This window comes from Argiope bruennichi, chromosome X1 (assembly GCF_947563725.1).
Source record: "Argiope bruennichi chromosome X1, qqArgBrue1.1, whole genome shotgun sequence".
In the NCBI taxonomy this organism is placed as follows: domain Eukaryota; kingdom Metazoa; phylum Arthropoda; class Arachnida; order Araneae; family Araneidae; genus Argiope; species Argiope bruennichi.
The window spans coordinates 98,421,222-98,476,906 of record NC_079162.1 but is presented as its reverse complement, the minus strand read 5'-3'; the positions used below and the strand labels follow the sequence as shown (position 1 = coordinate 98,476,906).

At 28.1% G+C, this 55,685-nt stretch overlaps 1 protein-coding gene across 1 annotated transcript; it reads right to left on the bottom strand.

Moving 5' to 3' along the window:
* Positions 1–2,755: 2,755 nt before the first annotated feature.
* LOC129959483 (uncharacterized) lies at positions 2,756–54,974 on the bottom strand. Its single transcript, XM_056072335.1, has 5 exons — positions 54,860–54,974; positions 25,134–25,260; positions 24,505–24,647; positions 7,674–7,812; positions 2,756–3,213 (listed from the first exon to the last, which is right to left on the bottom strand). Exons 1-5 carry the CDS (start codon positions 54,900–54,902, stop codon positions 2,964–2,966), a joined length of 702 nt encoding a protein of 233 aa, XP_055928310.1. The 5' UTR covers positions 54,903–54,974; the 3' UTR covers positions 2,756–2,963.
* Between the last annotated feature and the right edge of the window lie 711 nt (positions 54,975–55,685).

Here is a 55,685-nt window from a genome sequence, read left to right as displayed (position 1 = left end):
CCTAGACAGTCAACATAAAACTGCCGAAATACAATGCAATAGACTTTTCAAAAATATGAATAAAAAGTTATTAAAATAGAGGGATTCCTTTATGTAATAAAAATTTTGGTAAACATTTCCAAAATATTTTACACACAAAGTAATATTATATTTACTCTATGTCTGGAGTAAATTAATTTTAAAAATTTGACAGTTCCTTAGAAATGTGGCGGGAAACTCCTAAAACGACATTATAAAATTATCTGAAACACAATGCAAAACACTTTTTAAAATTATTTAATTTTGTATCTGAAATAACTTTAAGAGCATTTTGAATTATATCTCCCTTTGTTTCAATATTTTACAAGGACTCCTATTGGATTAATTCGGGTGTTACAATTTGACGAGAAATAAAATGAAGCATAGAAGATAAATAAGTTATTTATTTTTGAATAACTTGTCAAAAAGACAAAAGAAACGTATTTTATTGAAATCGTGCATCATGTGATTTCAGGGAGTTCTTCATTTATTGAGAAAGACATATTTGTCTTTTCAATCAAATTAAAGGTTGCATGCAAGAAAGTAGAAGTTTTTTCATCTCTTATTTTTCAGCCGCCTGAGTTATTTTAATATCAAACGTACCATGGTCAGTAAAAATGACTAACTGTCGATTTTTATTCAAAATTTTCTCATAAATACTCGTTGGTTTTTCACTTTTGAATGCTTTATTTTTTAATAATAAATGTTTACTATTAAATATTCATTATTAATTACTTTCTTTGCTTGCTTGTTTGGTAAAGAACATGTGGTGTACTATTATATACTACTATAGGTCATTTTGATTAGAAGAAAATTTACTGTCTTTTAAAATTATCAAATCATAAAATATGACGATTATGCATATTCCATATAAATATCTATCTGCCTGTATTTATGTGAAGAGACAGTCATAAAGAATTATACTTTCCCTGGCTAGGCATCCGGGGGAGTTGCATAACCTGGCCTTCTCTAAAAGTACCATTGGGCTCTGTACACGTATAGCCATGACGAACACAGCGTGCGACAATCCCTCAGACAAAGGTACAACCCGTTTTCCGTGATAGGTTCGTTAAATAGGCAACACTACTATTTCAGTAACTTCTAAAGGAACGAGAACCTGCTTGCTTAAAGGCTAACTTCTCACACCAATATTTGTGATTTCCACCGGAGGTATTGCGAAGACAACAACTCACATTTTAACCACTAGTCCGAAATATCGTAGCAGGTTGATATTCTAGGCTAGATCCATCTCTTTTCTCTTCGTTATTATCGATAAAATATATGTGGTGATTTTTATCTCTCTGTGAAGATGATAATTTTATGTTAAGGTAAGGAATAAATAATTTATTGACCTATTACCATCAAGATATTAATTAAATGTTTCACTACTAAAACCAATATATTTAACTTTCATTCTGGAAAAATAAGTCTTTTTTTTTAAATCTAAAATTCCGGTTTGGTTAATTTGACTGGTTGCGTTACGAATAGATATTACTGAGGGTGGGTACGTTTAATGTTAAAATTTCATCGTGCTGATTTAGATTTAGAGATTATGGAGTTCACGTTTCCATAGGTTTACAGAAAAATGGCCCTTCGTAATTCGCCTCGAATCATATTCTATCTCTAAAACATTTTAGCCCCCTGTATTTAATAAGCAAATTGTAAAACGTTGTTGTTGTTTTTCAAACCAAATAATTTTGCATAATGAATTATTTGATTTGAATGAGTTGAGTTCTCTGATTCTAATTTCAACTAAGTAATTTTTCAAAACTATATTCTTGTAAATATCATTATGCATCTTTGAAATTAATTTTATTTATAACTTTTTATGCTTTAAGAAATATTAATAATTCACAATGGAAATGAGTGCTGTCTTATTTTTTAATGTCTGTTGATTAATTGATTCTTTAGCTCTCTTTAGTTAAAATTATTAAACATTAGAAAAAAATTAGATATTAAAAATATCCCAACAACTTAGAAAAGTTTCATATTTAAAATTATTCAGATTAATTAATTATTCAGATTAATTCATTATTCATTCATTCATTATTCATTCTTTTTACATTGACATCCGGTTCAAGTTATTTTATGAACCATATATTGTAGAATAATGAATATTTGCACCTATAATATTTCTGCATCTTTTTAATGAATTTTTAATTATTTGATAATTAATCAATAAATACGTCTACTTATTACCTTCTTGATATGAAGTAAAAAAGTTTCATAACTGAAATTTCACTCAGAAAATTAGTTTCTTAATAAATTAATTTTATGCGAAATTTTAGTTTAAAGTTGGCATTTAATTATATGTTTTTTTCCTTCTGACTTCAAAATTTTTAATGCATAAATTTTAACTAATCAATGACAGCATTAATTTATAAGCAAAAGTTTAAAGCAAAAGTGTTTTTAATTACCGATATTTCTTATATTAATTTTTTTTTCATTTACTCAACAGCAGCTGAAAATTTTTAAAAAGGGCACTATATGCTAAAAAATTTTAATTAGAATTATGAGCAATTAGGTTTATTATTTCATTTTTCAGCCTTCCCAGGGATGAACAAACTTTTTCAAAGCTGGGAAAAAACAAATAAATTGATTTGGTAGGTCAATATAATTAGTAATGATATTTAGCAAAGACGATAAAAAAATATATATATTATTTTAGGAATTCTTTTTTAATACTGAAGTGATAATTGAAGTCATGACATTTATAAAAGTTTGTTATGATCTTTTTCGAAATAATATATGCTGATTATAATATTAATTTAAATTTCTAATTAACCTAATTAAATTTCTAATTAACCTGAAGAAACCGCAGTTTACTCATCACTAGCTTATCCGATTCCTATTATGTAGAATTTGTATCCAAATGTGTTAGAGATGAATTGCGAGAGGCCATGTTTCCTGATCCCGTTTACAGATTCAAGAAATCGAAAGAAAATTTACGAAATGTACAGAACCCCGATAACAATAATCAATAGAAGAAGCCAATGAGTGCTGGATTTAGAAGGAACTCTGGAATTGCGTAAATGAGAAGAGCAAGAGCCCGCCCCATAAGTGTACAACACACAGTGTTCATTGATGAGAGAACCTGACATCCGCTCCATGTGTCGCTGAAGAAACTGGATGGCTCCTGGACCACAATCTCGAATGGCATACTCATGCTTGCACAGAGTAAAATCCCTTAATGCGCTGAAAAAAAATATTAAGTATGAATATCTTGGATCTGTAGTAAAGGAAAAAACAAAAACTTCTAGCATCCATATTTATCTAAAATAACTATTACTAAGCTTTGCTTGGGATTGATTCAAATTCATTTCTTATTCACTATAATTATTTTTTATTAATCTTAATATCAAAAATTATTTGAAAATTTGACTGTCGTTGCGATTCTGTAATATAGTTTCCCTGCACATTTAGCCTCAAAGTAAGGGAAAACGATTTACAAATATGGTTAATGAATGCTGAATGGATGCCAAGTCAGTGATCCTCGATCTTGGAGACAACTTGGTGATCTTTGCGTCGAAAATGAAAGTTCTGGAAAATACGAGAATTTTGATTATATTTCTATTATGATCTATTTGGAAGATCAGAAGGATTTTTCTAAAAAGTTTCATATTCCATCTGCTTTTTTGTGAGTTTCTACAAGCTCTGTTCTTTCTGAATGCTTTTGCCACCTGTGCGTTTTATTTTTCATGGAATAAAGCGCCGTTTTCCAATATACATTTCATTTTCACAAGCAGATTTTCCGTAATACTATATGTAGAGTATAGCAAAAGTAAATGCCTTCCTTTGTAGAATCTAATATTTTTTTAAAACTCCTTCATGTTTATTTACTTTAATCATGTTTAAAATAAACTAAAATCGTACTAAACTTTATTTTTGTGTGCACATATTGTTTGTAAGATTTTTTTAAAGTTCTTGAATTACCATCTATTTCGGAGAATTTCAAAAATAATTTAATAATCATTTTTGCAGCTGAATTATAATTTAAAAAAAAAATGTATTTATAAATGCATCGATGAACGAAAAAAAAAAAAAAAAAACAGAAGTATAAATCTGCGCCAAAACTCTATTGAAGAATTTTCATGTGCACCAATCTCGAAGGGCATGCTCATGCTTGCATAGATCAAAATATCTTAAAGCGCTGAAAAAGAGAAACAGATTTAATTGCAAATATCTTGGCTCTATTGTAAAGGGAAAACAAAAACTTTATTCTAGCATCCATATTTATCCAGAATAGTTTATTACTCAGCTTTGCTAGGGATTGATTCAAATTAATTTCTTATTCATTATGACTATTTTTTATTAATCTTAATATCAAAATTTTCTTTCAGATCTATTATTAGTACAATGAAAGACATTCTGAAGCATTTCAGAAATTATATTTTAAACAGCTAACTAAATGCTGTCTTTGAATTCAGCTAAAGAAGTGATCTTTTTTCGTTGTATCTGTAAATAGGACTCTATAAAATTTTCTTTTAATTTTTTCACTTTCTTCTATCATTTTTATTCCTCTATTAAGCGCTATCATAATAAACAAACTAATTATCTAATTATTCTGAAAAAGAATAAAAAACAAAATTAAACTTTTGATTTCAGAAGACCTCGTATGTGTAAAAACAATCGCAGCTCACTTTTAGTATATTTTAAACAAAGTAAACTTCAACGGACGAGCTTTTTTTTAAGTGATTGATATCACAAGTATAGATATTTACTTTTTAGACACCCTGCATGACAATTTTAGTTTGTAGGATATTAATTACATATCCATCCTCGCTACGTTGAAATATGAGCGGATTTTTTAAAACATCATATGAAATATGTGTGTTACTAATATTATTTAGAACAAATTTATTTCCATACTTGGCTATATACAGTATTTTTACTCTCTTCTCTTATATGAGTTGTCAGGTGTCGTCCTCGTCATCTGACCGCGGTTCAAAATTACGAGGTCCGTCCCTAAATAGCCCTAGTGTTGCTTTACAACGGGACGTTAATATAACTAAACTAAACTAAACTGATATGAGTTGCATATTCATCCCCGCTATTTGAAAATATAAGCGGATTATACATATTGCGATATACTAAATGTATGTCTTGCAAATATTCTTCAAATAATTTCTGAGTAAATATTTACATTATTATACTCCATCACAGCCGGTATTGCGCAGTCGGAAATGCGCTAGAAGACACCGGAAATACAAATAAATGCACCTTAGTTTGAGGGTATTTAAATAATGGTTTTAATTTAAGAGTTTGTCATATTTCCCTCAAATATTTACTCAAGTATCTTTAGAGATATATACTTCTGAAATTTCAAAAATGTACGTTTGGCTTAGTAATAAACCCTAGAATGAGTATTTCAAATCTCCGCTGCTCACCATTTCTGAGAAATTCTCCTAAAAGATAAACAGATACATGTATTTTCTGATTATAGATTTTAAACCTATATAATATCGAATTGGATATGTCTTTTATAGAATTTTCATACGACCTCATCTAAATATTTAAATTACCATATGCAATATTTGCAATGATAATATTAATTTTCGGTGATTTTAGCATTATTCACTTTCGATGAATTTAACATTATTCAAATAATGCGACTATAGATTTCTGGAAAATTATGGCTATAAATACCATTTTGCATTGAAGAGGGATCTTAATATATGATAAAACTTTGTCAAATTCCTTAGATATATTAACACTGAAATTATTGTCTATATTTATGATTAAGCACGATTACCGATTTTTTCATCTATTTTTATTTTTATTCTCCGAAATAAAATAAAGGAATTTAAAATTTTCTTTTATAATGTGTTGCGTCAATTATTATACAATTGTAAATAACTCAAGTAAATTACTTTTTTTTATCTGCATTTAACTTTATGTAATTCAGAATCATTTAAAAATGGATAACCAAATTAAAATTAGAAATAAATATTAAGTTAACAGCCAAAGAATCAAAAAGAAAGATTAAATGAATCCGGCCCGAAGACTTTCTCAAGGGTCACCCTCAGGCAAGGATTCAAACCAGGGATTTTTTCTGTGAGGGGTCTGACTTTCGTCCAACAAACTGACCCCTCGTGACCCGAAAATCCCAGAAAATTGAGGTTTTGGAGATAAATTAGTATCGCAAGATTAAAACAATTAAATTTAAACAAAATTCAGAAAATTTATATAGGTGTTTTTGCACATTGTTTATTTATGGATTGATAGTTTCTTAAAAATGGATAAGATTTTTAAATGAATTTAAAAAAATTTGAATAAACTCTTAAAATTTGAAATTGAACGATAGTAAATTTCTTATTTAAATTATTAATAAAATTTTATCTATTTATTATTTTTTACTTATATAATATTTAAAGAATGCTCTTTAATAATATGCGTTTTATAAGAAACTATGATTCTATGCAAATAAAAGTATGGAATTTTATTTGCATAGAATCATAGCTGAAAATTCTGAAACCATTCGTCGGAAAGTTAAGATATTTGTCAGGCATTTTTTAAAAAAAGATACGAGAAATACACTTAACTTTAAGAAAATTACTTACAAAAATTGCCATTAGAGGGCGCATCACTAATCATTACCATTATTTGACAAAATTACATTTTAGAATGAATGCAAGAATAAAGACTCTTAAAGATAATCAAACTGAAGTTTTAAGTAGATTCTCTTTAAACTGGTTATTATTTTTTACGGTAAAATGTTTTGGCTATCTCTCCCAGCAAATGATACCTAACATTTGATTGTTTAAGCAATGATTCCAAAAAACAATAGGTTTCATCCTTTTATTGTATGTTCTGTTTTTCGTTTAAATTTTATAGAAGAAAATCCAATGAACTCATTATCAAAGTCAAGCAGCACCGAGTGTTTCTAAATCTATCAGTGTTTTCTTATTAGTATTGATATAGCATTTTACAAAAATAAAATATTGTATATAAAAGAAAAAAATATAGAGTTTTCAAAAAGTCACAAAAACTATTATGTTAAAAATTGATGCTCTTGGTGCCACATAAGGCTTGCTCACATATTATTAAATTAGATATTAAAGAGCCTCTTGCGAAACAAATTCAAGGCTGGAAACTAAAATCTTTTCAATTCTGTATTGAATTAAAATTTAAAAAAGTGGATGACTCTACGAAAAACCCGGTGAACTTCTTAAAGAAATCTCTCTGTTATAAAAGAGTACTTTGTGATATTTTCTACTCCCTATATTAAATCCAGTTGCATTCTTGAGAAAATATTACAGAGAATATGTAATATTTTCGGAAATTCCAAAATGTCTTATTTCTTTATCAGGTGCATTCTAAGTTTATCCCAGTTCATTCATTGTATAAACTGATTGATTTGTAAGTGAAGATAATCGAGATGTTCCTTAGAAAGAGGCAGAAAAGTTCTCACTTTCTAAAGAGCAAATATTTATCCTCTCCATGACCGAAGCATTTGAGAGATGTATGATATATCCACTTTAAGCTGGAGGCAGTCATCTCATGTCCGTTTGTTTTGTGATCCTTCGATCTGAATGGGTCGGAAAGGTATCGATATTATTCGATTTTTATTCTCGAGTGGCGAAAATTTCTCAATTTTCACACTCGGCACGTTGCATAACGCATACTGGATCTTTCTTTATTACTAAAATTCTTACCAACAAACCGATTTCAAAGCAGAATCTTTGTCCTCTTCTTTCAATTCCTGCGATAAAATCACCATCTTCCGATATTTGGGCGCACACTTTTTGGAATCCGTTGATATATTTTTGAAGCATGGAGCATGCGCCAGGTAATCTGTAAAAGACAATTTTATTTATATTTCTTTAAAAGGTGAATATTCTAATTAGCTTTTAAAAATATAAATTTTATTAGCAATGGTATTTTAAAAGTTAAAAAATCTATAATTACATCACAGACATAATGCAAAAAAATAAGTTTATTAAATACAGTCCAATCGACATTTTGAAACTTTTAACATTATTCTAATGGAAAAGAAAAAAATTAACACATTTATACAATAGGGAACTAATCATTTTATCGGCTTCGGAATTTTTATTAATAAGCATAGCAAAGTCTGTGTATAATAATCAAATGCGATCTGTGTCGTAAAAGAGAGCGGAGTTTTGATTTCTGGTCTAGAGGATTGCAGTGTCGCGAGCCGGTTCCATGATAAACGTTTTGCATATATAAGAACTAGTGTACACTAATTTTGTAGTGTCAAACGTGTTCTGTTTATGGGATGTAGAAATTTAGAAAGGGGATGCCAGTTTAGATGTCGTCCACGTCATCTGACTAAGATTTAAAATCCCGAAGGCTATCATTACATGGCCCTAGCAAAGCTTAAAAACTATATTTAATAAACTAAACACAACACAAAAGACTACTTAAAATGTAATGCTTAATTTTGTACGGAAGCAACATTAAAAGTGTTTTTTTTTAATAATACCATATCTGAAAATGATTATTTCCAAATTGGAAATTTATTGTAGAATTTCGTATAACTTACAGAATATGCAAAATTATAGTCATGATTCGGTTTATAAATATTGAAGATGCTTTTAACAGTTTAAAAATTCCATGTCATTTTGAATTTATTCTGACATCAAGGTTTATAAAATAGATTGAATTCTTAACTTCAACTAAACGAGTTTAAACATATGAAAAACGATTTTAAAATCAATCAATTACAAAAATTGGGATAAAATGCGTTTTTACATTACAATTATTAGCCTATAAAGAAAATGTTTTGGATGTTAAAACTATTAACTATTGTGAAAAATATATTATTCAGTAAAATGGAAATGAGTAAGTAAGCTGCTGTGTCAAGACTGTTTGCTTTATAAGAGTGCAAGATCCCCTCGGAGGGAGTACAACGAGCACATAGACAAAAAGTTATCGAATGTGCAAGCAGGTTCTCGCTTCCCTTAGATGTATGAAAATGGAGGAATGGAGGAGTAAATTATAACGGATGACAATACATGTCTCTTATGAGATGATTGATGCATAGGTCAGTGATGGCTAATTTGTAATCATAATAAGGGGTCGATCTAGTCAATCAGATGTACGGTTAAGGCTTGGCCATAATGACTATTAAATATTTCTAGGGGTACAAGAAATTGATATTTTTTTCATAAATGACAATTTTCTTAATAAAAAGTGAGCATAAATTGTAAACAATATATTTAACTATTTTATTTGGTGAAACAAAATGATATATGAAGAATAAAGTATTTTTTAAATACTTTTCAACTATGAAGAAGTATATTCTTTTCAATCGAGACTAAAAAGATGATTCAAGAAAATGATAATTAGTTCCTTCTGGCATTAATAAAATATTATTAATTTGAAATTTGTACATAAATATAATTTCTCCTTATTTTAGCAGAAATTAAATTCAAAATTCAAATATAACAATGCCAAAACATAAGAAGTATTTCCAAAGGCGAAAATTATTTATGATTGAGGTTATAACGAGCACGATGGCCTGAGTAAAAAACCTTTTAGAAACTTTTTTCTTATCTAAAAGAAAAAAATCCTTCGCATGTTCTAATTACGAGGCACACGTCAAGCAAAAAAAAAAGTTAAATAGGAGTCGTCCAATTCTTTTTATAATGTACGCAGTTTGAATTTTTTAGAAGTTAATACAGTTTCTTGAAAAGAAGTTTTATTTTTAATTATTCCTCTACATTTCGTACTTTTAAAAGAAAATGAAATTTCATGAAATCTCTATAGAATAATTTTTATTCTTAGATTTTTTTTTTAATTTTAAATTATTTTCTTGCTTTGCTGTCTATGGTGGAAAAACGTTTTAAAAGAAAGATTTTAAATAACTGTGATTGAATTAGTGTATAATCTTTTTATAGTTAAGAAATTTTTTTTAAATTTGCTCTAAGCAAGTTTGGTTAGTTATAATATTTAGTATAAGAAATTTAATTTAAGAGAAGATGAATTTTGTAAAATATTTGAAATAATAAACTTTGCTTATTCAAATTGGAATTTTCTATTTACAGAATTTTTCTCAAAGTATAAGATTTTAATTATTTATCCTTTGTAATTACATTTATGAATATATTAACTCATACTCGTTAAAAAATTGATTTTTATGCATTGCTACGAATCTGTAATATTATTCTCTTGAACAAAAAATGTCATTGTAAGGAAAATAGGTTTTCAAATGTTGAATGGATGCCTTCAGCATCTTGATCCCCAGCCTTGACGATAAACTTAGCAACCATCTGGCTATTTTTCAAGGTAAATAAAGGTTTTAGAAAGCACAAGAATTGTGGCAATATCTCTATTAGGACTTAATTGCTGACCAGTAGCATATTCGATATCTCGCCGCGGAGAATATTTAAGGCTCACAGGAAGTTTAGAGATTTCTCTTGTTTGAGCTCTATCGTGGAGCGAGCTCTCTAGTGGCAATTTGAGTACTACTGTGCTGTGATGTTTTTTAATTCGTGATGTATGTGATGTTGATCTCCACAAGCTCTGTATGTCTCTGTTTTCTTGTAGAATAAAGCATTATTATTCGTTGTCGAGATTGTTGCATTTATAATCGTAAGCCTACTGAAGTATTTCGTTAGCAGTATTATGCATCAAATTGAAAATTCGTCGATGACCTTCTGAATATATTGGACGGTGACGGCCCGGGGTAAAATCTTGGTTTATGAATTGGAAAAGAGAGTGATTCAAAACTTGATTTCGCCGTAAATATATTTAGTATGAACAAACTTTTTATCAACGTTCTTGGTTTACTGCATTCACACTGATTTGGCATGGAATTTTGGAGAATGAGGTGACAATTCACGTGTCAATTTTGTCATTTGAAACCATTTTATAAATAACCATCACCCGATATTTCACAATATTTCCCGCGTAATTTCGAAATAGGGACATAATTTTATTTCACTCAGATCAGTTCGTGAATTTAAATTAAGAATTGGATGAAATTCTTCTGCTTTGGGAAATTAAATACATTGCTTCTTAATAGAGTTCGAGTCTCATATCCAGACATTGGGTTATGTTATGTCACCAAACTTGGGTTATATAAACATTTTCTAATATACTGATGGAAAAGCAATATTGATATCCAAAGTAGAATAATTTTTCTGTATTTTTTTTTCTTTAAAATAATGTAACAATTTTTGCACTTTAAAATTGGAAAAAATGATAAAAAGTTGTATCCGATTTTGTTAAAAACATTAATATACCAAACTAGACTGCTATTTCATTTAAGCACAATTAAATCAAAATGATTTTTTAATTCAAAATTCACATAAACATATAATGTGGGAATCCAGATATGCCATTTTATATATTATATTATCTCTTTTTCTTTATTCGTTTTCTCCCGTCTGATAGAAGGAACCCAATGGTGTCATCATAAGGTCTCTAATTCGAAGCTGGGGATTCCAGGTTCGGAACCCGATTTTACCGAAGAATCATCATGTAAATGGCTGTGATGCACGTTGAATCAAGTAGGACTAAATTTTCTTTCATTGGTATAGTGCAGAAGATGCGAAAGGGGCTGCTAGTTCAAATATTGCCCTCCCTATCTGACCGTAGCTCACAATTAGGTAGTTCGTGCAAAATAGCAATAATATAGCATCACCTCAGGATGTTAATGTAATTATATTAAGCCATTAAGCCTACCCTGCTGGAAAACCAACTTGTTTCGTTTTTGTTACTTTTAAACCAATATTTGCTTTAAAATGTCTATCAATTTTCGTTTGCTTTCGATTATTTCAACTCATGAGATTACTAATGATTTTAATTGCTTTCTGAGATATTCTTTTCTGCTCGACAAAATTGTCCTATTCATTTAAATTAAGACAAGTATTTTTGGCTATGTCTGAGCAGCTTTTGGACAACAACAACAAATTAATTTTATCTTACCATAAGCGATTTTAATGCAATTAAAATGTGGGTAATCAAATCTCCTCTCTGATGATATAATAAGATGAAAACAGAATCAACATAAACTGATTAAAACAGAACAAAAGCTATTAGTCTTTTTTGTTAAAACATTTCATTGATAATACCCTGCAAGCACATAGCGTTTTCTCTAAAAAAATAGTTATATATTTTTGTCTTTGCAATATAAATATCTATTTTACTCCCAATTATTTAATAGAATTCAGATTATGAAGCTAGTCTAATTTAAAAGACAGTCCAAATTCAGAACTCCTCTTCCATCCTTATGATTTAGACTGATAACATTCTTAACCTAGTAAGCAGCTGATGCATGCTGTCCTCCTGCAGAAGTGCCGGGCTTCACGTTATCTCTGAATATCAAGTTAGGAAATGCCGGAATATTTATGCTAACGATACTATCTGCCTCTCATACTGCAGAATAAAGGAGTAGTTCATATATCAACACAGCTTTCAAGATATTACTATAATCCATCTCTGCGGAGTTAGGCTACTATTAACTGTGTATCTATCAGTAATCCTTATGAAAAGGAGACTTGACAAGAATTGACTAATCTATTTAAAGATAATCATCTAAAAAAAACTTTCTTTATTCTAATATTAAAATAAAGGCATTTTCTAACAAGGTCAAACTAAAGGCAAAGTCTTCTTAATTTTTAAATAGATCAAATATTTAGAATAATTTGAAATTTATCATCTAGTAATGATGCTGATTATATTACTGAAGGAAGATGAATCATTTGATTTAATAAGATATTCGGATTATTAGATATTTTTAATAGGTTTTTTTAGACACTAAATAATAAGATTTTGGAAATGCAATGTTTTAAATTTATAAAGATGCCATATGATCCAGCATTTTGAAATTTGATGTAGTTTGAGAATTAATTGAAATCTCTGATATATAAAATATGAGATATATAGTTGAAAACCTTATTGGAAAAAAAACAAATTTTTGTTTTCAATATGATGTGTGAATATTCACAAAGTGAACAATACAATTTGAAAAAAAATAGTAATATATTGCGGGAGAAATACTAAACATACAAATCCCAATATTAAGAAAAAAAATGTTTCATTACAATTTATAATAAAAAATATTTTAGTACTGGAAATTCTGCTTAAAAATTCATAATGGTGAATATCATGACATTAGTATTGTTAACGTAAAATTTTCAACTAATTGAATGAATTGTTTTAATAATAACTTACATATATTAATTAGCTAAAATTAAAAATGATTACTGGCAATGCAAATGAAACCTAACCCGACAGTTCTATGGTTTGTCACTAAATTCACTAAATCAAAAGAAAAACTATGTTTGTCATGGCTTTCAGAATTGTAAATGGCGATGAATTTAAATCATAATAAATACACGCAGAAACACGGAAGGTGAGATTTGTAAGTTTGCCAATTTCCTGTTGTAATTTTCAGTGAGGTCAGTTTTTCATCTGATTCAAAATTTTCAAAGATTCGTGTATAAATTTTTAAGATAAAATTTCGACACCTGGAATGCGGTTTATGTACAATAAATCTGTTTTTATCAGAAAGGTTTGAAGTAAAAATTGGTAAGAATTTAAAGCACACTCTGTTTGAGCCCTTTGCATATTTTTTTTTTATATGCAATGCCTTTTACAATATACTTTTACCTTAATTACTACAAATTCAATCCAGTTGAAAGATGTTTGCAAGCTTTCTCTTTTTTAGAAAAAAATCTTAAATTTCATATGAAAACTTTGAGTGTCATGCTGCTTTACTCGAAAACAGTGAATGAAAAAATTAAGGAAATACAAAATATCTTCCAATAATGTTTTAGTCATGATTCCCCTGTCTTTCCTCCTTCTGGCTTGATTGCATAAACCGTTGAATTTTGTGAGTAACGGTTTTAACATCACGCAATTTACAAAAAAGATGTCAGACTAAAAACTCTATCATGTTTGTTAAAGCAAAAAAAAAAATAGTTATGATGTTAACATAGGCAGAAGTACGCATTTGACAGAATTTATAAGCAGCAGAGTTGGTCTGAATTTCATAACAATAATGAAAGTCATTGTCACAAATTACGTTTAAAGCTGATTAAAAAAAATATTAAAAGAAAAGAAAAATTGCACAGAAATAATTGGTATAGCAAAAAAGAAAGTTTTTCATTTTAAAGTAATTAATAAAAGTAATTTTAATTAATTTTAAATAATTTTTCGATTTATTATTAATTTAGCAAAAATATCATTAAAATTTAGAAAACATTTTTTTTGCTAGGACTTTCTTCCCAAAAAATACTTTCATGCTAAATTTGGTAGTTCTCTGTTCAAAGGTCTGGATCTGTCCAATATTTTGAACGATTTTTGAGTGGTGAATCATCCAATTTACAGAAAGTGTGCTAGCATAAAATACGTGTTATGCTAAAAACTGAGTTAAGCAAGGAACTCAAACATACTTAGCAAATACTTACAATTCAGAACTCAAAAATACTTAATTTAAAAAAAAATATATAAAAATTTTAACTTTCAATAAGTTAAAGCTTCACATCAATTTACAGGTATAATAAAATGACACTTCATTATTGCAGAATTTCTGATTTGTTGATTTTTTCGAAGATCAGAATTTTAGGAGGCATGATCGTCCAAAAGAAAACATTTATTCATTTTTTTATGTTTCCTAAATACATTTTATATTAGATTGATTAATTATCATTGAGTTCCCAATGATAAATTTCAAAAGAAAAGTTATATTAATTAATGATACATCGTTACTGAAAGAAACTCAACTCATTTGATATTATTTTCCTTCCTTGGAAAAGTTTAGTAAGTAGAATTACTTTTTTTTCGTGAATTAGCTTACGAAATTAATGCTCATTACATTAAAATGAATGTTTTTATACTTTCTAAATGTATTTTATATTAGTCTGATTAATTATCATTGGATTCACAATCATAAATTTGTAACAAAAAGGATATTAATTAATTATACGCCATTACTGAAAAGAAGATTTATATAATATCATTTTTTTTTCTTTGCAAAAACAAGCAGATTAGTTTGGCTTCCTTAAATAATAATTAGCTTACGAAACTAATGCTCATTATAATAAAAGTTCCTGAATGTTTGATGGCATCTTTTGAAAGACATAATATGGCATCGCGTGCATTATTATTATAATTATTATATATTTGAAATATCTTGATTTGTTCGTATCATCATCCCTATTGTTAAGTTTGAATAGTTAGCATAGCAATCAGGAATTTTATGCAAGCCCATAAAAATACAAATAAAATATTTCTCGCAAAGGAGAAATTATTTTGCACGACAGTGGAAAGTTAAAAAATGGTGCGATCTATTATATATATGGTATTATATTATGGTACTATTAAATGTATTATACCCACTATATCTGTAATAATCTTATCTATAGATAGGCTAATTTTCTTTCCAAATTGATTTGCAAATAATATTCTTTGGATATTATTTGGAAATTAAACCGTTTTCAGTTAATTCTGTATTAAATGTTAGTGTAGATCTAAAAAAATAATTGCTACTTTTTCAGCTTGTATCATAATCATCTCTAGAGAATGTCATAAATTTATACCATGACATTAGAATATTATGCTTTTTATGTTTCATTTTTAAACTCATAATTATGTTCTGAGGATTTCGAAAACATTATTTAATAACATGGTAATGAAAAGAATGTATTGAGATAAGAAATTAATGAATTGATTTTACATTTGTATAGTAATTTCAATAAATTTAATTTAATGCAGTACGAAAGAGGGATAACGCTTTTAGATTAATATACTGGCTGATAAGGACTGTTATTTTATAAATAAAAATATAACATTGTTCGAAAATTTCATTTCAATTATTTCCATGACAAAGAATTTAATTTTGATTCACTGTGTTTTTAAAAATTCAATATGAAACTTTTTTCAATGTTTTTCAATGAAAAGTATTAATTTTGCCTATCTAATATAGCTTATGCTTATTCAAACATTTTAATTTAATAATATTTAATTGTAGAGTATTTAGATAAGTTGCAATTTACCTGGGCAATATGAAAAATAAAACAATTTTCAGCGCTTTAGCTCATCAGCCTAGCTGCAGATTACCTGGATAATCTGATTATTATCAGATTTCCATATTTTAATGATAATATATTGTTACGAATCTATAATATTCGTTACCCTCGCAATATGTTTCTTAGTAAGGATGAGAGATAGACAGATATTCTTAGTAGATAGTGAATGGATGCCAGGTAAAGTATACCTGATCATGGTGACGAATTTGACGATATTGTTTTCAAAAAAGAAAAAGTTCCAGAAAATACAAGAATTTTGGTGATACTTTTACCAGAAATCGAAAATCTGGAATCTCGTAGAGAATTCCTTATGCTATCAGGGTAGAAAAAAAAGCAGAGACATACATACAAGTGGAAATTTTCTCTTTTGAGTGTTGATCGCAGAGGGAACCTTTCAGTCGTTTTACGTTGAGCGTTATTGTGATGTGATGCTTAGTTAGTTATTTGCTACTTTAGGTACAGGTACTATCTTTGTGATCTGTATCTATTTTATGAGCTGCATTTCGCGCTTTCTTGTTTAAAACTGTGTTGTTTTGCTTTTTGGTTTTCTTTTATTATATGCTCATGGGACGATTTCGTAACAATATTCACGAGCATTTCAAATTGAAAATCTATTTATTTAAAAAGAAAGACTAATACTTAATTTTTTTTATTTCACGCTTGTCTCAAGGATTGAGATTGTTTAAATTTTATTCGTCTTTTTTTTATATGATTTGCATTGAAAGAAAGAAAAATGTTCCTTAAAACAGAAACAAAATAGGTAGGGCTGAATTATTAAAAAAATATTTTACTGTGATTGAAAGCTATGAGACAAATAATTCTATTTATTTAATATACCATCAATGAAAAGAGAAAAAATCAAATCTTTCCTGTTTGAACTTTCTAATTTTTCTTAATTAGCAATGAATAGAAGAAACCTGAAATAATCGCGAACGTAATACTTCTGAGCATTCTTTTTGTGTAGACATCATTCAGAACAGAAAATAACAAAAAAAGGGCTATTTTCAAAATCGTTTCCTACCTCATTTCCCCAAAGAGCATTGTGTTTTTCTGAGGAAACAATTCAAGATAAATTAAACAACTATTAATTATTTTTTTCTTACCATTTTTAACATTTGTTTTTGTTTTTTTAACTTTCTTGTGAATGGGAAAGTTAATCGAAAGTAGAAACAAATGAGCTTTTTATTTATACTGCCATAAAAAAGGTTAATGAAGACGGTTGTCCCTTGTTACACATAAACGTACACTTTGGGCAGAAAAAGATACAGTGTAGAGTAGGAAAAGTGGCATAGTAATTTTTCAACGCAGAATGCAATGAAAATAATTCTGAAAAAAATGCTGCAGCTATACGAACACGCATCTAATTAGATACGATATATTTGGACTTGTGATTCCACTCAGGTTTTATTTTTTCTAGGTTGAAGATTACTTTGCCTTGTATCAAGAAGATTTCTATGCGAGTAACTGACTGTGAAAGTTATGATCTTCGTAAAATAAGTTTCACATTTTATAAAAGATGAATTTTAAATTACTTTTTTAATATTAAATAAGACTATTTTTTGATGCGCAATGGGTGCATTTTTAATTGTTATTAAATTTCAATAAGCGTTGATGTATCTGAATGGATAATATGTTTTTCTACTGAAGATATAAACAGATAAATACAGAAATCCGATGCAAAAAAAGTATGTCCGTTAATTTAAGAAAACATCAAAAGCATTCATATAAGATAAATTCTACAAAAGATTTATTTTAAATATAATAAATGTGTTGTGGACTTATAGATTTTTGTTACTTTTTGAAACGATTGTGAATTTTGGAATAAAGAAAAGATTTGAGCAAATTATTCTATATTTTGGAGAAAAGAACATGCAATGTAAAGTATTTTACATGAACGTATGCTTCGCACATTTTTCGTATCTAAGGGAAAAAAATCTATTTATGAAATACCAAAGAAGCCAAAAATTTGTAAAAAGAAAAAAAAAAACCTACGACAGTTAAAGAACTGCAAACGCCATACCCTATTAGAAACAAAAGTTTACAAAAAATGCAACAGAGGAAAAATTTGCATTGATAAAAAATTTTCGAAATTCGATGCCTCCTGACTTGAGAGCAATTTTATCTTTCGATTATAATGAATTTAGTTAAATGAAGATTACACTTTTGTATCGAAACAACAATGATATAATTGTAAAGTTTTCATTTTTACAATTTATCATTGTTCTGTCAGAACGAGATTATATGAAATGAGGACAGTAATGTAAATTATAGTAAAAGAAAATAATAAATATTGCATATAAATTCACTTTCCAAATTACTGCAAAGCATTTCAAGAAATTCTGAATCGGAGAAAAACAATTTGCTTCTCAAAGTAAATAAATGTTATGAAGAAAAACTACTATCTTAGAAATCTAGGAAAAAGCAAAGCTTTCAATTTTACTTAAAATGAAAAAAGACCCAATTCTTCTTCCGAAAAGCTCAATATTTACTTCTAGTTTTATTTTCAGTTTGTGTTCTGGAATGCGCATATTGCTTACTATTTGATTTCAGGCAAAATCGCCCGAAAGCGGCTGGATATTTTCTCCTTCTAGTAAAAAAAAGCAATGCTAAAAATCTAAGAGTTCACATTTTAGACTGGGTACAGTATTCATCATTTAAATTCTATTTGTGAAGTACAGTTAGAAGGCTAGCATGAGCTCAAGTAAGAATCTACGAAAATTTATTGTTTCTGAAAAGGCGTAATTTGAATTATATGATTCAAATAATTCAGTGTAATAAAGTTATAATTTCTCAACCTTTCCTTTTAACTCAGAGTATACCACAGACAATATTTACGTAATAAACATAGTTGCAAATAATTTTATAAACCAAAAGTCTCATTCACTGAATGAGAAAACTTAAAGATACAAACAAATTTTAAAGAGATTTATTTTCTATTAAATTTTCCAATTGGTTTGAATTTTCTTATTATTAAGTATTTATATTTATCCAATTTACCAATTTGTGTATATTCTTCGTGTGTTTTCCTTTTATAGGCTCCAAAAGTTCTATAGGTTTAGACATTAGCTTTTACTCCTAATATGCTAATAATAATACATAGACAATTATCCCGATTCTTCAGCAGTTTTTATTATAATTATATTATAATTAATTTTTATTAAAATTAAAATTATTATAATTATGTGCAAATTTGTTAAAATTCTTCAATGAATTTTAAAAAGAGCATTTTTGACCCTCTGATTAACTTCAAATTTATAGTAGCAGTTTACGAAAGATAGACCAAAAATTTAAAAAGAGATTTGTGAAAAGTATCGAGTAAGTAGATTCTTTGGCAATAAATTTGCCTATGAGCATTGACTAGTTGTTGACTGTTTACGGCATCATTTCAAGATTTCTCCGAAATATTTCTAGAACTCTGCTAAGATAAATAAATATAGAGCCAATCAGACTTACCACGAACAGTAAGAAAATATCCTCAAGCATCTTGAAATTACGATAGGTATATTATTCCAAAGATAGTGAAACTATAGAAAGAGGCACAGTTTCAGTTGATTTTCATTACTTGGAATTGAATGCTACATCTCAGGATGTTTTTTTCATTTACGTCTTGAAATGATGTTCTTAATCTCTAAAGCTCTTAAACTTTGAATTCAATACGAATTTTCAACCAATAAAACAATGACTTATAGATTTCTATTTAAAAAAATGTATCCTTTATTTTTTACAGTTAAGTAATATCCAAACGTGGTATAAAAGCAACTGAAACTTATGCTAAAACTGAAAAAGGTGGAAACATTTTTAACTATTTAAAAGATTAAATTACATGTTTGTAATTTTTCTCCATAATTGTCAACTTCTTGTCTCTTAGTACAATTAAAATTATTAAAACCCAAAATACTGTAATGTTTCAGTCGCTTGAGTAACGTTTATACTGTAACGTTTATATTTATTGAAATGATTTGACGCGCAAATTGTTTCTTTGAAGAATAATTATTTATACATTATTCATCATTAATTGTGAATATATTCATCATTAATTGTGAATATTCTGATGGGTATATATAGGTAGAAAATCGAAAAACTCGGACATTTGAGGAAATATAACTCTACAATAAAAACCATTGAAGAAAACTTACCTGATTGCATTGAGAGACTATACAATTATATACTGGGTCTAAGGACAAATATTAGTTGCAAAATGGAAGCAAATACACGTTAATAACAGATTCAAAAAGAGTCATAAAAAAGAGAGTTTGGCTTAAAAAATTAATTAAAAGTATTTATTTCCTTTTTCCACAATATCCGAAGTAATTGCTCTATCTTAATTTACAAATTTAGTGTTACAGTAGGACAATTAAGTGCCCATTTTTATTACTGAGAAATCATTTAGGTGTCTTTTGACATCTAACTTATGCAAATTTTGTCCCTTTTTTTTCTTTTCTTTTAGATGTTTTGTAACACCTAATATAAATTTTGTCTCTTTTTTTCTTTTCTTTTAGATGTTTTGTAACACCTAATATAAATTTTGTCTCTTTTTTTTCTTCTTTTATATTTAAAGTTTTATTTAATTTATTCTACAATACAAGGATAACGGAACAAGCTAGGGGTTTTTTTTTTTTGTATCTAAAAAGAGAAAATCATTGTGAAACAAACGATATATCTTGCTGTAAATAGATGTGTTTTTTCGAAACTCTCTGTGCACAGAATGCAATTTACATGCAGTATTATTGAATACTGCGTCCTTGTTTGCTAAAAAGGTTTGATATAAATGCTGGAATATTTGGCTGTAATCCTGAATGCTAAGAAAACATTATTATAATTTTTTTTTGAGTTTGAAATATACTTTTGTGATTGGAAAACTAGAAGCAAATTAATCGAAAGTTATCTACTTGAAAAATCTGAATACATTAATTGAAAAACAAGAACAGAAATCATTTACTATTTTTACGAAAATTGCAGCAAATTATTTTCTCCATATCTTAGTGTATATGGAAAAAACAACATGTGTTTGTAAAACTTTGATGTTAAAACAAATTTTAGATGCATTAAGCATTGATCGAAACAGGGAATTAGAAACAAATATTAAAATTTAATCATATTTATAATGTATCTAATTTTTGTTTCGGAATTTTCTTTCTTGTGATATACATTTTGGCTTTATTTCTTTATAATATAGTTCAAGTGCTTTACATTTTTAAGATTTTGTTTTAAAATTTATGTTTTTTATGAAAAAATTCTCTGTTCATCTGTTAAAAACTTAATATACTTGATAATTTATTATTGGAAATATGTTATAATCTTAGGATTAAATTTTTCTTAAAATCCCTGTTAAAGGCCCCCATGCATACAGAATTAAAAATTAGCAATAATTAATCGATTAATTGACATTTAAATTGTAAAAGCTTTAAATAGATATATAGTTTCTAAAAACTATTTAATTTCAGCAGAGATAAACAACTGTACAGAATTCTGTTCCATCAATATGTAAGTGAAAAATAGATTAGAAAATGTCGTGTTACAAATGTGAAATAAGTTAAATTAAATATAAGTATGCAAAAATCTTATAAAAAGTATCCCCCTTGTGATTTAAAAAAATTTCAATGAAAGTTTGCTGGAGTTGATTATATCAAACTATTTTCTTTTACATTGTCACGCGCGTTGTTATTTATATTCATTTCTGTATATATCGCTTCAACAAATCCGGAATCAAACGTATTACCTGATATTGCAAATTAAACTTAGTTATTTTGTTTCTCCTTTTACTAGTTTATATGATAAACAAAATTATATGGAGTCAGAAACTCTTAGTTTTTTTTCCACTCACATGATCAATAATTACTCTTAAATGAATTTTTATCATTTTAAAGCTTAAATACAGAAATAATCGAAAGCTGGTACAAATGGCAAAGGTAATTTTTTCGCATGATTGAAAAGAACAATCTATTTCTTAGACATCGAAAAAAAGACAAGTAAAAAGCATGGTATTATTCTGTTGAAGCAGAATAAAATAGAATAAATAAAAGGAAATATTTGAAATAGTATTCATATTTCAGCTGTCTCTAATCATTTGTTTGATGAGATAAAGTTAGGCTTAGGATACTCAGCTCAGATGATTGGATTTGAATCATGAAAATAAAAAGACTAATTTTGCATCAAGATTGCAAAGCTTAAGATTCAATAACTTTTGCATTTTCAATTCAATTTTCTAAAATTATTCAGCAAATGAATGAAATTTCTGAGCTGATTGTTATGATTTGCAGAGAAACAGAACCTAAGTTAATTTAGCAACAATAAGTTAAAAGTAAATTTTTATGCTTTCGGCACAAATGACTACTAATTTCAGAAGAATAGTTCATAAATTTCCTTTTTTTGTCCTGAGAAAATTTCCAGAGAGTTATCAATATTACGAATTAGATTGCTTAATCAAATCATTGAAAGAATTACAATGATATTTTGAATTTTGTTTAGTATTGTCTCTTCTTCGTTTTTTTCCTAATTGGTGTTCCCTGAAATAAATTTATATGCAATCTCTATTTATTTTAAATGGATTCGGTTTGGTCACTTTTTGCTATAAAAGAATGGATATTTTTTATTGTATATATTAGAATGTTAACATTTTTTTACTAAATATTACTATTAGAAATTTTAAATAGTATAAAAATTTATATATCGTAATTATTCAGCAATAAATTGGCAGATTGAAATACATAATACTTAATTAATTGAAAGCATTTTTCCAATGGGAAAAAATGTCTATCGTGTAGGTTCAGAAATTAGCTCTTTGGTTACGATTAGAGTGGACACCCTCTTTAATCCTGTTTTAAACCCCCTGGGGGGAGACCTCTAAATGAGGATCAGAAGCTTCCGGAATGGTGGTTGGTTCTTGCCACCCTGGAGGATACATGAAAAGGTGGAGGTCTGGCTCCTCCCATCGATGACGGGATCTACTTCCTTAGGGATGTGTGGTACCGTGGCCGGTGATGGCCCTTAGTACTCAATCACAGTTCCCGCCAGTATTGCTGTAACGGCGGTCCGCTCATTCAGTTTTATTATCCGTTTGCCTTCGGGCGGGTCAGAGAGTCAGTGATATGACTTACTCCTATTTTAAAATGTTTTTTTAATTGAACATATATTTGTTTCAATATGTTAATGAGATACTTACTTTTTTTCCCTTAAATCTACACCAATCCAGCTTACCCGAAAAAGGAGTAAGGCTTGCGAGAAAAAGGAACCAATCCACCAGTAAAGAAGAAATTATCTAAACCTCTGTCCAGAGCCAGCCAGGCATTGAGAGTACTAAAATATTTACTGTAGCATGTATTTTTAAACATACTTTGAGATTTTACGTTTTTCAAATTTTTTTTTCAATAATAGAAATTGTCTTCATTGCCAAAAAATAATAATAATGATGATTTTGGCCAAGAATGCCAGATTTTTTTACTTATTCGAATCTGTAATTATTGAACTTATTAAGGATAGACTCACTATCCTTCCAAAAATTTTTAGGACTAAGAAATCACGTCGGTATTATTATGTGGGTCGTGTTATGATAGAATATAGGACATTCTTGAGCTTCAGGTGTGACTATAGCCCTATTTCACATATTCGAAAACATTCAAAATACAAATTCAAAAATTACAAAGAGTTAAATTCAGATATAATTTCTAATTATTTGTATAATATACATCTGAATCTAGCTAAAGTGAGCATGGTAATGAGAAATCGCTTCACACTGTATGCATTAATTACCGGACGAAATTATGCAAGTTCAAACATCTCTCTAAATTATATCTATGTGTATAGCTAGTGGTATGCTGCCTTTTTTAAACTGTCAACTTCACTTATCGTATATCAAGAACATGTAAGTTTCTACATTTGATTTTGTAAATAAGAACAAAATTAAAAGCTATGAAAATGCTACATTTATAGAGAGCATAATACGGGATTTTCTCTCGGACTGGCAACTAATCGCAATTTTTTCGTTGTGTTTGAAGAATCCATATTATTAAAAATAACGGATTTAGCGCCATGTTTAAGCTGGAAGTTGAAGTGAGTAACAAGGTATTTGGATGCAAGATGTATTTTTTCATTGTGGCCTTCATGAATTAAATGTGACACTAGAAACAGAACGAACATTAATTGGTTATTTTTGCCAATGTTGGTTTGCCAATTAATTGGCAAAAATAACCAATTAATGTCTGTGTCAATTTCGAACCATTTTGTGTTTGTCTCAGTATCTGACTTACTACTGTGGTGGCCTGATCATTCATTCTTTTCCGATATCCTTGTAAAGACAAAAATAGCTCTGTTTGTGGGTCTTTTACCCACAAACAGAGCTACCCACCGTATAAAAAAATACTTTTTTCAGTAACCAAGAACATATTCCTCAAACTTTTATATCGAATGAAATGCTAATATAAGAATAAATGGAAAGTTTTCTAAAGAAAAATCCTTAAAATGGTTGCAATAACTAAACTTTTTCTACCTCTTTGCAGCTCTCCATCTACACAGATATCTTCTATAACTTGTCTAGATTCTGACACTACAGAATCATATACTCGCAGTTGCGCAGAATTAAAGCAACGTGAGCTGTGGTCATCAATGCATTTGACCCCTTTCTGTAATTTCCTGAAAGAAAATGATGCTCTATTTTATTACTAAAAACAGAAATCGAACAGGCACAATTTACTAGCAAAAATGGTGTAAGATTATACTTGTAGAATTAAAATATCGTAGATTCTGATATTTAGAATGGATTATGTTAACACTAAAAACAATTTTAAAATTATATCGTTCCTCTTTACATTAGATTATTAACAATTTTAGAAATTTCCGTAAATGTCATCTCTCAACATATTAGAATTGCATTTTTATTCCTTGAAATGTAATTATTTTAGAACGTTACGTTTGTTTCCTTTTTAAAAAATGAAATTAATATTAGCACTGGTCAATGAAATAAGGATCTACATTTTATCAACGAATTATTAATTTGTAACTTAATTAACGAGTCCCAAAGAAAAATGTTTTTTTCTTTGACAGATGGACAAAATGTTATAAAATTCAGCTTTAGAAGTTAAAGAAAAAGTATCATCTGAATGAATTTTTCCAGCTTACCTGCATACTAATTGGAGCTCCTGTTTCGATGTGGCGAGGGCCAAGTCGTCACTTTCTGATACTGACTGCAGAACTACCAAGCAGCGTTCCAATTCGCTTGTTGAACAGCTTTCAGTACCAACTATCGCTGTAACGAAAAAAAAAGATAAAGAATTTTTAAGATATTTTTGTTTTTGTTTTACTGATATGAAATGGAACAAACGTTGGCCAGGATTCGTAACATATTGCATTGTAATAGCACTTTGCAAATTGAATTGTACTTAAAGTAAATTGTAAAAGAAGCACAAGAAAAATATTTTGAGCGAAAAACAATAAGGTCAACAACCTGCATAAGATATCTTAAACCTTCTGCAGTGGCGTTATTTTTTTTTTTTGTCTTTTCACGATATTTTATTTTATAAAGTGACATAAACACAAATATTTTGTCTCTGTAGGGACCTCTTAGATTGATGCTTGGGGGCCTCTATACGCCCCCTTGTGTCTCGAATACTAAGCCTCAAACCTATTGTTAATACAGGGTGTTCCATAAGATATGCAGTGTCTAATTTTTACAGATTCAGATATAACACATCGAGGCGAGTACTTTGATGTATAACATATGGGGTCCCCGAATTTAGCATCATAGTCTAACTACACGAAGAAGGTTAATTACGAATCCGACGGTTTGTACTCTAAATTACGATGCCTACGACGACTGCACATCATGGAAGCTTCCCTAGGGGGACTATGCAAATTTGTGGCAACCAATGAGAAGAAAAGCGCGTCTGTAAGTGAATATGAAATTCTTATGCTGCTCTGTTCCCTTACAAAATTCAAATCAGTCACCATTGGCCTATTCGGATGGTTTAAGGTGGTTTGATTTTGCAATCACGATGATTAATAAGGTTGAATGGGGCGAAATTGATTTTAATCGGATCTGGAGACGAGGTGCATTTCCACCTCCAAGAATATGTTAACAAACAGATCTGGAGATTCTGGGTGACTGAAAATCTCCATCATGCAATAGTTCGGCCACTGCACCACTTAGGCTCACAGTTTGGTGTGCGTTATCTGCCAAAGAAGTCATTGGTCCAATTTTTTTAAAAATCCCAAATGTCACAGGTGAAGCTTATTTGATGTGTTGAATGACGGTGTCATTTCATTCTTGCATGACGTAAACAAAATAAATGATTATTGGTTTATGTAAGATGGTGCTAGACCTCACCACAGTCAGCGAAACTTAGATCTCTAAGCGGAATATTTTTATGATAGAGTGATCGGGTTGGATTCTGTTATGAGAACAGGCAATAGTGGCCACCTTACTAGCCGAATCTTAACCCATGAGACTTCTTTTTGTATGGGAACGTCTGAAAAACATAGTGTATCTCACACAGCCCTCAACATTGGATGACTTGAAAGCAGCAATTAAAACCGAGTGCCAGGAAATTGGAACAGACGTTTTGCACAAAGCAGTTGCGAACTTCTACCCCAGATTTCACCATGACATTTGTTCAAACGGCTGACATTTCAAAAATCTGTTATATTGAAAGTTCTCAATAAAAATTGATTTTCACGAATTGATTATCATTGATTTCTTGAAGTTTTCATGGCACAAGCTTCACACCTTAATTACACTATGACGCTATATTCTGGGACCCCACATGTTATACATGAACATACTCGTCAGAACGTGTTCTATCCAAACACGTAAAAGTTAGACGCTGCATACTTGTAGGACACCCTGTAGTACTTATACTATCGAGTAGTACTTTCTAGAGATCCGATAATAAGGTTTGCAAGTAGTCTGATTCATTAACTAATGAAAGAGCTGGCCGAGAGATAGTTGAGATAAAGAAAGAGGCAAAGAAGAGAAGTTTCCAAAAATTACCCAAATTAACCATATAGGGTAACTTTATTATTAAGTTTGAGATGATTATTCGTTATCATTAACTATATATAATATTCAATCAATCAGTACACATTTTTGTAGGTCTGCTAAGCCTAACATGTTGAATGAAGCAAATTTGACACACCATAAAACATCAATCTAAACTATTTGCAAACATTTTTATCAATTTGTCTGGAGGCGGTGTTCAGATCTACGAATGCTATAGACAATTGTTTTGCCTATATACTAGCGTAATTAGAACTGATTCTTACAAAAGATGGAATGTCATTCGTAGTTTAATGTGCACATAAACAATGATGAAACGAAGTATTAAGCTGGTTTTTAAGAAATGCATGAAGAAACATTTTAAATTTAAGACAAGAGAATCTAAGAGAAGATCCTGATACAATATTATTTGTAATTAATATTATGTGTACTTAGATATCGAAGAAGTAAGGCATTAAATCAGTTTATTAAATACGAAATAAGTAAAGAGAAAGCATTCTAATCGTCAAAGAATTGGAACTCAAGATTTTGGCGAATCTCCATTTTTCAGACCCTGAGTACATAAAATAATTTTTGGAACTTCGTAACTTTGAACCATGGCCTTATCATATAATTTGATATCATTTTATCATATAATTTGAACCATGGAATCCCGTAAGTTTGTAACCATGGAGCTACACTTTGTAACTTTGTAACCATGGAGCTACACTTTGTAACTTTGTAACCATGGAGCTACACTTTGTAACTTTGTAACCATGGAGCTACACTTTGTAACTTTGTAACCATGGAGCTACACTTTGTAACTTTGGAACTTTTGTAACTTTGTTTGTCTGTCTGTGAACACGATAACTCAATACCGTTTTGAGGTAGACGTTTGAAATTTGGTATGTGATTGTCATTGCAAAATTGTAGATTTTTGTTCATTTTTCAACGAAATCTCTTATGAGGAAGTTTGTCTATTAGAATCTAAATGAGCATCATAACCACAAACACACAAAGCTAGACATATAAAATTAGATATGTAGCTTTATCATCTGAAGTATAGATTTTAACAAATTTAGAACCAAATCCGGCAAAAAATCCGTTGTATGTCGGTCCATACCTTCGCATACATGCAAATATAATAATTCAAAAACGAAATGGCCTTCTGTAAGTAACGGAAATTTGGTATATGATCTTCTAATTGAAACTGCAGCTCTGGGCGGGATTTTGAATATAAAATATTGAGAACTCGCTGCGTTCACAGCCTTAAAACCACAATTTTTATTATGGGGAAGGAGCAAGATAACACCTTTGTCTGGGAGTCCGCTGATTGAAAATGCATTTTAATTCCTGAAGAGAATTTTACTAAAGATACTGAGGCAAAGTTGTCATTTATAATTACTACTATATGTGCATACACATCTATTAAGTATCTATAAGTATATTATGAAGCAGAAATTTTAATCATGCATTTTTATTTGTGTTCAACGAATTGTTTCCGAAACCTGAATATCTTTGCATCAATCTTAAATATCATGGATTCTTACTTATTTTCATTCTAAATGTCTGCGTAAGTTTTACTATTCTGTTATGAAGGTATTTTATATTATATATTTTAAATGACTTATTACTGTATTCTAATAATTTGAAAAGAGATAATAGAATAGACGTCAGAGAATTCAGTTGACATTATCTTGAAAGTAAATTCAATTCCTCCGAATACTAACAACGAAGTGAAATCTTTTCCATTCTTTGAAACCCATAGGTTCATAAATAGGTCTCTCAGAAAAGTCTGGAAACTTCTTGAAATCCTTTCTAAAATAAGTATTTAATGTATTTAATCCACTTATTTGATCCTGGAGGAATATCGAGGCGTTGACTGGAATTGAGAATTTGGTAAACAATTCTAGAAAGCTGACTATTCGAAAAGAACTATTTTCATTCAAAATCAAAATAATTCTTATTATCCAGCAACTATTTCGAAATGTTGTTTTCGTGAAACCGATATCTGTCAGTCCATATCAATTATGAAAATATAGTTATTTTGCATTTAAATTTGAGATAAGTTTCTCAATAAGTATATTATGTATTAGTTTATTATACGTTTCAAAGTTTTAAATATTGTGGATGAAGGCATTTAATTTTTTGCATTGTATTTAACTTAGCAATATACATTCTTAGATTTTCAATCATCGCAGAATTTTCTGTATTATTCAAACGTTTAATTTCTTGGTTATTTTTTATTTATTTCAATGATGAGGAAATACTTTTTCAGAGGAGAAAAAATAATGGTTTTGTGCATGTTAGAGAAATTAAGGTGTCTAACACTACTTTAAAGAGAAAGAAATGCTTCATTGAATAATATTTTCTATTTTTTTAATAATTAAAAGTATAATGGGAAAGAAGAGTTATATGAAAAATTTGTAATTTTGCAATATCGAAACTTGGTACATGCTTCAAATGGCCCTTTTCTTACTTAAACATATGCCATCATACATTATTTATATTTGCAAATAGTTAGGTGACTTTAGCTGTGAGGGGAGATATTACACAGTATCTCTGCACTATGAAATATAAATATATAGCAATTATTATTTTCAATATTTTTGGTATTAATAAGATTTTTATGACTGAAAATATTTCAATCAGAAATGTTTGAACCTTTCTGTTGCGTAAATTTTCTTTTTATTAACCACAATAAAAACCCTCTTAAAAGAGGAACCCAAATTATTATTTCTATGACATTTTTATTTAAAATAAAAATACATTTTTTCTGAAGTTTTTCTATCATATTCCTTTGTGAAGTTATCATTATATCTTAAATCACGAGAACAATTTCTTTTCGAGAAATATGAAGAGGTTGAATGATTGCTTTTCGCTTATTTTCCAAGATGAGATGATTCATTTAATGTGTTTTAGTTGTAAAATGCTTCAAAGGGTTTCAGTACCATATAAAATTCTCTGAACTTCAGATTTGTGCTAACTAAATCATATCAATGAATCAACGATGAAGTGACTCTTATTGCATGAAATTTCCCATACATATACTGTGCTTCCCTGAAAGGGGTCCCAATTAAACCAGCGGGAGTGATTTCCTCAAAATTTTCTCTCATGAACTCTAAGAAAGGTGTCATCACCCCCTCCCCCGGCATAAAATTGTGGACCTTCAGTAAGGCCACTATGCTTTACACGGAATTGGTGAATAATAGCTATGAAATATTCCTCTTTGATGTGAAGGCAAATTTTTTTGGGGTTAATTCTTGGCATGTGGTTAACAACATCAAAAAAAAATCGAATTTTTGTTTTGCATTATATTTGGGTTTTTTTCTAACGGACTATAACCACAATTTGACCCAAGACTACAAATATAGTCACAAAATCATATACAAAGTTTATATATTTAACTCATTGTGTTTCTGAGTTATCGTGAGTACATGCCCTACAGAAGACTAATCCCTTGACAGATTTGGTTCCAAATTTAATAGGTATCTACACTTCAAATGTTAAATCTGTGCATCAAGTTTTATTTATCTAATTCTTTTAATTTTGCTGTTATCGTAAAAACTTGTATTCAGATAGCTAGAAAGACAGACCTCTTTTGAATGTATTTCGCACAGAATTTGATAGAATTCTATAAATTTTGTGTAAATAAATTTAATATTTCTTACTCAAAGTGATTTTGAGTTGTAGAATCCTCAGACAGAGAAACATAATACCAGAAGTGCATTTCTGAGACTGAAGAAGATCTGAAACTTGGAAATTTGTCAAGATCTCGAATTTGAATTTTTTTACTGTTGCAATATTTTCCCTGTACTTTGCACTCGAGAAAGTAAAAAGGAGCCGTAGTATGAATTTTCATGAAGCTGGCAATAAACCCCCTATCTTTAGAATAAGCAATCGTTAAGATCGTGCACGATATAGGTACCAAACGTATTGCTGAATATACAATTTGAGTACTACTGTAACACTCACTCAGATTTGTAACTACGGACATTTTGTGCCAAATTTTTGATCCAATAATATGCAAGTCATTCAAGAGCCATTTGAGCACAGAAATCAGCGACTATATTAAAATGAAATAAAAATGAATCAGAAACGAAACTTTGTGATTCTTAGCTTGGAAGATGTCGTTACTTGGCCGAAGGGTTGAGAGAATAAAATAGCCGTAGTATGAATTTTCATGAAGTTGGCAATAAACCCCCTATCTTTAGAATAAGCAATCGTTAAGATCGTGCACGATATAGGTACCAAACGTATTGCTGAATATACAATTTGAGTACTACTGTAACACTCACTCAGATTTGTAACTACGGACATTTTGTGCCAAATTTTTGATCCAATAATATGCAAGTCATTCAAGAGCCATTTGAGCACAGAAATCAGCGACTATATTAAAATGAAATAAAAAGGAATCAGAAACGAAACTTTGTGATTCTTAGCTTGGAAGATGTCGTTACTTGGCCGAAGGGTTGAGAGAATAAAATAGTAGACAGCAGTGTTGCCAATCTAAAAGCAAGTTATGTAGAGCTGATTTGTATAGAACTCTGTTGATGGACATGAGATATGAGGAAAGAAATAATCTCACAGGAAATTCAGAAAAATTCAGACCGAAAATAAAGGAAAATTTAGAGCTTTCTACAATATTCCAGAAGAAAGCAGTATGACTACATTTGAATAAATGCAAGTTTTTACGCATGAATATATGAGAAATAAATATGAAATTTTTATATGAATAAATGTACGTTCTGCATGGAAAATAAGACATTTCCTGAAAATAAACCCTAGGCTGTCTTTTGGAGTAAACATTATCAAAAGACCTAGTTTTAATTTCAAGGAAATATGGTAAGAAATGACGATTCATCTGCTGAAAATTATGAGCCTAGAATCGAAAATTACCTTAACTTTATTTCCATTTGACAATATTTTTTTTTACACAAACTCCAAATTTATAATCGTTAAAGAACTTTTCAAGATTCAGTACTCACTTATGATCATTGTGGCAGAAAGCGACAAAATATTTTTTTCAATCACATCAGAAGTGAAACAGAAAATAGCCGGCGATCGGTAGAAACCAAAAATCAGCAAATTAACAGGTGAATACTTATTTTAATACAATGATAATTTATTTTACTAAAATTACTTATTAATATGATAAAAGAGTTCGTGAGTGCTAGGAGACTGTAACAAAAAAGGACCTATAAAAGAATATAATTTAAACACAGAGGTATTTGGTGAAAAAAAGTTATCAAATGCATATATGCTATAGTAATATATTTTTAATTGCTGATCATTAAAACGCAGTTTCAGTTAGGACACATTTTAATCATCAATTCTAACTACTGCATCAGTATTCTATACTGCCAATATCAGCATAAGTTTAGTGCAAGCAATGACTAATACACACAAAAATTAAAATATTTTACTTAAAAATACTGAATCTGTAAAATGTTCACTTGTGGTAGATGCCTCTCGAGTGAAACAAGCTCCATATTACTAACTATAACATATGTAAGCTCTTAAAGGAAAAGATTTATTTTAGCGTGTCTGTGTTGTTCTTGGCACAATGCCTTAAACTAAAAATTACAACTTTTAGGGACTGAATATTTATGGCGAAGGAAAAGTTAGGAAGGAATGAAATTTATTTTCTTAGAAATACTAAAAGACAAGATAAAATGCATATTTTATATATATTTCAAAGAATTCTATTATGTAGTTAGCCAAGAATATATATTACAGAGACACAAATAATACTAATTTGGAATTATTTCATTCCTGAATAGCAGAATGAGGCAAATGAAAGCAGAAAATTCACAAGAAAAAATAAAACAAACAGTCTTTTGTTTTTTGCTATATAGATATTAATTCCATGTGCTCTGAGCGCTGTATCATTTCATATATTAAACAGAAGAAAATCAATGATGTTTTCACAATTAAGGACTTCTGATATATGATTCAGATATCTGAATATCTGGTTTTTTCTTAAGGCAAAAATATATTAAATGAAATTAAAAGTTTTCTCCTAAAATTAATTTAATCATTGAAAAAAATTAAATTTAACATTAAACAATTAATATTTCAATGAATGCTTTGGATGTCTAGACCGTAATCTGTTTATTATTTGTCTTAATAAAAATATAAAATCGAAATTTTTTCACAAAATAATTTTTAATTTTTTTTTTTACAATTTATTAAATGCTTGTGTTTTTGGATTTAAACTCTATTTCGTCCATATTAGCACGATAAATTCGAAACTTCGATTGATTTCATTTTGCATGTTTAGCAAAGTAATTTTTGAAATAATCAACTTCTACTTTCTCTAGTTCTTTTGGAAACATATGGAAATTACGACTCATTATTATATGCTTAAAATATTCACAACAGTCTTTTCGATTCAGTTTCAAATGTAAGGCCAGAGGCCTTGCGACATTTTAATTTATCTTTGAATGAATGAAAAATAAATTCTAAATTCCACAAATAGTTTCAGAATATTGAGTTATAAATAGTTTCTTCAATTTCTATTTCACTTCGAAGCATTCTAAGTAGACTAGACAATTAACAAATGTTCGGGTATAAGCCAGAACTATATATAATTTAAGTGATAGTCAGGTTCTGGAAATTTCGTGTTCTGTACCATTTTTTAATCTTTAGGACTATAAAAATATTCTAGAACACAGGATAATAATTAAAAAATTTCATCTGTATTACAGATCCGATGATTCTGGATATTTCTGGATTAATCAGGTAATTAAGTAAATCTCTTCAATAATAGATGAATATAAGAAAGGAGGTGAATTTTCCGGAATAATTCACATTAAAATCGTGATACTAGAGGATAAAGCCAAAGCTTAATGGGCTTAATATGATTTATGTGGGCTTTTAAATAAAATAGGAATACGGTAACAATTCAATATTATCTAATAAATAAATGTTTGTGTGATATTCTTTGTTGTCAAACAATAATTTCTCTTGCAAGTTCAAAGTTTAAGACGAGCTTTAGTGTGCTCAGCCTTTAAACTGCTTTAAATTATTATAAATTTGTTGAAAAATTAAATATTATCGATTTATAAACATTTTCTATTAGCTTCTGTTTCTATGCATTTTATTTTCAACAATTTGTAAATATAGAGTTGTGTGAAATTAAATTTCTCCAACTCAGAGAGCAGTGGAGCGTGTTCTGTTACCTCAAATGACCCAAAAATTGACTATAAGTTCTTCAGAATGATGTAATCTCTCTATATATATTTATATATTATATCTCTCTATAAAATTTATAAAATTTCTCCGATAGATGGCGCAGTGCAAGAGGAAATTTGCAAAAATGCAACTAAATATCTTTAATCATATAGCACAAGCGTTTTCGCAATTGATTCAAATGACTAGAAAGAAAACAGAGAACGGCGCACTCTGCAAAGTCTTTAAAACATCTCTAGCTCTTAACTTTTTAAAGTGATGACTTCTTCAGGAAAGTAAAACTGCTCCGTTATTGGAAAATACTTCATGATATGCTGACTTTATGTTAGTGTTATGATCCCAGAAATTCTACTAAATGTATATATTCAGAACTCAATACTCATGTGAAAGATGCACCTCGCCATAGAGTTAGTGTTGCTGAACGTTTGTTACAACGAATACCTTAGGATGAAAGGGTGATCTGCCGTTATTTCGAAACACTATGGCCTCCTCTCTCGCCTAATTTCACTCCATATGACATTTGGCTATAACGTTTCTTGAAATACCAGATATATCACAAAAACCCTATATCTCATTTAAAAAAAAAGACAATAGCATCATTTGAAAGAATTTTTGATCATATTTTGCATAATTTTACTACATAATTACCCTTTACAGCCCTTTGTGTTGGCGAATTTTAATTTGAAATATCCTTTATTTTGGAGTAAAGGAGGACTCTATGACATTCAGGTGAGGTCATATTGTTGAAAATTTCATGTTCTGATACAGACTAATAAAAAATTACAACTTTAATACACACTTGATGACTTAAATTGCGTTCAAATCAATTGGTGAATGTTGCTTTAAAATTTGTAGAATAATCAATGACTGAAAAAAAAACAAATAATAAAACCATCGTAATGGGCTCTCTTAAAGTAGAACTAAAATAATCACATTTCATTGAAGTACTCGAGAATAAAGCCGTAGCTTAACGGAATAGATAAAGTTTAAGCCTTGCAAGGACTTTAAAAAAATCTAGAGAGAAAGAGGGAAACGTCGCTGTACAATCTAATCGACAAATAGCTGCTTGGTATTCTTTACCGTCCAGTTTAATTGCTCTGTTGAAAATTCATGAGGACTTCAACATAGAAAAAATTCATTAAGGTTTTAAGAAACTAAGCAAGATTTGAGTCATCTTTTAATATAAGCTAAAAGATTACGAATATATTTCAAAATCGATTATTAGGTATGAATGTTTTTTTTTAATTCTAAATGCCAATGAAAATAAATTTTTCATCTGAGGTAATCAGATTTCTTTTAAAAAGTAATCTTAATCACCATTTGGTATGAAGTGAAGTACGAAACTATGATCGTCGTAAATGTAAACGAGTAAGTATTCTATTCACTCCCCAGACGAAAATAACTGGTCTCTTTGAATTTATCTATTAAAATCGTTTATTTCTAAGTTTTGTCTTTCGTCTCAAGTGGGCGATTTTTCGTTAAAATACTTAATCCTGACAAACTATATAGCGAGGAATAAGATTTTGACTCAGACGAATTTGTTACTCTACGAAAAGGTTTAGAACACAATTTCGTAAGCGTAAAAGACACCCCGAAGGGATGGTAAATAGTTTATTCCGTTTTAAAAGCATTTCTTTAGAATTGCCGCATTGCACAGAGAAAATCTAATAAAATTATTTACGCCTGGATAAAAGAGTTAATAATTTTTAAGAATTTGAGACAGAAAGAGTTATAAGATAAATTGATTTCTTCAACTTCCTAAAAGATAAATAAATTCTTGATTATTCTTTTTTGTTTGTTTGTTTATTTATTTTTAAAATTCATTTTTAATTTATTCATTCATTAATTTTTAATTTACCATTTCATTCACATCGTGACAGAGAAAAAAATTTGAATTTCTAATCAGAAATTATCGATTTTCTAAAGGAAAGAAGACAATACTTGCATTATACTCGAAACGAGATTAAAGAAACTTATTATCAAACGAATGTATTTTCAGCAAAGATTGGTTTTTACTAACTATCAAATTACCGATTAAACCAACCTACTTCGCCTACACGATAATAAGATACTGTCTTCAGAAAGATTGAAAAACTATACTAACTCAAAACTCTGCTAATCAGAATTATGTATCAAGAAATCATATCAAGAAGCCATATCAAGAAGCCATATCAAGAAGCAAGTTCCTGCTCAGCCATATTCAGTGACATAAGGATATTTTTTTATTTGTTTGATGCACATCTTTTTTTTGTCACTTTTATTTGGAAGCAAACTAAGTTATACATTGTAAAAATTAAGTATAATGGGGTATTCTCAGGTATTCGTTTGCTTAATTCTTTCAATTTTGTGCATTTATTTAAATATGACTTGAAGACGCGTTTATTTATTTCATATTTTCTCGCTTACTACCGAATAGAATTGATATTCATTTCTCTGCATAAACTGTAGACCTCAGATAATGTTGTTAATGCCACGAGTACTCAGATTTTTATTTTCAGAGTCTTGCATAATGGCCTTTTTATGATTCGAAGTATAGTAGAGAAAACCGGTATTTGTGTGTTAACTATATGATATTGATGAACTATAGATACGAAAGACCAATCTTTGGTTTTAAAATAACGCTTTTATTGAATTAAATGTGCGATCTTTGACAATTAATCTCTTGGGATGCGGATAAGAGATAAGCACTAGAAAATCAAAGATGCATTTTGGACATCATTTTTCCGACTTACTGAAACAAAAATTTGATACAAAAACACAATTGTCGTGACAAGATCACATACTAAATTATCGCTTTTACGTGCATGCTACCGACCGGCAGATGATTAACCTTTTGACAAATTTGATTTAAAATTTGGCATAAATCTATACTTTAGGTGCTAAAACTGTAAAACAAATTTTTCATTTACCTATGTTGTTGCATTTTTGAGCAATCACGTTTGAACTATGAACTATCACTGCGATTCTGGGTTATTGAGTTTATATGATTACAAAAGTACAGAGCAACAGACGGTCATTCCCTTGACAAATTTAGTTCAAAATTTGATAAAAGTCTAAACGTTAGATCGTAAATCTGCTATTCAGTTTGTCAAATGATGTCAAATTTTATCCACCTTGCAATTATCATGTTCACTTGCATTCAAACAGACGGACAATCAGGTTTCCGTTGAAAGGATTTCATCCAAAATTTGGCAGAAATTTACAAATTCGGTGTAAATACTTAATAATCAATTTCATGCATCTGGGTCAAAGCGATTTTGAGTTATTGCGTTAACAGAAAGACAGATATAATTTCCCAAATCCATTTTTCGGACTTAGAGAGGTCTGAAACGTAGAGATTCGTCAAAATCTGAAGGCAGATTATTTTTTTGACAATTGCAATATTTAGTTTACTTCGTATCCGAAAAGGTAAAAATCGAGTGAGTACGAATTTTAATATGGAGACCCTGCATGAAAAGAAAAATTCATATACTTTTAGAAACATCTTATTTTTAGGACAGAATTATTTGATACTTATACTTATACTTGGAATACTTATTTGATAGACTAAGCATTAATGAGAAAGAAGGCTTTGATTGGCCAAATTTTAAAAACTTGCATGAAATATCAGCAATTTTTAGCAGATGAATAAAATTACAAAGCAGATGAATAAAATTACAAAGCAGGTGAATAGAATTACAAAGCAGGTGAATAAAATTACAAAGCAGATGAATAAAATTGCAAAGCAGATGAATAGAATTACAAAGCAGATGAATAAAATTACAAAGCGGATGAATAAAATTATGCACACATACCTATGCGTGTATGCTCAGGTGAGGTAATTATTAATTACGTAAAGAAAAATGGTTCAAAGTGAAACAAAAAATGGTAGAGTAAAGGTAACTAAAAATAGAAAAGTAAAGATAGTAACTTTTAATTTACTTGAAACTAAAAATTACCACCTTTACTTTTCAACTGGCATATTTCTAATTAATTCTTTCTTTTGAAGAAACGCAGTAAAAAAAAATAAATATATAATTTATAACAAAGCAAAGACTGACAAGTTTCATGACAAAATTATAGCATTCAGATTTTAATACGCTTTTATTTAACATCATTTGTTTTAATTTGTAAAGATGAAATTTAGCTTTCTCTCATTTTCAGGTTTAAAATTTTCAGCATTTATGAATTTTTTGCCGAAAATACACTACTTTAATATTCTTAAAATTAATAATCAATTAATTGGTTTATTTAATTAAATCTTTGATTTCATAAAGATCAGCATCGTCTGGTAATGAATTTGAGAAATTTTTTTTTATTTAAGTTTATCCTCGGTATTATTGCGTTAAGATGCACGAATTATAAAATAAATACATCTGCTTAAAACGATGGGCAGTAAAGTGAAATTATGGTATAATACTAAAACTATCAGTTATAGAATGCGTTTGAAAATGACAAAAAAATTAAATTTTCATAAAAGATCTTAAACCAAAGAATTATTTCCGTTATTCCCGTTACTAAGGTGAAAAAGATGGAGAGATCTTTTTTGTAAGTTTTTAAAAATGTTTTTTTCCCTCGAAAATTGTTGAGAATCTTGATATAAGAAGATGTAACCTACTGACTTTTAATTGCTAAGATAATGAAGGAAGGAATCATTTTCTATAAGAAGATGCTATCGGTTATAGAAGGAAACTCGAAATTTTTGCTAAATTTTTTTATTAAAATAATTTCTGATCTGAAAATATTTAGAAGTTTGGCTTTAGGTACAATGCTGATTGCAAAAGGTCAGAGGAGACCTCAAATATTATAAATATATTCCTTCATCAGATAAAAAATTCATTCAGAAATAAACCAAAGGAATTATGTTCACAGATATGCTTTCAATTCCAGATAACTTTGCAAGAATCATGCATCAAATAAAATCTTGTAGTTTATTTAAATATAAGAATTCAGTAAAAAATGTATGGTGTTTTGCATCTTGTTCTACAGAAATATTGAATTATTTTAATAAAAACATTTTTTAGATTGATGTCTTTTTTTTATCTTTTAATAAAGAAAATTAAATATTGAAAAATCCCAGAGTAAAAAACTGCACTGCATTGCAGTGAAAAAAATTTAAAGCAATTTTAATGAGGCTCGCAGAAATTATTTGAAATCTTCCATTTTTAATAAGGTTTATTTGAATTACATAACAATTTTATTTCGATTCTTTATTTTTAATAATTACATTAGTATATTCAATTATTTAAGTCATATCATGTTGCATGTTTCTAATTAGAAAAAAACAACCTCAATCATTTTTTAAATGCAACTTCTTTTAATAAAATTTAATACTAAAGATTGAATCATTTTTTTTTGTCGAGATAAAAGCTCAGTTAAATTTATATGTAAACATTGGAAGAATTTTATGACAAACTAAATAAATAAAATGAGACTCAATTCTATGTGTAATAGTTAAAGAATATTTATTAAGAACACCAGACATGAAATAGAGATGTCTGAACTCCAATAATATCTAAGTATAAAATAATAATGCTCTAATTGGCAACCTTTTTGCATAGAATTTTAATATTCAAATAAATATACTAAATTCTAGAATTATTTTAAACATTTATTTCTAGAACGTTAATTTGAATCATAAAAATTTATTTAAATGAACCTTTCACAATTAAATTTCCATTTAAAATACGCAATTTCAAATTGGAAACAAATTTTCCTTAAAAAAATTCCAATGAACAATTCCCTTTCTCTTCTACAGAATAAAAGAAACCGATCCTAAATCGAATTGCTTCATTTCGTATACTCCCCTGCAGGTGTTTTCTTTATTTTTGCTATTCATCCGAAATATGATAAAACGAAATTGAAGTTCTTGGTCGTTCAATTTCTTTTATTTTCTTGAAGAAATAGGCAACAAAAATTGATAATTTCTTTAAAAATTTAATGCTGGAAATGCCGTTAGAGACTCGAACAAATACTTTTTTCAGTTTCAGAGCTCTTCCATGATCTTTTTGTATTTATTTTGTAAATACAAAACTGAATTGCAAACAAGATTTTATAAAGATTCTGTGAAATGGTATAAAATCAAATATACTATATTAACCCGTTTTGGTGTTAATTTCAAAGATGCATTATCCGTTTGACCAAATAGCATATACATGATTATACTACTTTTCACGTTTCTTCTCGATATAATTGATGCTAAGCTTGAAGTACATTTTTTTTCTCAAACTCATGTGGCATAAAAATAATTATATTATAAAATATGTTTTTTATTTTACAAAATTAGGAAGGAACGAGGAAACTTATTTTATTATTTTAAAATCCAATCAAAAATTACTTTGAAATTGAAAAGAAGTATTGTGAAAATACACAAGTATTATTGTGCCTTAAAAGTTTTGGAGAATCGTAAAAGACTTGCTTTGCATGCTCTCTATGGGACTAATTCACATGAAGTCAAATCATTAGATAAATTTAACTGCATATATCATTTAACCTTTGAATTTCATGTTGTTTTAAGCTGTTCTATGGCATTTTGTCTTTCACTATATTCACGATGAATTCAAAAATTATAATCATGCGAAACACTTAGTATTTCTTCTGTCGGCGCGTTGATTCTATTCAGCTAGCGAACAGATTCTATTTCATATACATAGCAAATTAAGAAAGTACATTAAGCATAAATTCACTTAATATTGTAAAATAACAAAAGATGCTCAGTTTTTGTTTGTTTGTTTGTTTGTTTTTTAATTTCATTATGAGTTGCAATTTTAGGCACCCTTATCTCATGAGTATTCAAAGAAACTTATATCATAGGAAGGCTTAGAGTTCATAGTCTCTCCTTAAGTTAATGGTTACGAACTCCTCTGAAATTAACATAATTTATGCATTAGTTTAAAATATTATTAATATCAAAGCATTTTTCATTTAAATTATTTAACAATTATATTTGATTTTGATATTACTTTGTTTATTGAATGTAAATTAGGTAAATAAACTAATTAGATGTATATTGATTAGTAGAAACTCATAACGCAAGCAGATAGCAAACTGTTAATTAAAAAATAATAATAGCGTTAAAAATGCACAGCTAGAGAGCTCGCTCAGTGGCCACAACTTTGGAGAAAGAATAATGCTCGTGCGAACGACTCCGTTTATATATTCTTACGACAAACCATGGATCATTAGGAATTTCCCGGAGAAATTTTTAGATCTCTACCACTATTAGAGATGTGGCAATAATTATGTCTTTTCCAGTACTTTCCCTTTTGCTGTCAAAGTTACGGGTCATTGACTTGGCATCCATTCAGCATCTATTGAAAATACCTATAAATCTCTCTTTCCAGGGATTAGCCGGACTTGGCAGGAAAACGATATTACAGATTCGTAATGACCATTAATGTGACTCCACTAATCTCATTGCCACAATAAAATAAAATTATATAAAAGTATAAAATTTAAACACGCAATTCCAAAATGTTAGTCGAGCAATACACTAATATAATTACCAGGACGTCGTTCCGGTAGCAGTTACGATAAAGTTTAATATTATTTTTATTGACTTACTGAAGAAACATCTACGGTGACGATCGGTACAAAGTATTTGTTTTTAAACGATGCAATTATATAAAGTAAAAATCCTCATAGAAATTATCAGCACAAATAAATTTCTGACAAAATTTTAAATAAAAAAATATTTGTTATGAAATTTTTTTATTTTATTTTATACTTTAAAAGTACATTAATTAAATATAAGATAAGGAAAATTCTGCGAAATAAATAAACTAAAAATGCATAATATTTAAAAATTTAACTAAACCCTTAAAAGTAAAACAAACAACTTTTCTTAATAAATAATTATACATTTGGTTATAGTTCAAAATGCAATATATATATAACTACATTGCCGCTTAATTTTTTTTCAAACTAAGTCAAATAAATATATGCATAGTTTGCCAAACATAATTGACGTTTTTAAATCGTATTCTTTGGGGTATGATGCTAATTAATTTTGGTGAAAAATACTCGTAGAAAAAATGCAGTTGTTCCGTAAATTATTTTATTCGTGGACAATTTCAAATGTATATTAAATTGTAATCAGTAAATGGCTGCCACACATTGTATCGACGGAACAAATTTATACTTTTTATGGAACGTTAATTATCTCTATAAAATGAATTAGCATTGATAGAGCAGTCTTTCACTGTTTAATTTAGTTTTATAGCACTTGCAATTAATTCCTGCCTATTTGAAATAAATTTATTTAAAAACATTTCTTGGATAGAAAGCGTGAAAGCAACCGATTTAAATATGGTATGCGATAAAAAAAATAAACACAAAATCGGATATAATTTCATTTATTATTAACTGATTTCATTTTAACTTCGTTAAAAATGTAAAAATTTCTATTTCACAGTACAATTTAATTACAATTTTAATGAGAAAAATGGAAACGTTTCTAATTATCACGATAAGAAAACATTGCTTCTGAATGCCGTAGATTTTTTGTAATATTTTTTATGTGTTAACGATGCGGAAAAAAAAACTTTTATCCCTCAATAAAAAAAAAGACAAGATAAAAAATATTCACTAAAATTTATTTCAAAGTAAAAGGTACATTACATGCTTTTTAAATTTTTTTTCAAAAATTCCTCTGGCACTCTGAATAATTTTAAAGAAGATATTATTTAAGTTAATAAATAATCATGGTAAAAGAGATTAAATGAATAAAAGTATTAAAGCATGATGCTGAATGAGCTCAGCTCACATCATTGCAATATTATATAAAAAGTTTTGATGATAATGAAAATGAAAAAAAAGTATTCATTTTCCTTTTAGGTTCAAATGAGGCTTCTAAAAAAGAAAATTAGATTGCGGTTCTATAAAGAACTCTCCGTATGAAAAAGATGAATGTATTTTATTTCAAATAGGGAAAAGAAAACTATGAATAGCATTTCAATACCATTTAAGATTTTTAATAAAGCGCCATTAAATCCACTATAAAACTTTTTACTTTTTAGCCGCTTTTGAGATTGTTTTATTTTAATAAAACTTCAAGGATATTTGGATATGAATTATATATTTAATTATTTGACACTTAGAAAACGTTGATTTAATGCTAGATTTTTAAAAAAAATGTATGAAAAATATATACTAAGTTAAATAACTTAATAAAATTCCAATAATTTTTCAGTTTATTAAACAATTTGTACTATACATAGAAATTAAAAATTATTGTCCCAATCATAATACAAAAGAAAAATTATTTTCTTTACGTATTTAATAATATGGCTTATAGAACCTTATGTGCTGTATCGTATGCCTTATGTGCTGTATCGTATGCCTTATGTGCCTTAACTTAGTTAAGCAGGCAACATTTATGTAGTTGTTCATTTCACGCCAGACATTATGAAGATGTCCACAGCCATCTATAGTCACATGCATTTTATGAAAGTGGCTGTAGTACCCTTAAACACTTCTATAAAATCTTTTTGAAATTATTTCAGTAAAATATGATGCAGACTTTGCCTTAATGTCTCCTTTGAGTGCATTTGAAGGTGTACGAACTAAAAATACGTATACAAAATGTTTCATGACATAATGAAACAGACTACTTCTTAAATGTTGTTTGTGCGACCAAGAATAGTCACAATGAGCAAAATAAAGTTAATAAAATAATACATTTTGTTCATTGATGCATTTAATTTACTTATGAATTAAAAAGTGAAAATACTAAGCATATGAAATAGGAAAAGAAAACAAGAAAATGCTTCTCTGATATAGCAATTTAAGTTGCTTTCATAAGCATTTTGTTAACTTTATTTGCTTCTACTAGCATTGAAAAGAATAATAAATCTCCTTTCCAATTTAAATTAATGAATCTAATTCGAAACAAATACAAACTTCTTGTACTTTTTTTATGCATTTCTATTTTCATTTGGCACTGGAACAATACCTTTATGTAAGATCTGTGTAATTAATTTCCTATCCCGAATATGACTTTGATTATACAAATTATAATTTATTTATTAACTAAAAGTCAATTAAGTTATTAAAATTAATTAATTAATTATTTTTATTAATTCATCATTTAAAAATTTAATTCCTTTAAAAGAGAGAAGGAAATAAAACCCAGTAAAATTTGCTCTCTTATATACAGATACAAAATATGTAAATTTAATATTTTTGATGATTTACAATCATCATTTATAATGAATGCCATTTAGGCACTATGACATAAGCTACAAAAGGAGTATAAAATTCTACACTTCGCCCATGTATCATAACAAGCCTGAAAAGCATCTATACCATAACTACAACAAAACAAGAATGCTTTCTTGATACAGTGTTTAGGTTAGTTGATTTGTTTGGATCTAATTTAAAAATTTCATTTGAATGGTTTTTGATAAAATAAAGTTAACACTCTTTCAATTTCAGGGCTTTTTTTTCTAAAAAATGTATGTCTTCGCTTTAATGCTTCAATAAAGATTTCTTTCGTGTTGCATTGAATCAATGCTTTTTTTTTCATTTATATTGTAATAAATCTGCGTGAATTTGTTCAATAATGTTAACAGTTCCTTTTTTAAATCACGATAATGCTACATACTTGAAAATGAGGCTTATATAAGTCATTGCAAATTAAATTTTTACCAGGAGCTATAAATGCATTAAAAGGAAAATTATATTAGCGTCACTTTTCATACCTAAAATCCTCTATGAAATTTGAACAAAGGTGCTTTCTTTTTATAAATTAATTTACACTTTTTTTAATTAAATAACTTTAACTCTTGAAAACTTTTATATAAATTAATATACTTTTTCTAGAATTTTTACATATCTTCTAACACTTTTACAAATAACAGTCTTATTGTGCTTAACTATGAAATTTTGAAGTAGAGAATTGAAAGCCTCGTCATTTTAAATTTCTTTCGCAATATAATAATTTTTGTTTGTTTATATCCCCTTTTAAATACTTTTATTAAACTTGACCTGTTCATACTTTTAATAAAGACCTTTCAATCGATAATTGACTTAATTCCTGATGCTCTGGAATTTTGACATTTTGTACATTTGTACATTCTCAATGACAATACACTATTTTGATGTTTAAAAAAATTGTTATAAATTAATCGATTGAAACTATGTCCTTTAATGGTGAACTTCAGAACAAATTCATTTCAAGATTTTGCAGCTTTTAAAATAATGAATGATAAATTAGAGTCTAAAAATTATAAAATCTTTTAAATAGAATGTTTAATTTTTATACAATTTAAAACTGTGGTTTAAAAAATGTTTTTCGTTAAGTTAGTAAATTTTCTTTTTATAATATTCTAGTCAAGTAACTTTTGAACAAAAATAAAATTGCCAGTATCATTTGAAGGAAATAAAAGAATTAGGCAGCGTAGCTAATTATTATTTTTATTTCTTTAGTCTTTTTTTTTCCCTTCCATAAATGCTGTTATAACATATCATTCAGTTTCTATCCAACAATTATTTTTCTATTCATTCTGTATGTTCTTCAATTGTAATAAATGCATACATTATGGTTTTTTTATGTACTTTGTCAAAAAGCGATCCAATGTATGCATTTTTTTCAGATCATGTCTAGACAGTCATTGCTTTATAGGTTTTAGTTGTTCAATATCATTACTGCTTTATAGAATGTTTTTGCTTAGTTTATATCACTCACCACTAAGCGAGTGATTTTCAATTAGTATAACTTTTAATGCTAGGAAATACGGGGAAGGCTTCCCTTTAAGGATCCTACTAGATCTATTAAAATACTAAATTATGTTCACATCTTGTATTTCGCATAGTGTGTAAATACAAAATTCAGCACATATACTGTCATAAAACAAAGTAAAGAATAAATACTTTGCGAGTTTCTCGCAGATATATAAAATTTGAAGTTTCTCCTGAATACATTTAGCTACACAAAGTCTAGCCAAGTTCTGTGTGTTTTATGGCTGTATAATAATTTTCTGAATTCATTTATATAAATAAAAAAATATTAGAGTTAAATATTTATTATTTTGCTTTATAAGAGTAACGGTACATTTTCATGTGCCTTAATACTGTTTTTTATTTGTAAGTCGATATAAATCGGTAAATAAATGAGAAATAATTAGCGCTAGATTTATGAAAAAAGTTAATCTGATTTATTCGAGATTTTATTGCATAGAAAACATTTTTATTTAGAAGACAAAGAAATAATTTGTAGAAAACATTCTAGTTTCTAATTATATAAAGAAATATATATAAATTTAAATTAATCCATCCGTCCAATCCTCAATTTAGTATTTTGAAAATGGTATACCTATTTTTGTTATTATCAATCACGTTGATTAACTCATTAAAGGATTTTATAGTTAATTCTTTAAGCGCTTGAAATTTGTATATCGTACAAAACATTTTCCCATTAAAAAATCAAACCAACCAAAATGTAAGATTTCACATGCAATCTTACTAATTAATTTAATTATTTGAAGTGACAATTTGTGATTTCAAAGATGCAAATGAATGTTGCGATCACCTTTAGGATAAATTTAAAAAAAATTTGAGTAATAGAAGAATGCCAGAGGAAGAAAAAAAAACAGTTTAATATCAAATCTATTTTTAATTAGTTTTTTTCCATGATAAAATATTTATATAAATTAAAATTAAAAGCAAATTTCATAAATCTAATTTTGATAGGACTGATTCCAGTAAAAATAAATGATAAATAGCAGCCGTAAATCAAATGTAAAAAAATAAATCTGAGACTTGAAAGGTTAATTAAATTTAATAAATAAATTTAATTTAATTAATTGAAATAATTACTCACTTAATTATTGAAGCTCCAAATACCAGATAAAAAATAATTTTTATTAATCAACAATTAAATTATTCAGAATAAATTTAAAAGAGCCAGAAGCATATGTAATGCAAATATATATCACTACGCAGTTTAAGATTATTAGACTGGATCGTACAGATGGGATGATACATTTAAAATTTAAGTTTTATTTTAAGGAATATAAAGACCAAAATCAGTTGTTTAGTGGAAATTAATTATTTGTTTAACGAAAATTAGTCATTATAGAAACTTTTCAATGTTAAATATGTGATTTTGCGAATGGCTTCTCAGCCGAGTTTTGAAAATTATTGCAGATATTTTTTTTTTTTGAAAAGTCAAAATATAATTTATAATAACTGATATTTTCTTGTGCCTCTAATCTCATAATAATCCTGCCTATATCTTTCTGTCACAGAAACCTGCCAACTAGATCTTCTCTTCATATTTAGTAGGCAAATCGAATTTTCGAAATTTTCACATATCGTACCTTTATCATGGACATCGACATGTAACATTATTTCCGTGAAAATCAAAGAATCACTGAAGATTATATAGTATGGCAATTAAGTGAAGATTATATAGATTACACAGCCTTGAAGATTATATAGCCGTCGATGCTAATCAGCGAGTTGCTGAGGTTTATGCAACACAATCTTGACTTAATTCAACGAATTAAATAGCAGCCAGTGCGAAAGCAAATAAGTAAACTCTATATAAACAGTTTTTGAAAAACAAATTTTACACTAAAAATTAAAAATTTTCAATTTTAATTACACTTTACTTTTTAATCATTAATTTACAATTAATAATTATAAATACCAAAGACTCACTAAAACAATTTTTCTCCTATTCACTACCGGACGGCAATCTTATTATGAAATAAAAATTTAATTAAAAAGTCCAATGAACTGATAATTAAATTCTGAAAATATTAAAATAGTGCACTGTTATCTAGAATATACAATTGTGAGAAACTACAAACTGTAAAAACGGTGCATTAAGAAGTGAGTGAACTATCTATAATAAAATAACATCTTTATAAATATCAAACGACTCGAGTCAAATAAACATATTTAAAAATTTTACGATATTACTTTCACTGAAATACCTGATAAAAGAAAAGTATTTATTTAAAATAAAGAAGTAAAGTTAAAAAGAGCTAGACTCAATTTTCTTGAAAATTTCGAACTAAATCCGAAAAGGTAATCAGGAGTGGATACACTATCGGAAATGCATTTTTCTTTGCTTTAGAGCTGGAAAATACTTTAAAAGTTGTCCGTGAGTGAAAATAGTTTCAGTAATAGTGCCCCATTCAGCACCATCTTTTATCGGAACTTCAGAGTTATAATCGTACTTTTTAGCACTTGATAGAGTGGACGTCATTAAGAAGCGGTGCTACCCAAAACATTGAATAATTTTTGAGGCATTTGAGTAAAATTACAAGCATTTTTGATTTATAAAAGCGAAATTTATAGCAATATCATTTCGGTGGGTTTTTGTTTTTTTTTATTTTGCAATAGAATTTTTACTCATTTTGAACTTTTGTAAACCTATGCATTCTCGGTGACAATATACTGTTTAAATGTTTTCAGAATTTAATGATTCGTTAATAAATTAATTCAAATGAATTTTGTTTCTATACGAATGACGCCACCAGGTAGTGAATTTGTGAAAAATAAATTATGAACTCCATAATATTTATAGTAATGTGCAGCAAGAAGGGAAAAATAATTTCTTGTAATTTAGTCATAAATAAAAGCATGTGTTTAAAATATTGTTCTTATTTTTTTTAATCTATTTCTAGCATTTAGCGTTTCTTGCAGACAATTTAAAAACATTTATATATACAGAATATTTACTTTTTGGAAATGATGAAGCAAGTTCAGTTTTTAATTTCATATTTCTGAAATTTTGAGTTCGCAGTTCGTTTTCTTAAATGGTCATTTGCTTTTTTATGAAGATTTGATTTATATCATAAAATGTGCTGTTAAATTTTAGTTTTTCCTCGTTTATGTAAAAAAATGATGCGCCGAGTCAGAAGCGGATCATAAGGAAGTAGACGATACTTTTAAACTGATCAGACCGTTCGGCATGAAAGCTTATGATATCATCAGTTCTGTTTCCAAATCCTGAAGGAAATTCTGTTTCCGAATAATTCGAATTTCATTCCAAAATGGTCAAATGTGCTGTTAAATTTTAGTTTTTCCTCGTTTATGTAAAAAAATGCTGCGCCAAGTAAGAAGCGGATCATAAGGAAGTAGACGATACTTTTAAATTGATCAGACTATTCGGCATGAAAGCTAATGATATCATCAACTCACAAGAAATTTAACACTTGATATTATTTTTCATGTAACTAAGGACATGATAAAAATTGTAGTCTAAAATAAAAACTGATATAAAAGCCCAAAATATCTTTAAGTTTTATACTTCAAAAATCTTATTCCAGCATCCTTTTGATCAACATTATCTTTAAAATTTCTTAGTGGTAGGATATCTTCCTATTTAAGTAGAAAGATATCCTACTTTAACAGATACCACAAAAAAAATCGCTGCTCGAAGAAATTCTACCTATTATAAATTAGAGATTTTTCAAACCAATAAAGATATTCATCTTAAATTCAAATTTAAATATACTTAATCTTTTCATTATTATTCAAGATTCAATGGCATAACTATATTCGACGTAATTTTTTCTCACCAACTTCCTAGCATTGGTCACTATTCAGAATTTTTATGTTATATTCGTAGATACAGTACCATGGGAGTTGTTGCCTGAAGTCATCCCATTCTCTCTTCTTCGTATTAATATATTAAGTATAAATAGGATCACAAGTTTTATTTGGGATGGATGTTCTAAAAATACAGATAACGAAAAACTCTTATAGAATAAGACCGCATCTAGAAAGGGCATAGACCACAGCAAGACAATGTTTTTTAATAGTAAATACAAGTTTTTTACTATTGATATAACTTTAAATAGTAAATAATTCAATTGCCAAAGTAAATAAATGATTTGTTACCGCATATTTTTATACACAGTAACTAACCAAATTTGTTATAAGAAGCAGAAAACAAGACTGGACATTTGACGATGAGTCGAAGTGGTTAATGTTACATCCATGATCACAAGCACACGCACATGAAAGGAATTTCACTTCAGTTTGGAAAAAAATTTAATTACGAATGTCAGATATTTTAATTTACTTATTATCTTGATTCTCAGTTAGTAGAAATGGATTTGTGAACAGACGGATAATAACGGAAGTAATAATGTAAGAATTTGGAGGAGGAAAAATATCTTCGCCATAGAAAAGAAAGGAAATCTTTATCAAAAGTTCGACTTACAGATAAATGGATATTTTGTGCCGTGAAATATATGTCCCTATTATTTCTAAGCATTCAACCAAAATAAAAATGATGTGCTTTCGTTTAATATATGTTTCAAAAGTAATTTGTGCGAAATGCAAAATCTATTTGATACAAATCAAATTAAATCATTTTGCAATACGCTTAATAATTTGATAAACATGCATCAGATTTCTCATGGTGTTTAGTTAGTCTTTAGTTATGCTTGCGATATATTTTGAGCTTTTTTTTCATAAAAGGACCCTTCTGATGTGAAGAAAAGTATGCAAGAGAAATATGCTGTGACTTTATACAACAGAATTTTCAAGCAAAACTTTCTGAATATCTCACAGTAATTAAACAAATGGCAGTAACTAAACCTCTTAATTTTAACCTTTTGAACCAACGCTTAACTGCAATTTTAGCTTTATTTTGAGCTGTTGAAACCTTTTGAAACCTCAAAACTGCATTTCACTACCATCACTGTTCATTAAATCCATTAAACGTACTGTTTATTTATAATTTAAAACAGAAATTTAAATTTCGCACTTAATCTAATATCAAGGTTTGCTTTTAAATTTCCCATTTTTAAAATTCTACGCTCAAGTCCAATAAATCATTATACTAGACAAATAAAAATTAAAGCTGTCTGCTGCAAACATTGCAAATGGGGGAAAGGAAACAAATGAAAAAAGAGTAATGCAATGTAATGAAAAAAGAGCTTTGCTTCTAAGATAAAGTTGAATAAGGATGGATATTGAAAAATTACATATAATTGTGAAAATTACACATACAAATAAAAAGGGGGAGGAGACGAAATTCTACCTGAAGTAAGAATCTTAAATACTATTTTAAGCTAGCTTAGAAAAATAATGTATCCAGTACAATGTACGAAGTTTCTGCTAGAAAGATCGTTGTATTTGTTCAATGCAGGCATTATATCAGATCTTGAATTTAATTGTTATTTTCAAGGAGGCAAAATAATTATAATATGACTCAGAACATATTGCAAGCATACATTTTTTTTGATTATTTTCAATACAATCAAACTCAGTCTTTTTATAAGTTGATATCCTGGCTTCTTAACGCAAACTTGGATTGATGATATTAAGAACACAGAAATTGATACTTTTATACAACAAGAATTCATTAAAATCTTCATGTACAGTAGAATTTGATTCATTCGAACTTTTTCTATGTGAATATTTTTTCTGGTCTCTTGAATTTCTAATCACCATAAAGTTAAAATATCGTTTATAATTTGAATTTATATTTTATTAAAATCTTCATATACAGTAGAACTTGATTCATTCGAACTTTTTCTATGTGAATATTTTCTCTGGTCTCTTGAATTTCTAATTACTACAAAGTTAAAATATCGTTTTTAATTTGAATTTATATTTTAGTAAAATCTTCATATACAGTAGAACTTGATTCATTCGAACTTTTTCTATGTGAATATTTTCTCTGATATCTTGAATTTCTAATTACTACAAAGTTAAAATATCGTTTATAATTTGAATTTATATTTTATTAAAATCTTCATATACAGTAGAACTTGATTCATTCGAACTTTTTCTATGTGAATATTTTCTCTGATATCTTGAATTTCTAATTACTACAAAGTTAAAATATCGTTTATAATTTGAATTTATATTTTATTAAAATCTTTATATACAGTAGAACTTGATTCATTCAAATTTTTTCTATGTGGTAATACTTTCTCCGGTTTCTTGAATTTCTAATCACCATAAAGTTAAAATATCGTTTATAATTTGAATTTATATATTTTTTAAATCTTCATATACAGTAGACCTTGATTAATTCGAATTTTTTCTATGTGGCAATCCTTTCTCTGGTTTCTTGAATTTCTTATCACCATAAAGTTAAATGGTTTATAATTCAAATTTATTTTGATTTATTTTAAGTCAAAACTAGAAATTTTTATTTCTTAATTGCTTTTATTAGCTAAATACGTCCATAATTAGTCCCTCAGTGATCGATATTCATTTACTTTTAAGACCTTTAATTCGCCCGAGGATTTCAATGCTTCTCTATATATTCGATTAAAAAAATCAATATAAAAGTCTTACTTTCCGTATACTTTATTTACAGTTTTACCTTTTATTTAGAAGTTTTATTGTAAAGTTGTTGCATTTAAAATGCTGTATACTATATGCTTATTAAAATTGGTTACTTATTCATTTAAATTAAAAAAATTTTAATTATTGAAAAAGAGATTTCACTTTATTTATTGAAATAATTTGCTGTGTATTTATTGAGCATTAGAAATGGAAATAATAAATATCAGATTAAAACTTTACTGCCATTTTTTATTTTGAAGATTATTGTTTTCTCGTTTCATATTCATTTTAAGATCCTATTTTTCGTCATTCGAATTTTCGTACAGATAGGAATTTGATTGTGAATCTGTAAACATCAGATCAGTTTTGTTCACTATATAAAACTTAAAATATCTTCGCCACCATTTTTTAGGGCACATAAAAATACAGAATAAATACTTATTGTATTACTAAGCCGACAATGTCGATTAAATAAATTAATTTACACTTCACTCTTTTATGCGATTAAATTTACATATATACTCATTTATGTGAAACTATACATAATTGCAGTTTTCAACAGCAAATTCAAAATCCATTAAATGGTGACCGGTTCCTTATTGCATAACCACATATATGTGACCAGAAAGAATTCTTGTGGCCAATAATTACATAAGTGGTAATGCTGGTGGTTATTTCAATTCTATATGCCCAAGAAAAGAAAGAATTAATAAAATAACGTATACAGCAGCGATAATATAAAGTGCTTTCGGTTTTTTTTAGAATTTTTAGAAGTCATACTAATTGTTCTCAAAATGGAAATTACTCTCGTATAGCAGTATGCAGTATTTGTTATATATATCTTCTATATATAACAAATATCAGGGCAAACTTTTTTCACTTGTGTTTAAAAACTTTCATTTGTTTCAACATTATCAGAAAAATACTTCTTCCATAAATGAAGCTATTAAAAAGATAGTTCAAGATAATTTCAAGAAAGAAAATATTTTTTAAAAATTATTAAAAATTACCATAAATTCTTCATGATGTAAGATTTTTACGATTATTAAAGAACTCTACCAGCAAATATAAGCAGTTATATATCTTTCCTACGCATTGCAATTAGACTGCAATTACTGCAAGTAGATTGCAATGTTAAAAAAAGAGTTCAAAATATAGATTGGTATCTTCTCAAATCTGGCAAAAAGAAGCTTGAAATTCTTTTCTCAATTACTGTAGCATGTTAAATAAAAGAAATAAATTTGAAATAAAAAATAGAAAATTAGACAATCAAAAATAATTAGTATAAAAATGAAAAAGTGATTTCTCAATATTAGTACATTTTTCATTGTCAAGTAAAATTATATCTTTTCTGAGCTGTAACTTAATATTGGTCAAGTAAAAATGTGCCTGAGTTGTAATTATAAATTGTAATAACCAACCGTTAAACAAAAACCATAGATGGAAAAAGAGTTTAAATAATTAATAAATTTTCTAACATTTAAAACCATTTCTCTTAAATAGGATTTCACTGCAAAACGTTTTCTAGCTAAATCTGATTATTCTCGCGAATAACCATATTTTTAATGAGATTGATTTAAATATGGTTTTTTTAATTATATGTAATAAAAAAATTTCTGCTCATTTACATTTTCATAATCCGTCAATAAAAGCATAAAATTGAAATAAAATTTAAAAGTAATTATTATAAATTTTTACAGTTTGATTAAAGTAAGAATAAGAATGCATAGAATTCTTCCAAGAAAAAAAATTTTTTTTAATTACAATTTTTTAATAAATAATTTCATTAATTTTGATTTTTCATTTCATCAATTTTGATAAGAAATTCATATGTATGTATATTAAATCTTACGTTTAAAAAATGAAGTAATTAATCCACTAATTAATTAAGCAGATAGTGTGCAACAAAATGCATTAATAAAAAATATGAACATAGCATAAAATACATAAACAAAATATTAAAGATAATTGTTAAAATAACATTTTTAAAATTATCTTTGAGGATAAGTTAGCTCTACAGATGAAAAATGAAGTAGAAATTGTGTTAAACTTATTTATAAATTTTCAAACTTTAAAAAATATTCCATTTAAATATGATATAATTATTTAGAGATTTAAATATCTTTACTTCGCATCAGTTTACATATAATTTCTAGGTAATTTATGTTTTCTTAAAATAACTTTAAACTTTTCTGATTGACTTTCATTTAATAATTCTTCAATAAAGATATCAAATTGAATAAAAATTTTAAGAAAATTACTAGAAACTTTTTCATCTTGCTTTGTGTCAACTTGCTTTCTATAAAGAATTAAAAGCCACCCCCCCCCAAAAAAAAATACAAAATTTCTTTTTTGAATTATTAACAGTCATTAATTTTAAAATCAGTTCTCACATGTAAATTAAATCTTACATTATAAAATGAATTAACCCACTTACCAATGAGCAAGACGGTGAGTAATAAAATAACCGCAACACCCATTCAGTCGCGAACAGATACCGAAAACACGTGGTAATCGAAGTAGCAGAAGAATGAATAGGGGACTGATGCGATTACCTTCACAACACAGCTTCTGAGAAGAACCTGAGATGCTCTGAGATGGGGATCGGCCCTCTGGTGGATGGCGCTCGTTTCAACTCCGGCCCTGCCCTGAATCTTTGAGACAATTGTATTGTTATCAAGAATAAGGGAGAGCTGAAACCATAGCCATCAATAACATGGCGAGTCAACAGATTGTCGAGATCGGAATAACAAGCGTTTTGACACTGACTGTGAGGTTTTTAGAAATTAAAGACATTTATAAAAAGCGAGGAACAAATTGTGATGGAAAAATACCCTTCTCATTAAGGATTTACATTACTAATTTTAATTATCTAGTTAGATCTCTACAATCAAACCTTCTTTAGTAGAGAAAACAGTAATTAGTGGATAAATGTTATATATAAAAATGTTGTGAGGAATTGGCAAATATTTTTTATGAGAACGCTACAAACAAATAAATAATTGAATGAACAAATTGAATTTAACAAATTATTCATTTTTTTTTAGGTATACAAGAGAAGGCATGAGAACGCATAACAATAACTTCGAACAATTACAATAAAAAGTCAGATCATCTTCCTTCAAAAAGTATAATATTGACAAATAAAGATTATTTAGATATAAATACATAGTAAGGTGAAGCTTTGATTTTTTTTCTACTTTCTCATGTATGGATAATAGAAAGAGAAAATACTGCAACCGTCAAAAAATTCGTCTTTATGG

Coding starts and splice junctions, on each gene's coding strand:
- LOC129959483 (XM_056072335.1), bottom strand. CDS start 54,902: ATGGGTGTTGCGGTTATTTTATTACTCACCGTCTTGCTCATTG. Junction 25,261..54,859: donor ACTCACCGTCTTGCTCATTG/GTAAGTGGGTTA, acceptor TTTTCGTTACAG/CGATAGTTGGTACTGAAAGC. Junction 7,813..24,504: donor AGATGGAGAGCTGCAAAGAG/GTAGAAAAAGTT, acceptor TGTCTTTTACAG/ATTACCTGGCGCATGCTCCA.